The following is a 51,006-nucleotide window of genomic DNA, read 5'->3' on the forward strand; positions in this document are numbered from 1 at the left end:
AGATTCTCATCATGGATGTGCAGCAACTGTGCGATGCTTTCATCCCCTTGGATGAATAAGGACAAAAATCTCTGAGGAATGTTTCCAGCACACTGATCGATCTGTGCCACCCCCATCTGTCCAACCCAGTACTAGCAAAGCGTACCTAATGAAGTGCCTTGTGATTCTAGGTCATTTCTATATATGATAGTATATATATCAGAGTTTTATCAGTGTCTTCACATTTCAGAAAACATGCACACTCTGAACAAATAAGGTAATCATGACAGCACAGATAATGTCAATCTTTAATGGCAGATGGCCTGAAATGTCTTCATTTAACATTTTCATAAAAACGTCTCATTTTGATCATCTCCTTTTTTTTGTTTCAAACAAACAAACCTCTGCAATTCACTGAAATACAGTTTCTCCTTACAGCGGCTAAAGTACATAAATATCAACAGTACTGTATGCATTAGGAAAAAGGAAAAAGAAGAACACGCACACACACATGCCGTGAACATGCACTGAACACACAGCTACACACGCGGTATACTGAAACAAGTAAAGAAATGATTTGTCACTGACAAAAGGGGAGGGGGGGGGGGGTCGTCTTATTTGTTTTTCAGGAACTTCTGTACCGTACCGCTGGCGAAACACAAAAGGCCCATTCGTTCGAGGAGTATATCTTCTTCTTCTCTGGATTTCACAGTGAATTATGCAGGTAAAACAGTATTCACATGTTACATACAGTATGCTCCAATCAGACCGATACAAACGAAGAAAAAAGCTCTAGAAATTTTTACCAAATGAAAATACAATTAAACTTACAATAATACTTACATTGAATTATATGATGGGCATTTTCTATGAACCTTAAAAAGACAACACCCATTAAAAAACACACACAACATTCACGCACGTTGTATAAATACTTGTTCTAATAAATCTGAGTGCCACACTTGGCTTAAAAATGTCTGTAAAAGCAAAAATAAAAACCAAAAAAAACCAAAACCTTCAGCTGATTTAATAGATATGATGCATATTATCATTAATTACAAACACTTGACTACTGTATGATTCAACCAGTCCGATATAATTGTACACAAAGGGGCTAAACATCACGGGGGACGCTCGTCTCCTCACGCCGTTTGATTGTCACATCGGCGTGAAATGCGACTTGGCCTTCGGAGACTGGTTTCGTATTAACGAATGAAGATTTTGGCGTCAAGATGTCACAGAAATATGATCACTCGATGATATGTCATACAGCAAAGACGTTATTGCAAGATTACAAAAGATTGTTTTGTTTTTTATCTTTTCTTTTTTTTTATACATCTCACTCCAATCATTATTATGTAAATTCAAACTTTACAAAAGCAGGTTGAATCACACCGGCTCCCTAAAAATAGACAGAAGACACAAATCGCTTAAAGTGAATATCCTTTCAGATGCAGAGTGGCTCTTTGGAGTGACACCAAAAGGGACATGCTGCAAAAATAATGTCATACTTCATAAGAAATCAGACTGAGGACTACAAAAGTAGTCAAAAATGGAATAAACCACTAGCCTAGATAGCTCTCCAGTGTAAAAAAAAAAAGGAAAAAAAAGCCTTTGGTCTTGTTTCTCTATACTGTGCTGCTGTCCTCCTGCTACACAGCGAAGGAGCGATTTCCTAATTATAGCAGGGCTCAGTTTGCCAAGTATTGCCATCACGCTATACGTGACATTGGGGTCACGCTACCTTCCACCGGCGATGGCTTTTTCCTGTCAGTGCCTCTTTTCACACATCTGATTACCTCAAACAGCCAAACTACGAGCCGGATCAGGTGCGTTTTGTCACTCAACGTTAAATCGCTTCAGACAAAAGACTTCTGTGTTTCGTCTAGTCGGGTAAAGACGCCACAGACGGACAAAAAAAAAAGGACACATGAGCGAATCAAAATTCCTTTTGGAGCAGAGACAATAGCAAACTGGCAGGACTGCTTTGGTATAGCAGGGCGACTTGTTGTTTTAAAATGGCACCGAACACAAAGGGAACAAAAAAAGAAAAGGTATAAAACGTCCTCACACGATTTAGCACAACATAAATCAACCCAAACAAAACCGTTTCAAACATCGTCTTGATTACAAAAATACCTTTTTGTATTTCTTTAAAATATCTAAAAATGTACAGCATTGTTTTTTCGTTGTTTTCTCTCTCACGCTCTATTTTTTTTTTTTTTTTTTGCAAAGTCATGCTTCAACATGTAATTTCATAATCATAATAACATTAATATGAATGATATACAGAATAGTAATAATTATAGTCATATAATAACATTACTCAGTAGCACTTTAGCCACACTTCCGGGCGTCTGCAAAGTGGCTGCATAAAACAACGTTTGCACTCCTTTTAGGTGGTCGGCTTTACACCCGCACGTAGAGGATGCAGAGCGAGAGACCAGCTAGGCGGGTGATGCAGTCAGTCGGTAAACAAAGAGCGCGGACGCCTTTGTCGTGCATGCCTGGTACCTTTCACGGAGGTGTCAGAGGAGGTGTAGCCAAGCGCTGCCTGTAAATTTACGTAACAGTATAAAAAAGATTTGGAGGGACTTTTGGGGAGGGGGGGGGGACTCGATGTGTGATGGAGGCTGGGGTCTAGTATGTCCTGAGGCCCATGAGGCTGCTGCTGCCTGAAAGAGAAAGAACGACAGCGGGGTGAGGCTGAAGATCGTAATGCTAATGGAAACACTGGGAATTACGTGGAAAACACTAACAGCCGTAAAAGTCACACCGATTTTTTAAAATCCCCACCCGATCCAATGCCAAGACCACACCCACATTCAATCTCGTGCTAAAATTCTGGTGTATTTGTTCAAAACATTTCGCAAACCTCAAACATGCACAGATGAAAGTGGACACGGTGTCAGTACAGTTTGGCACTGCTTCCTTCATTCAAGTGGATGTCTTTGACTGATGCTGTCTCTCAAATTTGTATTTTTTATTTTTTAAAAAGGACTTTCACACCTTTTCCTGCAAATCTACACTTTCAAAATCCCCCCTCTTCCCTGCGGGGGCCCGCTACACGGGCGACGAGGTGCGATCTACACCTTTTGTCCTCGCCTGTTGGGATCAACGGTTGTGACGTTCCGAGACGTAGAACTCACCGACGGTGCGCTGCTCCAGCAGCTGGAGTTAGGTCGGTCCTCCTGGTTTCTAATAGGACACGAGAGGCAATCGGCAACGCCCGTCACAGCCAGCCACGGCCACCATCACACATCAGGAACCTGAGCACACAAAAGGAGACAGTTGGAATAAACCTGCTGACGATGTTTCACAGAGGAGTGAATTTTGGTTTTATTCCAACAAAACTGTATGATTTTTAAATGTTCTCAAGCTCTTTTATTACTGGTATGACAAAGTTAAGCTGCATTGAACATACGTTTATGTTTGAAGCTACAAAGTTACGCGTTACTGTCGTCACATTATATGTGACTGTCACACTGATGTTCCTGAATGTAATGATTAAAGTTGTTAATCGCATGATTTTGTTACTTTCACTACACAAATTCTCCATTTAATCGCAAAAGAGAGAAAAAAAATCATAAAGATAGATAAACACAACTGTCTAACCTCATGGAGCGAAGACAAAAATGGCAGAGAGGTGGACAACTTTTGAATGGTGGTGATTGCATGGTGGACATTACTTAGAATTTGTTGCACAAAGGGGAAATCATTTCTGACAGTAAAGGGACCCATGCCCAGGAACAAGATCCATTCTTTCCGATTGCCTGTAAAGGCAACACATTATTACAGAGCACGTATCAAAAGACCCCTGGATCCAGAGCGATAATTAAGCTGATTGTACAGTGTGGTGCAAAAGTCTTGAGCCCCCCATAATTTCTCTATATTTTACGTCTGAGGAACCAGACTTTCTAGTCATTTTTAAAGTGGTCTTGTGCAATAGTTCTCCAAGCTTTCTGAAAGTATTTCAAAGTTTTTCTTTGAACACCGGCTGCTGTTTCACTCGTTTAGTCCAGTTCTTGTACCTGACCACTTCTTTTATTTGCATAGCCATTTAACACTGACCTATCAAACATGGAAAAGGCACAAAAATCCAGGGACGAACTAGAGTTTTGTCTACATAACTTGTTCTTGTTTCTTTAAATAAATCTACAAAAATGTCAAAGATAATAATTTTGAAGGGTATAAGATAGTTATTTCTTCATTATAGGAATAGGAAATAGGATATAGGAAACAGAACAAAAGGTAGCCGACGTCTAAAGAAGAACTTTGAATGTTCTTCAAGAAGCCTGGAGAACTACTTAAATTTAAAAAAGCTTTTCTAAGATAGTTCACACTGTGTTGAAGAATAAAAGTGGTCATACCAATTATTGAATTTCAAGCTTGTCGCTGTTTTTTCCTTACATACTGTATTTCCATGTATTTTTGCACATATTTGCGCAAATTTCTGTGCCTGTTTTCAATTATCCTGGCAAAATATAAAGAAGTGAGGGGTGACTCAAGACTTGTATACGTATATCAGTCTGAAAGATTGATTTTAAACAAATACAGAGATATGCGCTGGTTCAGACATAGTAAAGGAAATCTTGCCTATGTTATACTTCTATAGTCACTTCTGTGTAACATCCTTTCTGGCTGGTTTTCCTGTGTTGACGCTAAAGTAACAACACCAAAAAAAAACCCCACTATCATATGTCTGCTCTACACATTAAGACAGGGATTTATGCCGGCATGTGTGCACATGAAAGGTTTAATGCTGTGTCATAACCTGGCACTTATGTGGAAATGTATCTTAGGCAATGTTGTGGAGTAACACGACAGTGATATAAGCAGCAGCGTAACTAATTTCTTTGTTACAGGGGAAAAATCAATAGCAGCTGAAAAAAGTAGCGTATCTTGTTTCTTTAAAATCAGTAGCTCAAAAGAGACGAAACCAAGCAGCAGAAGACATCGTAAGTCAAGACTCGAGCCATATTATACAGGAGTTTTGTCAGGACGTGTATTACACAGTTTTATTTGTGAACTAATTTTGTAATATCAGTCCATTCAAACTAAATGTCTTTTGAGCTCAAAGTTTAGCACTGTCACAGGATGTCTGCCTGACAGCCATATCTTCCACAAACCCCCAACCTCCACACTTCAAAGAGAAAGGTCAACCATGCAAGCTCCCACACCAGATGGATCACCAAAAATAGGAATTTGAGTTTGGGGGGACTCGGTGGAACAATAAACAATTACTAAACCAAATGTGACCTTAAGAGAAAGAGGAGCTGGATAGACTGTTGCGGGGAAAGAAGAGAGGTGGGGTAGGAAGTGTTCCCTGTTCAGAGAACAGTGCGTTTTTGAAGGGGGATGGCTGGCCTAGCTAATGCCCCATTGCGTGTTCAATCAGGGATGAGGCAATCGATGCGTTATACAGCCGCTTGGCTAAACTGATGCGACGCATACTTCCAGAGCACCCTATTTGTTCTGGCTGAGACACCAAGGTTAAAGATTGGGTTGATCATTGAACATGTCTGTGCGGATTAGGGAAAGGTTTAGTGATTTGTCGGCTTAATGTGTTACATCCAATAACTCGGCCCGGGCGCATGATGTGAGATAAGTAAACAAGCAGTTCTGAGTGTGGGAGGTGACTCGGTTTCTCGTGAATGTGTGGGTTGTTTCCTTGTTTTTTCAAAAATTTTCAACCAGGTTTCGTGTAGTAAATGTTCCTGCCTGTGTTATCACTGATCACTGACACGGTGCTGCAAATGAAGAAGAGAGGACTGTTTTGTTCCTTCCTTTTTATGTCTGGAAAATTTCTTCTTTTAACATGTCTTTGTAAACCTTGGGTTTCAGATGGAAAAAAAACCTCTAAAAAATGTCCCTCGCTTTTCGTATCTACCCTTAAATGAATCAAAAAGCAAAAAATAAATCTACAGTTTACAAAATGAACTCAGGCTTGATGTCAGTTTTTGTGAAAAAATGATGAAAAAACAACAGCAACAACAAAAAACAGTAAAATATATCTAATATCGAGTTAAAACTTCAAACACACCCATGTGGTCCTTTAAGATCTCTACCTGCGCAGCGTGGCCATGAAAAAGATCGCTGTCTGAAACCCCTTTAATCCAGGGAAAAGCCTTTAGGCCCTGGCTGTGTTTCTCACATACCAGCAATAACTGCTGGAGTTGGGTGGTGATGAATGCAGCTGCTGACATGTATCCAGCTCCTACAAGCTGGTGCCACAGTGCAGCTACACTGTACTATACACTGTGTGTGTTTGTGTGTGTGCGTGTGTGCATCTGTCAGCAGGGGGTGGAAGAATAAAGTCCCACTTCCTTATTAGAAAGGGCCCCAGCTGGCCCTCAGCTCTCCTCCAGTGGGAGTTAGTGCAACATTGTGCAGGAACCATTGGTTTTGTCAGGCTATTGGCCAAAAAAGCTCCTGAAGGCAGGCAGCCAGGCTGCATACACACACATTTGTCTCTTTCAGGGTCACACACAGGCATGCATGATAGGGGTTTTACACCCCCCTACACTCCCTCACCATGTCTTGTCAGATGGAAAATCCGGATTACCTTTCCCTCCAGTTCACCGGGCATTAATGTCCACTATTAGGTTGTCTTTGGAACCTAAGACCAGAGCACGAATGTCAAATATAGTTCAGGTTCACAAACAGCCAGACGACTGACCAGACAAAGCCTCCTGGGGGAATCACAAGAACAAAAACTTAAAGTGTCTAATAAAAACCAGTAGCTGCTTAAACTTGTATGAGGTGCTGTAAATAAAGTTTTTTTTAAACAGCACTTTCCTAGAGAGGCAGGAAGCCAGGTGATTAGGACAACTCATTACCAGTCACGGCTGAATGCTACCTCACTTCCAGCTGTTCACACATCCACATTCAGGCCTGCAGTTACGCTTCCTAAGTCGCATACTCAGACAGTGAGTGGTCTCCGTTCGTTGACAAGTAGCAACCAACCACAGGCCTCTCTGAACCGCAGAGCTGTGGATTTTTGTGAGCGTGCATCGCTCAAGTTTACCCAGTTAGCTTTAGCAACAAATTCACAAATGTTGTCCTTTCTGCTGTTTTTTTAAAGACAATATCAGACAGATTGCACAACAGTGGTGCAACACAGACGCCTTCTTTCCCTAACCTCTGTTCAAGTTTATTCTTGTAGTCATGCAACTAAAAATATTTCACAAGTATTCTGCCCAGCAGATTACATTGCACAAATCAGTTATACCCTCATCACAGCCAGCTTTCAGTACAAGTTGACTGCATTTATTTGAAATGCAACGAAGGCCTAAAGACACAAGGACTTGTATGGATTAACTGTTTGTTTGCTAAGATGCAAAATGTCAGGGGCAGCCTTCAGTAGTAAGGTTAACTCAACAAGGCAGACACTGAGCAACATAAGTGTCATTCAGTTTTACTATGGCAACATGGTTACTGGGGAGATGTGTTTTAGAGCATCAGTAATATCCCTGCAGCTCTACTATGAACACAAGTAGCACATGTGTAACATAAGCTACTCTTAATAGATTTATTTATGAGACTGATATTGTCCACTGCAAAATCATCTCTTCTATCATTTTAATTAATACTGTAGCTTGCATTATGCTGCAATACACATGCATATAATATATATTCTTGCTTCCCCACCTATCACATGGTTTAGGATTGTGTTTAGGAAAGCAACATGTCATTCTAGAAACCAGATTGAGGGTCGAGGGAAAGAAACCTTCAGAGGTCCCACGTAAAAATTTGTGTTTAGTGATTCTGGGAAGATGTTAAAGTGTTTATTTAGAAGCAATCAGGCAATACTGTAAGCAATATAACTGGAGTGAAAGAAACAACAACAAATCCCCTTAAAGCCGAGGCAAGTAAATCAAAAAAGTATCAGCGTGAATAGATGCGAGCAAACGTGAGCGGTCTTCTGTAATGTTGATGAACCGAAGCTTTTCTTTTGTTTGCATATCGTTGTGTGTGCTTGTCTGTCTGAAGCTTTATGTTTGAACATGTAGTAATGCTGCACACTGCATAATCTGTGTGCTCCTGCATCAGTCACCTGTAATTATAACAATATTCTGACTGGATGTCTCGGCTGCACTTTGCCCTCCACCGTGAGCCGGATGTGGGGTCGTTGTTGTTTCACTCAAGGCCTAATATCCACTGGGGGAGCCTGACCAGCCAAACGACTTCCTTCTGGTTTGATAGAGAAGTAATTATTTCCTCCAAGCCCCTCCCTCCTTCCTCTTTTGTACACCCCACCCACCCCCCACCCACCGCAGGCAGAGAAGAAGTCATAGAAACGTCCAAATTACTCAAATGGCTCGTTTTCCTCACACAGCATGTTTACATGTCAAGAAATGGACATGTAAGCTATGATGTAGGCTTAGAAGGAGGTGATGGAGGAGTAGCACCAATCAACAGCTTGATGAATGTTAGGCTCCACACTAGCACCTCCACCACCACCCACCCACTCCCTGCTGACTCCCTGTGGGGTTGGGGCAACATGTTTCTTCCTGTCCTGAGACTGAAGGGAGGGTACTGGTGACAGTGCGACTGGCGCCACACACAAACGCACACACACACACACACACACACACACACACGCACACACACACACACACACAGAGTCAGAGCCAACAGAGATACACAGACTAGCAGGGGATTTGTTTTGCTTTGTGGTTTTGTTTTTCTGCAAGCACAACAGCGTTCAGTTTGTCTGAACCCCCGAGCAAAGAGCACGTGCTGCATTGCTCATGCGTGGTTATAGCTGACTCATGTACTTATCAAAGCACTTATTAGAAGCCAACGGCCCTGTGTACCGTCTGCCGCTCCACTAAAATTAAGTCATCTGTAATTTATTTGAAATAAAGATCCCACGCTAATCAGTTTTTAATAAAGATTCATAAAAACGGCCCTTCCAGCAGTGCCCAGGTACCTCAGCGGTTCTGGGTGAATATTTCGCATTTACGACCTTTTGGATCACGTCCTCCGTCTCCCTCGGCCCCATCTTTTTTATGTTTCTCCACTGTGCACTTTGTCAGAATGCAGAAATGCCAAAAACAGGGTTTTAAATTAAAAAATGTATTTCATCCTGCCAGGGTTTGACAAAATGACAAACAGCACCTAATATCTGTGCTATATAACTAACAACATTACACAACAATATTCTGTGTTTATTATAGCAATGCAAGAGCGGGTGCATAATAATAAACTTTCCCTCACACACAAGTATAATAAATATCAGCCGTCTTTCCGCTAGGCAGGTCTAATTTCCTCTGATCCTCCATAGAAAAACTGTAATCATATCTTAGAACTATTTCACTGCAGAAACCTGAAGCTTGTCCTGAAATTGTAAAAAAATTGATCCTCATTAACTAAGGATGAAACACAACTGTGTGCAATGGACTTCAGATCCAGTTCCCTTCGAAATGGCTGCTTCAAAGACAGAGATCAGTTCTATTTAACTCAATTCAGTGTTATTTATATAGTGCCAAATCACAATAGTTGCCTTAAGGTGCTTTATATTCTAAGGTAAAGATCCTAGTGATACAGAGAAAACAGAGAACTCCAATAATCATACGACCCCCTATGAGCAAGCCCTTTGGCGACAGTGGGAAGGAAAAACTCCCTTTTAACAGGAAGAAGCCCCCAGCAGAACCAGGCTCAGGGAGGGGCGGGGCCATCTGCTGGGACCAGCTGGGGATGAAGGGAGGAAGAAAGGACAAAGACATGCTGTGGAAGAGAGCCAGAGATTAATATTAACTATTAATTAAATGCAGAGTGCTGTTTAAACACATAAAGTGAAAAAAGGTGAGTGATGAAACACTTCCAGCAGCCTATTGCATCATAACTGAGGATTCAGTTCTAGCCCTAACTATACACTATATTAAAAAATAAAGTTTTAAGGTTAATTTTAAAAGTAGAGATGTCTGTCTCCTGAATCCATACTGGGAGCTGGTTCCACAGGAGCCTGACAACTAATGGCTTTGTCTCCCATTGTACTCTAAATACTATCTAGGATACTAGGATACCTTGCCCTGTTTCCCTCCCATCACCCCAAACCGGTTGCTGCAGATGGCCGCCCCTCCCTGAGCCTAGTTCTGCTCAGGATTTCTTCCTGCTAAAAGAGAGTTTTTCATCTCCACTGTCACCAAAGCGCTTCCTCATAGGGGATGTCTGATTGTTGGGGTTTCCTTCATATTATTGTAGGGGCTTTACTTTAAAGTTTTAAAGGATTCACGTGTCAACACATATTAAGCTTTTCACATGTCTTTTCTCGAGCTTTATTCCCTCTGTGAATGGATAACATTGAAACAGCAGGGGAACAATAGCTTAGCAGCTTTGGTAGAGACAGTTTGAGCACTCGACTTTACTTTTCAAATTAATGGTTTAAATCTTGTAAATTTTCTTCTGAACTTTGGCTGGAGTAGAGCTGATGTAAAAAGCAGCACAGAACAGAAATAGCCAGGTTAAATGTCTCAAAACTGTAGTCAAGTAGTGAAAGAACTGAGTGACTTTCCCTGTAACTGTGTTGCCTTTCAAAGCAGTTAGCATTAGCATTTTAGTCATATTTGCAAAGCTCTTCTCGGTCTGATTTATTAAACGTTGGCATTGGCACTCATTGTATATTCTGTTTGACTTGCTGCTTTTGATGCCTGAGATCAACCATAACATCAATGGGAAAAGTCGACCCTCTGTACCTTGTGACCAGAGTGGGGAAAATAATGGAGTTCCCCTTTAGATCGCACCTTTCATCTCCTATGATCACATGTGAGGTGTGTGGTTTCATCAAACCACAGGCTTTACTTGTGTTAGCGATTAGTATGTCTGTTTTTTGAAGTCAACTAGAGGAAACGTGACTAATTAGCTGGTTAGTTTGGCAGCTAGCTGGATGGAGGTTTTGTGAGGTTTGAGGACCAAAAGAGGTAAACACGTGTGAAGTAACACCCCGTGATATTCCTGACATGTGTTTAAGATAACTCTACTCCTGTTTATGCAAAGTGTCATAACATTTACAAAAGAGGTTTCACACCAGAGTATGTACACTTCTTTGACGCAGCAGGGCAGTGAACTATGTGTACGCACGAGTGTGTGTGTGCATGTGTGTGTTGTTACTCACACATACTTCAGCAGAACTGCCTGGACTTCCATCCCTGAGGAGTTCCATCTGCAGGCGGGAGCCAACGAATCTAAACACACATAATCACATATTAACATGAAACTGTGGAGCCTAAAAGGTGAGCTCATGTTAACAGAAAGTAGATTGACCATCTTGCAACATCACACGGCAACGATCACTTTGCACGTGTCAGAATGTGTGCGTCGAAGGCGGCTCAGTCGTGGCCACAGAGGAGACTGCGATCATAATATTTAGAATTATACAAATACAGATAGTCTCAAAAGTGACATCTGCAGGGAAGAGGCAGCGGGTCAGTCGGTGTGGGGTCATTGGGGTTAGAAATGGATGATGGGAAGTCAACTGGCCTGACATGAATATACGACTCGATGTGCGCTATCTCAGGTACGTAGGTGCACACAAAAAAGATGCATTTAAATGAGTATTCGCAGTCTCTGTCGCTCTCTGCAAGCCAAATAACTAATAATGTTAAAAATAATGTAAAACACTTAAAAATTAAAAAAAAAAAATCAGGTAATTATTAGTTATTATTAATCTCTGGGGCTCTTTTGTCCTGTCACAGCAGATGTCTTCCCCTCTTTGAGCCTGGTTCTGCCGAAGAATTCTTCCTGTTAAAAGGGAGTTTTTCCTTCCCACTGTTGCCAAGTGCTTGCTCAAAGGGAGTCAGCTGATTGCTGGGGTTTTCTCTGCATTATTGTATTTACAATATAAAGTGCCTTGGGGTGACTGTTGTTGTGATTTGGCACTATATAAATAAAACTGAATTGAATTGAATAAAAAAAGCGATGCAGCTAAAAGTGGCTAATGCTGCCAGTTAGGAGCAGAAGCTCCACTGCTGTAGCTCAAGATCAGTCTCAGTGAATGTGTGTGAAGGTTTTTTTGTACTTTTGTTTGATGCCTCAGTTTTAAAATTGTTTGAACTCAGAGTATCTGTGTTTAAAAAGTATTACAATGGCTCGTTCTTACTCATAGTATCCTAATCATTGTTGTTTTCGTCTAGCGTCTTTACTGTTATTGTTATTGATTATCTCCACTCATTACACTCATATTTCAGCTTTAATTTACTTGCAATTAAAAAATTAAATTAATTGACATAAGTAGTTTTATTTATTTATTTTCAAAACCTCATTAAACATCACAATAATAAGATTAAAGAGAATTCTCTTGGTTAGATGTGATTTCTGATAGCCACATATTGTGTTTCCTTTAACAGAGGCAGGGTAAGCCAGCAGAATTAGCAGTCTGGTGGTTTGCATGTACAGAGTAGTCTGAGAGATGATGTCCCAGCCTGAATTATTGCCTCACTTCGCCACTGAGTCTGACGTCCTCAGGGCGGGACCTCTTCCATTAATTTAATACACTTTGGCTTCATTCCTACTACTCTGTTAGTGAGCAGAACACGTAGCATGATGCTCTAAAGGAGGACAACCTCAGCCAGAACATCCACAGTAAAACACTGACACTGTGTTCTTCCACTCAGTCGTCAGATCTCTTCCACTATATTGTACAAACGTGATTAACTTCATGACATTTGATTTGGGTCTTTGGAAAAAAGTGGAGGACATATAGAATTTTTTCCCATTACATTTCTCTGTTTTAAAATCAAGCAGTAGCTAGCTACTTGCAGTAGCTAGCTACTTGCATTAGCCAGCGGTAACATTAAGGCAACCATGAAGGACTAGCATAGGGAATAGATTTGGACTGGAGTGACTGGATCCCGCTGGGCAAAGGATAGAGAGCTCTGCAGTGATGGCACAGCTTTAGCCCTCATTGCTTAAACGGTTTGGAATAAACTGACTCCCTAAAATCAAAAACATCTTTCTTGTCATAATTATTATTTTTCCAGTTTTCCCGTATCTGCAGTAGTGATTATGGTATCACTAATGTGCACACGTTTGACCACTCTAAACATCAGTAACTATGAAAACATGGCAATATGTAGGCTGGTAATTAGTTAACTAATTATTTTGGTGTATTATTATTGTGGGCTTCACAGAAATACACACTGCTGTCTGTCCCTCTGGTCCATTTAAAGGGCCAGTTCCTTCAAAATGACCAAAGCTGGCAGGCTTCAAATAATAGATACATCATTCCCAACCAGAGCACAGACACTGTTTTTAAGAACTCTTGCAAGGCACTGTTTTACTGCTTCACCACGAGAAAATGGAAATATACTAAATATTATAACATAACATGAATTGATTTTCTAGTCTGTCCTCGTTTTTTCAGTTATCAGCCGCCACTGGTGTGAATATACTCGATGCATGTGGAAAAATGCCAGCTAGGCAGATTCTTGCATTCATTTCAAATGCTGACATCATCTGAGCTTCAGCAAGTGTTTTTGCCCAGAGGCCTTTATACTTAAATAACCTTAGTATCTATATTATAAGTGGAAATGCTCAATTTTCCCTCGAGCAGAGAAAAGCAACACCACATGACTGTATAACACTTTGAGTTTGAAACACTGCAAAGTGAGCAGTGAGAGCTTGCATTCAAAAACAGTACATACTGTATGCGTGGCATTAAGACTGCATGAGGGCCTGCCTGCATCAAACGGTCTTCATGAGAAGAATTTCAAGAGATCGATAATGAACTTTAACATGAACTCACAGCAGAGCTGCGCAGATTAGAAGACCTCAATAAACTGGATCATGGTTGGTTGGAAAAGAAGGATTTGCTGTAATTAATGAGGTAGATGACGGCAAAATGATCCAAACCCTTTGTACAGCTGCAGTTTTTAGCTGTGCAGATTAAGCAGCTACAAGATCTGAAAACTGTGTCCTGCGATGCCATTTTTAACATTATCTTGGTGTTGAATTCTTTATTTTATACTACCTGGTGGTGCTATGGTTATCACTGTCATCTCATTGCAAGAAGGTGTCTGATTTGAAACCAGCTGTGACTTCTCAGTGTGAAGTTTGCATGTACTCTCTGTGTGGGGGTCGTACCACAGTCCAAAGACATACACAGTGGGTTAACTGGTGATTCTAAATGATATGTGGATATGAGGTCCTCAAAGTGTCTAAAAAACGTCCTGTATGAATGCATGGATACATTCAGGCTTTTAGTCCAAAAAAGAACAAATCAGTTTCAGTTTGAGGAATTTATTTTTTACTGATTTAAAAAAGTATCATTTGGAATTTGTGGAATAGTTATTTTTCTGCTTGGACCTCCTAAAACTCAGCCCAACCCACAGGCTCCATTATATGACATGCAGTTTGAGAGTGAGGTGAACAGTTAAGTTTACTTCGATTTCTGGAAGGTGCTGGGATCGGGTAACAGCTCCGCTGAGAAGGGTTGGTGAAAATGGACTGACAATTCAATTATTTATAAACTCACTAATTTCAGCACCAATGTAACAATTAAATTATACCAAAATTCTGCCTTCACTGTGCTACTGGCGCAGCAGATGAACATGACTCATCAGTATTTCAGAGGCGATAGTTTAAACATAAAAGCAGCTTTTAATATGTTTGCACTTGAAAATGTTTCAATAAAAGTCAACATGAAAACCTGCAGCCAAAGAAAATGTGTATTTAGATGCTTTTATAGAGAAGCAGCTTGTTTACACTGATGAAACTGAGTGATGCTGGGTATATATTTCGTTGTCTATAAGGAAAATAAGCCCCCAGCCCAAAAAATACATTGACCTGGAATCATTAGACGTTTGATTTAAACATGACTGTGTTTAGCAGTGACAATGGGTGGTGTGTGCTCTGAGGTGCATCTGTGGGATGAAGCAGAGAGTGATAACAGGGCTGACGGCAGCAGGTGGGCTAGGTGACTGAGGCGGCGGTGGCGGTGGGGGAGGGGAGGTGGGTTTACCTGAGCGTGGAGCGAGGAGGGGTAGGTGAAAGCGGGTGGAAGGGCCGGCGACAGCTCCGCCGGGTACAGCGGGTATGAGGCCCACACGTCTGGGCTGCTGGGATAGAGAGCAGGCACTGTGAGCTCATCTGTGGAAAGAAGAAGAGGAGGAGTGGAGTGAGGAGAGTGGCAAGTGGATGGGTGGGGTGGCTAGAGAGACAGGGTGGAGGTGGCGGTGATGGTGGTGATTGTGAAGGTGCTCGCTGGGGGAATGTCAATTGTCTGAAGTCACTTCCTCTTGTTTAAACCAGAGACTGGGAGACAGACAGAGACACTCAGAAAAAGGGTTTTTTACAGGCAGGAGTAAAACTTCCAAGTTTTTTAAAACCTTATTTTGGAACAAATTGAAGTAGTTAGATTAACGAGATGATTCTATGCATAAAGATTGTAAGTCCTGACAATCACTGAAATTTGAGTTCATTTAGATAAGTTTTAAAATAGCTACGCAAATAAAACTAGCCCAAATACCGTTCTACACAACTGACCTTCACAGCAGCTACTTTTATGTAATATGGTTGGTAAATACTGTTGTTACAATAACGGAAACTGAAATCACATTACATATATCTAAAATATTGTATCATAGTTCCACCTTCCAAATAACTATGTGGAGCTGTTAAAGGCTACATTAAGCTTTAAAGTTTAAGGATCATTCAGGTATTGAATAACCTCAAAATACATGAGAATAATAGTTTACTTTTTTGTTCGTGATCTAATTATGATGAGGTGGTCGGGCTTTTCGCAAAATGATTTTATTTTCTCTTTTTGATTAATACCTCCTGAAGAAACACAGGTGTTACTACTCACTGTAATTAAGGCTGCATACATAAACAGAACAATGCCCTCATTACTGACATTAGTAACATCTGTGTTTATTTCATGTCAATACAGCCGAGAAAGATTTATTTTCTAAACTTGCAGCTTGCAACTATTGTCATGAGACAGAGACTGTCTACATAACTTTGAGTTTTTTAGTGGTTTGCTTCAGGCTGGAGTAAGAATGTTCCATTCATTTTTCTGTAATAGAAAAAATATTTTTCTCCTTTGAGGAAAGCTAAAAGCTAACAGCAATTAGCTGTTAGCTTTACTACCTACATGTCTAACCCAGCATTGCTTAAAATGCTCAAGGCTATCAAAGGCAGCTAGAAAACCCAATACTATCAGCCACCACTAAACTTCATATACACGTTCCTACAAATGAGTGTTTCCATATTATAGCAACAAGATAGTCTGGTTCCAGTGATGGAAAACACGCTGTTAAGATGCTTGAGGCAAGAGGATCATTTACATCAGTTAAGAGGTTGCTCATCTCTGAAATATAGTTATGTTTTAGACATAACTATGATCTAAATGATCATCTTAACTCAAGCATCATGAACAAGTAATTAGCTAGGAAAGCTAACAGCTAATACATATGGCATTTATTAGCTATAGCTAATTGCTACAGCTAATATTAGCTGTTCATAATAAATACAGTATTTATTTGCTATAGCTAGTTGCTATAGCTTTTTGCTGAACTTGATGACGTTTCTGCTCTATCATCGCTAGCCAACAGTACCTATGAAAGCCTTGCTTAACTTACAACATTATTGTGAACGTAGCCTTAGGTTACACTGTTTGATTATGAAATTTTAACCCTGAGATTTTTAGCCTTAGTATTTAGAAAAATGTCTTTACTATAAATCATCATACAAATATTTAAAATCCCTTTTACAGAACCAGTATGGTCGAAAGATGTTTCTTTTAACCAATGCAGTAAACTAACATTAGTTTCATTAGCTATTTATAGATAGCTGGACCTGTCATCACTTTAGCCAGGAAAACTGATGCCCATCAGCCACTGATGTTACTATCTAGTCGCTTCTGAAATGCAGGACCTTTAGTTTCACAAATTAAAAATTTCAAGGGGAAATTTTATCAATTCAAAATGCACATGTATTATGCAAAAACCTTGACAGTATCTGAGAACGGTCATTCACACTACATGATTAGATTTCATACTTTAGGAGAGGTTGAGAGGAAACAATGTCAGACATCATGATTTACTCGCTAAGTCAAGTGCAAAGTGACTGTGAAAAACGAGCATCGGTGCATGAGTTAGGAGACGGTGCTGAGTCGTACAGAGTGGGTGAACATTTAAAAATGCAGGAAAAAAAACACAGCAGCTCATTGGATAATTAGCAGATAATCTCGAGGAGCATTCCCTGTGCTCTCCATGTCTCCTGGTAACCATTTATCCAAGCATGATCACAAAGATGGCTGGTTTAAACATCTCTTATCAGGAAATGACAGCAATTTCTCTCCTAGTGATTACGTCACGGTTTCATTAATCGTTTCCTTCCATTTTCCTCCGGGGCCTCATGTACACACCCTTTCCCCAGCTATAAAAAAATAAAACGATCTAAGATAAAAGCAACTTGGTCATACAGGAAGAATGTACTACCACAGCTGGCCTATGTTTAACTATCAATAGCTGATTCTTTCAAAATCCTTAACTCTTGGAAAAATATTTAACCACAAGAAAAAAGAAAAAAAAAGGTGGAAAGTTGCATTAGCAAATTATATACACACGTTGTACTTGAAGACCTTGAGTCCAAGTTATTAGAGTAAACGGTTAAAGCTGAAACATGCTCTGTTAATGAATCACTAGTCTAACATCATCAGTTAACACATCACAACGACAAACAGCATTACACGCCCGCACAAAATTAACGTTTCACAGAGGGACAGATACGTAAATGTTTAATTTAGGGGCAAACAAAACAGCATTCAATGAAAGAGACCTCCAGCAGACTCAACAGTCTCTTTTTCATGCACAGTTACAACAACAGCACAGAAAAGCACCTCGATTACAAAAAAATATCCTAAAAGGAAACAGCTGTCCAGTCCAGTACAGCCAGAGGAAGTAGCAATGCAGACGGACAATATGTGAAAGTAAGACAAACTCAGCGACAGGCGGGTAAACAGTCGGCGTACTCACATGGGTCTCTGCTTATGAACTGTGGCCCGGGGCTCTGCTGAGAAGGTGGGGGGTTGGGAGTGCCAACCAGCTTGTTTTTGGCCATCTTGGTGTTGGCCTTGGCGAACTCCAGCCGCAGAGTCTGGGGAATCTCTGGGTCAAATCGTACCCCCTGAGATTAATGAGACAGATATGTTAGCGCAAATATTGTTTAGTGGAAAGCTTTTAGGACAGGTGAGTCAGAACTGAGGGAGCACACTGACAGGGGTAATGCATATGGACAAATCTTTCAAAAGGAAATATGAAGCATTTTAGCCGTGTGATTGTATCCATGTCTTAGAACTGAAAGCAGGTGTGATGAGTCATTAATCCAGCCACGGACCGGTACCGGTCCATGAGTCGTTTGGTACCGGGCCGCGAGAGTTGAGGCTCCGGTGTGAAATTTATGGTTTTCAGGGTTTTTATCATTAACTCTGTTTCCCTGGGTCTTTTCCTGTGTTGTAGTTGTGTGTCTTATTTTGAAAGAAATATTTACACGTTACCATAGTGACCAGAGAGCATTAAGGGGCAGAGAGGAGGATGTTACTCTCAATGTTGTTGGCACATTTCAGGAGGACGCTGCTAATGAAGTTACACAATTACACAGCGAATTTGCGCTTGTTATTATATTTATAAAATACCACAGTTTTTGTCTTGGTCGTATCATTTTATTCTGTTGTATTTATCCGTGACACCTTAAAGGCTGGTCCGTGAAAATATTGTCAGACATTAAACCGGTCTGTGGCGCAAAAAAGGTTGGGGACCGCTGCATTAATCAAAATCTGAGTTCTGCCATATCTTATGTTCAGGGGTGCTTGAATTATGTTTTAATTATTATATGCAGTTGTGTTGAGGAATAATATTTCCTCAACACAACTGCATATAATCAGATTTACTGTTATGATTAAATCAAGAAAAGTTCATTTCCACAGCTAATATAATGGAATAGTAGACAGGTTGTTGTGGCACAGACAGTAAACTGGGACAATGGATATTTCAGTTCTTGCATTTGGTTTCAACTTATCTTAAATGTCGACCAAATTCCATATTGAAAATGTTTTTTTTCTCACACACTGCTCCCAGTCGAAATATATGCACAGACGAGCTGTTTATAACGTTCTTATCTGTCTTTTGCTTTCCTGGAAGGTTTAGTGAAGTGAAATTAGCACATGATGACGCTTTATGATGTTAAATATGCAACAGCTAATACCTTGGCTTGGCAACCGTGCATTAAAGAGGCTGACCAAATAAATAAGTTTGCTCACCAGTGAAGCGATGATGTTACAAATAATAGGGAGTGACTGACAGACGAGCTGCCCTGTGCCTTTAAGTAGCGATGAAGCAGACTAATTTAGCCCACAGCACTTATTAGATAATGCGTACAGTTTCCACTGCTGCACTTCCTGTCTTGTTATCTGTTGTTTAGCTTGATCTGGAATTGTCACTTTGTCCACTTTTCATCATCTGAATTTCACAATACAGTTTACTGCTGAAATCTTGGCGTGACGAGAGCGTTTTCATTTGTTTAGCCTTTGAAGCTGGCTTATTCTGAGCGACACATGCAATGGGAAATCAAAACTTGATGACACAAACCTGGCTGGCGCATGATGTCATTTACAACACAAGCAGACAAGCCACAAGGCCCTCGCTCTGTTCCCCACTGAACTGCATTGTAATTTAATACCATGACATCAAATACCCTGACATACGCCAGGCATCACCGCTTAGAGTGAGCCAAACATTTTGGCGAATTCTTGAGATGCCACTGCTCACGACAGGCCAAAGGAAAAAGCTGCCCTGCCATCAGATCTTCATCAAATATCTCCACATATGGGGATTAAAAAAAAACAACAGGAATGTGGCATCGTCAAAGTTGCTACTCATTTACTCCCCTTGGACACATTTTTACCAGGAACTATAAACGCCCTGAAATTAACCTCATTTGATTGCCTGTAAACGATACAGAAAAGCACGAAGGTCAGATCAGCGGAGGAGAAAAGCAGCGGGGAGTGCGAGTTCTCGGCAGCAAACGAGCGAGAAGCAGCGAGGACGGGCTTCTCGGCTCGTCCCTGCAGGCTCGGGCAAAGCAAAGCTGAAACAAGCGAGGGATGACTCTTGTCATGAAGGGGAGGGAATTAACTGGGATTGCCTCGGCTCAGCGCACTCGCGGCTTCTGCCAGTAGAGGCTGCAGAGGTGTAATAAGCTACATGGCTATAATGAGGCCCGAGCACACCTCTGCTTGAAATGTGTTGAATATCTACCTCGAAATGTCTTTTTATAGCACCTTCTCCACGTAGAGCTTTGATTCTGACTGTTGGAGGTAATTCAGTTTTTTGTTTTCGAGACTCACAGCTTGGAGGGAATATAAGAGAGCTACCGTGATAGGAAACAAATCCCCAAATTCTCCCACAGTTTTCTGCGTCTTTCCCATATTTCAATATGCAGATGGATGTTTGCAGAATCTGGCTTATCTCCATATGACCCCCCGGGATGTAGCTTTCCCTGAAAAACAAGAGCAGCGTTGAATTCTCAGCCCCACTGAGCCCTTCTACGGAAACAGTCTCGCTGTTGTCGGCTCATAATAAGATGATAATTTTTAGCCTTTCTTCAACTCTCTGCTCTGCCTTTGATGAGCACCAATATCTCGACATCTGAGAAAGTTGACACATCGCTCGTGCTGTCACGGTCCCACTTTAGAGGAGGGCCGTTAAAGTGATCTGCTGCCTTGATAAAGACATCAACAAAAACTTAAGAGGCAATCGGAGGAGGGCGGTGCATGGTGAAGACAAAAACAACAGTGGAAAAACAAAGGTGTAGGAGATAGGCGGCGTTCATTACTGTCTGTATACACTTTGTTTCAAGAGAGCCGAATAAAAACCGCGTGAGAAGATGAGCTCTGTTTTTTATTAGAGTCTGCCTCATCAAGGCTTTCTACTGAGCCACATTCTGAAATACGAGAGATTAAAATTAAACCCTAGATCAATATCTTCTATTTTTATGTGGAAGAACAGCTAATTTTCTTCTGACCTTGCAGGATCCCTCGCAGAGCTTAAAGTAAAAAAAAAAAAGTCTTTATTTACTCAAACAGAAACATTCAGACACACGCTATTTTAGAGCAGCTGTGATATATTTGCCTTCGCTGCTTCACTTTTCTGCTTTTTCCTCATGCGATAGAAAACGCTTTTCCCCCCTTTTCAAATACATTTGCACTAAAGGCAGTAAAAAAAAAAGATGAGATTTCACGAGAAACACTAGAGCTGAGCTGAAGCACAACGAGGGCATGACACTTACGTTCAAGGCATTCTTAGCAGCCTCCGCCTCTGATCGACTGTCAAAACTGACAAACCCCACTGGCTGGGGAGACAAGGAGACAGAACAAAAGAAAGAAACATGGTTTAAGGCAGAAAACTGAGTCGGCATTTCTGTCTGAGTGACAAAGACATGTTTTTATATATATATATATATATATTTTTACATCTTAGCATACCCCACCCCCTACCTCTCTGCCTCCCTCTCCCTCGCTCTCTCTCCTGTTTATAAAACCATTGCGACAGAACGGGGAGGGGGAGGCGGAGGGCGATTGGAGGCTGGACGCACTTTCATTGTACAGTTCATCATTCGGCTCCCCTTTGCCCAAATACGGGCAATGCAGGAGCGAGAACAAGCATGTAAGAGTTTAGTGTGAGACAGGCAGAGAAGGGAGTAAAAGCTGAAAAAGGAGAAGAAGATAGAAAGGGAGGAGGGGGGGGAAAGGAAGGGGAATTTCGAGGGTTAAAGGTGAAAATGAAAGCAAGTGAGGCGACGGGTAGAAAAAGTTGTGTTTTTTCTTAAAGACCTCCTCAAACAGGCCTGTCAGTGCAGCATATTCTCGTTCGCATCTGTTTCACCCACACTTGTTTTATATTCCGGCGACATCGCTTCAAAGCCAGTAGTAAAGGTGAGGAGAAATAAAACAGGAAAAAAAACACACTCTCACAGGGGTGTAGGTGCGGCTGCAGGATTTCTAACTGACTGCAGATACGAACAGAAAATACATATTTTTGTCTTGTATGTGGATGGGGACGTTGGGAGAAGGTGGGGTGGTGGTGGTGGGGGAGAGATTGCAGAAAACTCTAAACATGTTACTCCCATGGGGTCACACTGCTGTGTGTGATCTGGAAAAGCAGTCTAGGGTTATGGGAATTCTGAAGAAGTGCAGTGGAGGAGGAGGAGGAGGAGGATGTGGAGGAAAAACCCCCCCCGAAAAGTAACACAAAAAGAAAAGAAAGACTAAGTGAAGACGTCAGGAGGAAGAAGCATAACAGGAATATAAATAGAAAGGCTCTGAGATCAGGCTTTTGCTATATATGGACATGGCTGGGAGTTCTTGGACTGGAAGAGAGAGACGGAGATCGATTGATTTGCGTGGCCATTGTCATTGCCATTAGCAGGGAGGAGAGCTGCTCCAAACAAACCCTGAGGAAATGGGGGGCAGCACTTTGCCTTAACATAAGCATCAGTTCACATCAGTTCTCTCGCTGAAGATGCCACTTAGGCTGGGGAAACATCGCTCCGAGCCACAGTTTAATCACAAAGGTAAAACAGGTGGTAAACGCCATCATAGTCTAAAAGCCAAATATTCTCCAGGGGCTGAAAATTAAGCTAGTGCAGTTCCTCTAGTGACCACTTGAGGCTGCCAACAAAAGCGAGTCAATCCCCATAGACTCTCATGTTAAAATGTCTAACTAAACAGCATTAAATAGCATCTTACAACAAGCTGTTCAGGTCTCGGGGGATAGTTTCCTTCTTCATAACAACTATATCATATATGATGTTTTTAATAATGATCCGTCTCGTTAGGGTAAGGCTGGAACTCAGGGGAGAGGCTGCTTCGACTGGCAGGTGTCCCAACACAGGTAGCTGCAGCTTGGCTAACTCAAGTGGAACTATCTGACAAATAACACAGCTTGCTGTTAGCAACACTGTATGGACAAAAGTATTGGACCACACCTCTTAATCTTTGAATTCGGGCACTTTCAGGCCCACTGCCACACGTGTATAAAGTCAAGCACATCACCGTGCAGATGCTTGACTGTGAGAAAATAACTGGCAACAAAACCACCAAACAAGTGAACACAATGCAGCCTAGAGTGAAGAATCTTTAATGCTAAATTAGACTTCAATTACAGATACATACATTAGAATGAGTTTTTCTGAATGCACGCAATAGCAGTGAAACAAAAAGAGAGAGCCTAAAGCTCTTCTTTGTACTTGGTTTCAGGAATAGTTTTAAGGTATTACACTCAGCAAGTTCAACCCAAATCGCCTTAAACCCTTCTAATGAGCATGTCACGTCTTTATGAGAAACAGTGTAAAGTGGCAACAAGTAAGCTGACATGAAGCTAAATTGCTCCACTCTGGACGTGGACACCTGCCAGCTGGGCTCATTTTCAGTCCCGCAACCCTGGAGGCAAAACTCAACCATCAGTGCCGCTCTTGTCAAAACGCTCACTTTGACACCTCGGAACTCTTTCCCCATCTCTCTTCCTCGTCCTCACACAGCCCACCAGTCGAGTCGCTGTAACTACAAGCACTACATCCGACTGCCAAAGGCAAGTTGGTGCAACACTTTTCCCCTCCTATCATTCTCCCTCCCCCCGGAAACCTTTGTTATTTGTTATTTTCTTTTCTATTAAAGGCACTTCATGCTAATCCTTCTTTCTCAACAAGCTGAACACACAAAGAGAGAAGAAAAAAAAATGCAAAGGTGTCGATGAGCAAGAAGTAATGTGGACAGTAACAGCGTGATCAGACCGGCTTCATTCAGGAGTTTCTTTGAACACAACACAAATCCCAGACTTGTTAGCATACCTGTTTAGAAGTGAGCTTTATCAAGGAGCCTTCATAGCCCTGAAAAAAACAGAAAACAAAATGTCAGCACTATAAATACACATAACAAAGCAAAAATTCAACTTTAGTGGCTAAAAAACTGCAAAAAAACGCAGACTGCTTACATTTACAAAACCTTTTTTGCTAAATTACTCAAAAATGTTGGCATGTTGGGGTCACGGCGGACTAAGCTTGCCAGTTTCACAGGTCACGGAGCTCTTATGAAGACCATATGGACTAGATTGTTGTGTCTTACCTGATTAAGCAAGACTTACTGCTTTCAACACTCGTGATATAAACCATTTACTCAGAGCACATACCATGAACATTGCTTAAGTGAGCGATTAGATGCATTAATCACTTAAACAGCGCTGCTGATGCTGCTGCTGCTGCACCATTAAGGTGCGTTAGTCTTGGTCGATAGTTCAAAAAGCTTGCAACATCTACATGTATTCACCTGAACTAAACTCTGGACCTCTGTGTGCTTCCAACAAAGTTGGAGCTTCTGAGGTGAAGCAAACAGCTTTGTTTTTGTTTCGCAGGCATTGAGCCATTTTTCCATGAGACATAAGCTTCCCATGGATCAAGATGTGATTGAACCTCGGCTTTAAGAACACAGACACTTGAACCTCGCGGGAGAGTTTCCATTGCCGTTTATTTCATCACCATTAATGGAGGTCCCATTGACTGCTGGAAAGAAAGCTGCTAAGAATAGCTGCAGGCCATCCATTTAAAACATACAAACATACCTTAAATGGTCTGAAGAGGAGGTAGAGCTCCCGCGGTTTAATATCCAGTGGTAGCCCACTGACAAATAGTGTTCGGACCTGAGGAAGACACGAGAGAGAGAAAGATCATGTATTTTTCATTAACCTCCACCAGTTATAAATAGCTACATTGCCTTTCTGACAATAACAGATGAGGTTAGGAGGAAAAAGGACAATGAGCATGAGTTAAACAGTTACCGAGGCTGGCTTTACACTGAAAGATAAACTTTTTAAATCCAGATACGGGTGTCTTTCAGCTCTGCAAACACACAAAGACACACACTGCATTCTACAGTAAGTGCATTGTGTTCTCCTGTGTAATCTACAACCTGCTGTGTTTTATGGCAACCCTCCCTCGCAGCTCTAGCCTCTGTTTTACATTTGAACTTTTCAACTTGAAACTTGAGCTGCCATTGCTGGGGAATTATAATGTAAATATTAGCTACAACAGACTAAATGGAAATGTAATTGTTGTGGTCCACAGCCCATAGTCAGAGAAGGTGCAAAACCCTCAGGGCGCAAAATAAGAATAACTACAAAAATGTTTTCAGGGAAGGACGGGGTTCTTATGTTATTACATGTGATGATGAGGAGGAGGAAATGAACGCAGCATGATCGCTGTAGGTGTGCTGCAGGTAAAACTTTGTGCTCTTTTTAAAACTTTTCATTTCAAGTGTGGAATCTCTAGTGTTTTGGGGTTTTACAAAGTGCATAAACTCCCTAAGTGTCAAACCTTAAATGATAAAAAATAGAGAGGTGACGTCAGAGAAAGAGATACTAGACATGCTCGAGTGGGGGTGAACTCACCTGCGCAGAGACTAGCAATAAATCTGCAAATTGATTTGGAAACTAAAGGACTGCACTTTAAAATGTGCGTATTCATTTTTTTGGTTTGTTTGAACAGTGTTACACAAGAAGTTTGATACTGTTGTCATATCTGTATAATATATGTAAAGCAAACCTAAGCAGCAAGTTAGCTTAGCTTAGCATTAAGACTAGAAACACCGAGTACAACCCACTATGTGTTTGTCTGAAGATTAGGTTATTAATACTTCTGAAGCCGCTATATTAATCTTGTTTCTTCTAAATGTTTTGCATGGCTTGAATCTTGTTCAGTTTTTAAGCATGCTAAAACATACCAACGAGTCCAATATTGATTTTCTTGCATGCCTTTCACAAGTTAAATGTTTAGCATGATAAGGATTTGCACCTCACAAAGGCCTCAGTCACGCAGGCCTAGAGACAGGTTGGCGATTGCCTAGCATGGTTTGCTCACTGACAGAATATTTAACTTAGCAATACATCATACAGATTTTCTTTCTTTGTCTTTCACTCTCACGCTGTTCAAACAAATCTCACGCTAAATAAAAAGAGGCCTCGTAGGCCCTCCTTCATAAAAAACATCTTTGTGTATAAAAGTTATATGTAACAGGTTTTCTCTGCACACAGGACATATTCTGAAAATCTAGTCTCACAGGACAAACTGCTGTTTGGACAAACTGAACATTGGTCAATAAACAACACAGAGAACACAGGAAACACTGTGCCCCTTCAGTTATCATATGAACACACAGAGACATTTGCAAAATCAGCAGAAACTCTTCATGTATGTTCAGTTTTACCTCAGTCCAATAATTAAAAACAGTGTCCCGACAGAAACATCTCCACTGCAAGATTCATAAATAATTAATATCATCCTGGTTTGGCAAAACAATAACAGGAGTTACCTTAAGTTAATTAGTCAGGCTCGCTATACATATCAATTATCCCTGACATGGAAACAGTATTGATTGAATGGTTGGGTGACAGATGCATTTGTTCCACATTATTGTTCAAAATAATATTTCCAATGACCCAGAAGGGGTGTAAAAACACCAATCCTTCAGTTATGCAATCGGCGACCTGGCTACCAGATCTAAAAAAAAAAAAGGATGTATCCAGCAGTAGTCCTGTAACACACGCACACACATTAACCCCAGCTGCAACAAGGCTATAGGATGCAGATGCTGGGATGCCCCACCGCAGCCCGTGAATGCAGATCCCGTTACACTCTGGAAGCAGCAGAACAGTGAAAATTCTGTTTGTTGCATGTAATTGTAGACACATCTGCCCTTAATGAAGGGTCAGTCCAGGAGATGTTACACAGGTGTTTCTAAGAATAAACTCCACTGATCATAACATCTGTCTCCTATTAACAAAACAGCTGTATTTTTGCTTTTAACCTCCATCAAGCTTTACAAAACAACAAGGAAACAAGAGAAAGAACTCCCTATTCTAATAAAATGTTACTAAATTAACTGGATCATACAGGGAATAATGGGTAAAACTGTTTAATTGATTGAATGACATCATCGGTCAATACCGGCCTGTTGTGAATGTACAAGTATAGTAAGTTTTTGATAAAAACCAAATTTTTATCTGTTTATACATATATATATATACATACATATCTATATATATCTATATATAGATATATATAGATATACATGTATACATGGTGCAAGCATGTAATCTAAGAAAACACATCAATCCTGACTCATACCTGGAACTTTCACCGAATCAAAGATGTCTTGGTTCAGGAAGACAAATGCTTCAGCGCACAGAAGACAACACAATCAAACAATGCAAACACACACCCCTCCAAACGTCACATCCCACAGCGTTATAGTGTAATCCGATTCTGTACAGGGCCCAGTTTAGAATAAAACCGTAGCTATGCAATTACACAGAGTATATTCAAAGCTCCCAGATTCATTAGATAGTGGATTCACAACTCAGGGGACAAAGGAACTGCTGAACTCACACGGCACCTCATTCCCACATGTAACCTGATACGCAACACTGAAGCCAAAGGCAGAGCAACACACAAACAATGGAGCTTAGCAACTAGGAGAGCGAGAGCTGGCGAGTGCCAAACCACCCATCCATCCGGAAGAAGGAAAAAAGGAAAAAAAAAGAGAAAAATCTCACCTCAGCGACTTTCTCACCTTTGCTCTTATCTTATCTGAGCTGAGCTGAACCCTGCAGGGCCGTCACTGCGCGCTGTCTCTGGCAGTTCTGTTTAAGTAAACTCAATTGAAGGTCTCCTTATATGGAGTTACATGGGAACAAAGAGTCAGAAAAGGATGGTATCAATCAGACACAAGCAAGGTCAGTCTCTGACAGCTGTTGAGGCTGATAAAACTAATAATGCCGTAGTAAAAAAAAAAAGTGCTGTAAAAATAGAAACGGTGCTCAAGCTCTAAAAATCTAAAAAAAAAAAGAAGAAAAACTCTTTGAGATGAAGACAGATAAGTCAAAAGAAAGACACCAAAGCTTTCAGATTTGAAATCTCTATCAGGGCCTGTGTTTGTTTCCTCTGTCAGCTTTGCCATTACAGTGAGCATTACTCTGCACACGACCGCAAAAACAGATGCCAAAATCATCCCAAGTGAACGACGTCGGGCTTTCGCAGCGACGCGGTTAAGACGACAGATTTATACGCCGCTCTTTTTAGGAGTTGTAATTTTACTCTAGGTGGAAAAAAGCCAAGAGTGAACGTCAGAATTGCACACATTAAGAAAATCTTAGTCATCTAACCCTTCCTTGCCAAGCTTCCTAAGATCTTATCTGTGATTTAAGTCCTGTCTTCAGCCATGATAATAGCCACTTAGGAGCTGGATGTGATGCACGAGTGAGACAAACACAATGAGTCCTGTGCACACTCGGAACAAAAGGGCATTCTTGGCTGTCTTGAACCTCATTCCTGAGACTTCCTGACGTCAGCTGTTATGATATATGATCATTTTTTCCGGTGTGTGTGTGTCCAGCGTGGAGCTGGCTGCACACATGCTGGAAACAGGATGATTCACAGGTAAATCTATCAGCTGCTCTCTTCTTCAGACATCTGCTGCTGATTATAATATCAGTCTATATTTATGCCTCTATCAGGTTGGCTTAAAAGAAATAAATAAATAAAGGGAGGGAGCTGTAAAGATGCTCCCACCAGGTAAAGTGAGACATCAAACTTTCATGATGCAGTAAACTAAAGCGAAGGTCAAGCCGGGGGTTGAGCAGATTGTGCAGATTTGTAAAAAAAGCAAAGACAAACCTTCGGCCACTGTTTTATTGGGTCTGTTTTTATTGGTTCCCCGTGAGTCACATACCTATATTTCCATAGTGCTGAGTGGCCTGGTTTAAGCCTTTGAATCGCTGACCATTTATGGCGTGCTCAAACACTATCACGCAGGCAGGTTTCGATCAAAAACAGCGGTCCCTACCTACCACAAGCCAGCTGAGTACTTCGCAGCCGGCGTGCCAGTGCAGTTCCCTGGCAACGCCTTAGCGGTGCACAGCAGAGTGCAGAGCCCCAGGCCAAAAACATCAGATCCTATTAAGGCCACTTCTGCAGCAAGTCCTTGGGGATCTGTGCACCTCTAATCAGAGATCTTTGACTCAACAAGCACCGGGTGAGGTCATCACCCTATTGATATGCTATCATTGCCGTTGTTGCATCCTATGGATGGAGGGAGGAGTCTGTGCTCATAATAAGACTCAAGTGAGGTGCTGTCTGGAAGAGGAAATCTGTTTTGTTGTTGTTGTGGGTTCAATCATTATTTCACTATGATCTGAAAGGTGAAGTCTTTCAGATGGCACTAGTATTTCAACATCAATCTATGACAAGTATCAAGGCTAGCTGGATCTCTGTAAGATGTCAGAAAACAGTAACACAATGACATCATGATTTCCTAGATCATACGTCAACATCTGCATGTCCCTTATTGAAACAACAAAGATATACTGTATCTGTGTCTTTGTATATGCAGCCCGTTCCAGAAACTCGGATTTGACTCAGTATGACACAGCACCATCATGAAGGCATCTTATCAGTCCCAAATGCATTCCTCAGCAGGACAATGGCCCTAAACACACCGTCCTCTGGGACAAGAAGAATTAGGACTCCTGCAACAGACAATAAGGTGCCTACAGAGAGCTGATCTAAGCATCATTTAGTCCCTGCTGCTCAGTGAACGAGGATCTGGGAGAACTGGATGGTCGAGTCAGGTTATTCAGATTTATTATTTCTGTTAACAGTGCCATGCATTGGGTTAAGCCCCAAATAAATACTTTATATTTTGCTACTCTCAAAGAATTTTCACTTTGCTTATATTCCATAAAATAAAGATGGGCATTTCAAGAAAAGATCACCGCTCACCCGACCCCGAATTACTCTGAAATAACAATTTATTGGAGACTTGTGGCATCCTAGCTTGCATTGGCAGATCTTGCACTGGACTTCATTTTTGTTTATTTTCTGGTGGCGATCCACGCAGAACTCTGACAGACTCTAGGAGCGTTTGCATTTTTTCTACTGTAAGTCTAGTCTCACACACAGTTTTACACTACTAAGTAGTTAATAGTTAAACTGCTGTTGGAAAACAATGCAAATACACACTTTAAGACAAGCAAAAGACATGAACTATGTTCTTTTTGATGATTTATGGAGTATTCAAATATTCGAAAATCATAAAAATAATCAAACCTTTGCACACAAGTTTTTTGAATCAATAGTAATAAGAAGAAGAATGTTTTCGTATGACTGAACCAACAAAAGGCCTCAGACTTGCTTCCACCAAACAGCCACAATTTTATGCAGATTTAATCACCAAAGCCACATCTGACACCACAGCTGTTTCATAGCCATAACCGTGACTGAAGGCAACACCAGTCGAAATGTGTACAAATGAACGTCAAATTTTCTCCAGTGAAGACGCTGCAATTCAGCAGCCGTTACGAAGAGGCCCGATTTGTCTAAGTGAACAACCCCGTAACGTATTAATGTGTCATTTCTATTCAGCTTACGTCGTAGACTGTTAAATTTGTTACAGCAATTGCCTGAAATGCCTCATTATATCCGGCTGCACTATGTGACTCTCTCACATATTTGCCCTGACTTTAATTGAGTGCTTTTTTGACCGCTCGTTCTGGCTGAAATGAGGGACGCGACCTTGGTGCAATGTGAGAAGATTACTATGTGTTTCTTTCTCCCTCCCTGCGCGTGTGCGCGTGCGCGCTCGACAGCCAAGTTAATAGACGGAGGTCCTTCGAGCCAGACGTGGCAGGACACGGCTCTAACCTTGAGGAGAGGGTACAGTAGCATAGCGTAGCAAGTGTGCATGCAACAGTGAGGCGAGTACCTGCACATGAAATAATAAAAGAAGAAGAAGGAGAAGAAGAGAGAGAAAAAAAAAGCTCAGAGGAAATGTTTCATTGCCCGTCCACTACGCGGCTTGCTTTCAAATCCACCCGAGTCCTTGTTCTCTGTGACCGAGCTAAAAGAAAAATCAAAGTGAACCCGTAAGCCCACGTGAGCTCAGGGCAGGTTGAGTTTTCTTGCATCAGTTGAGCACGGCGTGATTAAAACCCAGCCCGACTGACAGACTCCCACACCCCCTGAACTGTCACTGCTCCGGCTTGACATCACTCTCCATCATCCTCACAAGTTTTTCCTCTTCATCTTCTATCAGGGAATGTGAAGAGTGAGAGACCGCAGGCCCGGGAGGTGTCAAACAACCATTAATGGATGACTCGGTTTTGCCTCTTAATCGCCAGGGTTCAACGGGTCAAGTTTCACATTTGGGGTCGGAGGTCACAGATTAGCCCGGGGTTACTGTGCACGTCTGGGGTCAACTGTGAGACTGAGCACACTCCGAACATCACGAGTGAACTCCCAGAGGAGACCTGCTTTGTTTTTCCTCTGTCTCTCTCTCTCTTACTCCCACAAGTGCTTTGGACGAGCAGTTCCTGCTCAGTAAGGGTCTGTAAATGTTCCAACAGGTTAACCTTTAAAAGACATTTAAAACAAACGGCCTAGGAAAAGCAAGCAGGCGCCCGCTTCAGTTTTTCCTTCCTTTGCTCTTTTCTTCCTCCCACCATAACACTTCCACTAGCTTTTAATCTAACTTAGAAAAGGATAACCTCTTCTCTTGATCACGCACAGATGTCTTTTTTTTCTCATCAACCCAACAAACGACCCTTTCAAAGAGTTCATCAAAAGTCTTTCATACAAACGCCATTCTCTTCTTTCCCTTTGTTATCTGATGACACTCGCTGAATGGACTTTAAATTCCTAAGTGCTCATTAACGTGAACTAATCTCCGCATCAGCCTTTCCCGGACTTCCTTTGTTGTCGCCTACCCGACTAGGATACCTTAGACTGTTTAGTGTTGTGGTTGGTTGGGTGGGCAGAGGGTTAAAGCGTCTTGCGCAAGCGGAGGAACAAAAAACAACAGGGGGATACTCAGTCATCCTCGGCGTCACCATGAAGAAATCTTAGCCTGTTGCTAACAAGTCGTTTCCTTTATGCGTTGCAGCTGTTTCTTTTGGTTTGTCATTGATGGCACTAAGTGATCCCATATTTTCATCTGCAAATAATGACTGCTTTTTATCCATCCGTCCATCCATACAGCTTCAGCATTTTTGGTGCAATTCATTGTTTTGAGAATCAAAGGTCAAAAAACGAAGGCATGTTTTGCAGAATATTACCCTATAATAAAAACCACAGCAGCTTTTCTTAAATCTTTCAGCTACTCTTTACAATTTTTTTAACCATTTGGACAACACAAAATGGTTTGGACGTGTCAGATATTGGCCACTAACACTGGTAAATGGTTTTAACCAATCAACAGAGAATGTTAAAGACTGATATAGGCTTTCTAAGACTGATACCAATGATTTAAAATTATAATATAATGGGCGATTTTTTTTCTTTTAGGTACATTAAACAAACAGATTTCCATATTATGTGTAGTTATTTATGAGTACTTACTAAGTACTCACAAGTAGGGCAGTTGCAAAGTGCCCTGTAAAGGACAAACTATGCAACATCAACACTCATAACATGGTTGAACTGTGTTTCTACTTTTTCATTTTTCATCACTATTATAAATGTCAGTGCCAATATTACTGGCAAATAATTACTATCGGCCAATAATATCGGCCTGCCAATAATCAGTCAGGCTCTTGTTCATGGCATCTTATTTTCCAAGATGGTCAAATGAACAGGGCCACGGCGTTATCAGCCAATGCAGATATTTAGTAAAAACACACAAAATCCCAAACATAATTAGTTGGCTAGCATACACAACAAAACAAATAATACATTTTAGAATCTAGAATCAGAAAAATACCATTATTAATCATTAGATAAGCCGATATTATATTATATTATATTATATTATATTATATTATATTACAATAAATTCTGAAGTCCTGCAGTTAGCAGCTTTACTGTGACACCGGGTAGCAAGAGAAAACGCTAGTTTTCTTGTACATTTTGCTATGGGTAACATTTTCTCTAGTTTTTTCAGGTCTGACCTTGGATTGCTAATTCCTGCTGGTCAGCCAAAGGGCGGCTGGCATGCAGCTGCATAGTCAGACTGGCACGTTTCTCCCTGGCTAGATTGTGTCTTTAAGGCTCTTCCATGTCCATAAATGGTCCCTATGTTCAGAGATCTCTGCGTCAAGAGTCCATGGGCCTGATAAGGGATAAGGAGTTTGTCTGGTGGGACTAAATTGGGTGCACGGGAGGGGGGGTAAAAAAGAACAGAGAGCTATGAAAGTGCAGAAGAAGAGAGGAATTATAAACAGTTACCGGGGTGGAGGGAGGGAATGCGGGAGGAAATGAAAAGAGTACGATAAGGAGGTAGCAAGGGAAGAAAAAGGGTGGGACATAGAAAAGGACGGAGGGAAGGAAACAGAGGGGAAGGGAGATAAAACTGTAGAGAGGGAGCAGGAGAGGAGGAGGGGGGGGGCTGGTGGCTGGGCACAGAATAAAGAAAAAATGTAATGCGCTGGGCCACCATGTGCTGCCAGCCTTGGCATTGGTTGTACCAGTCTCTGGAACTCTAGCGAGGGTATCAAATGCCATTCTTGACACAATTTTCATCATCGGCAACCCCTCGCGGTCTGTGAAGGAAACAGACCACTGCCTTCAGGATAGAAAGGTTTCATCCCGGCATAAAGGTGATCACTCAGAACAACTTTGCATCGATTGGGAACGATCCTTCCTTTTAAACTGGATCAAAACCATTCCGGCAAAATGCGCCCTACTGCATAAAAAGCACTGGACGGCCTCATCGTACGGCTCAAATTAGTTTTGTTTCCCTTTAATTTATCGAACACCTAATCTGAAACAATGTGGAGAACATAAAAGGAGAGCAAAGGCAGGTGCAAAGAGACAAAGATGGGATACTGTATACAATAAGGCAGATAATTATAGCTCATGAGTAACCAATATTAATCAGAGGTGACAGATGAAGTGCATAAACACAGTATGACAAAGCAGAACAAAATGGCTGGCGCTGTCTAGGAAAAAAGCGCACGCTTCCTTCCGCTGTGCGGCATGTGATTTATTTCAAAGCAAGTGACAGGTAAGGTTTTTAAAGAGGAGCAACATACATATAGACGTATGTATAATTATCCACCTGGATACAGTTATTATCTCTGACTTTTGTCTTTTTGCCTCACATCTGTTTTTCAGGGTCTTTTGCCAGCCGGCTGCTCCTGACGCTGAGCCTTGTTGTTGTCTTTTCAAATACCTCTTGTCGCGCAGCTGACAAACGGCTAAGATAAGATGACAATTCCCTTGGCGCTTTTATAAATAAACGCCAACCTATCAGACGGGTAGATAGAGCAGGGTTTAACTGTTTGCCTGAGCCTGTATAGGGATTTTTTATTGTGTATATGTCTATATATCTGTCTGACATAGGCTACTTCACAGATAATCCTTTGGATGTTTTTTTCCCTATCATGGCCACTTTACCCTCTATACTCCCCTCTGGTAATGCTTCTTGTCACAGAGAGTTAATATATCCTTGTGCCCTTTTCATAGATACATGCACATGTACAGACCACACACATGCCCACGCCACCGCGCTTACAGACTGGCACCGGCCTTCCTCCGCTTCACCGTGCTTCTCCAGCAGCGTAGCTCCCCACCTACATCTCTTCATGGAAAAGGTCACGGTGGCCACATGACCTGCTATTTGAAGAGGACCTGCTAGATACCCAAAGCAGGCCAAGCACAATCCAATTACACCCCAGGGAGATACGCCACATTTGCTGAACTCCGCTTGAGTGATATTCGGTTTCTCTTCGGGCACTTGTAAAGATCCACTTACATGTTTATGATCAGCTAGGAACTAGAATCAACAGATGTCTGACAAGTTTCATACTTCTGCTGCCTTTAGAGTGTTACATCCGGGGGAGAGACAGCTCCGCTTTCATGTAAACTACGATTTCGAGTAAGAGACTGTTTCACCTTGTGGAGGAACAAATAAAAAGCGGGATGATCTGTGCTCAGTCATTTGTCAAAAGGCAAGAGGTTTGCTAGTGGACCTCCAAGTTTGGTGTGGGGAGATTCAACTTAAGTAAATACACTTTAGCTAGAGGGCAGCTGACATCAAAGAGGTGAAAGGTCAAGCTTCGTTGGGTGAATCGGTCAGCTACAAAGCATTCCATGTAGTCATACATTCACCTTTTCTCTCTGCAGTGAACTGCCTACCAAGTGCCAGAAGATCCAGGCGAAAGATCCCCATCAGGTCCCAGAGGCAAAGGTTACGTGTAACAAAAAGAGTATTTTGTCTCATAAACTGTCTATAAGTCCAAACATGGTCCTTTCTCAGTAACAGTTAGAAGACCAGAAGACTTTATTCAGTTAATAACCTTAATTACTAACAGATAATCAGTGTTGCAAATCACTAAAATGTGCTCTTTGTGCTTACATGTGGTTTTCAAATAGTGTTGCACACATATAACTGCCTCACTTCAGTAAATAACATGCCATTTGTCAGTATAAAGAACATTTTTTGCATTGTCTAAATGCTCAAAAATAGTGTTAATGCAATTAATAAAGATTTAGTAACGTCTCTGGAAAATTTCACAATCACTGGATTCCAACTTCTATTTATTTTCCCAGCAATCAGGTATCCGACTGATCAATAAATCAGCTAATCGTTTATAAACTGATGGGATTAATTTGAGGCGAACTGGGTTGTTTCTTCAGTGTGTGCACTTTGTCATGGACCGTCTCCTTCCTGATAACACATCTGGAATTAATCACTTGAACTCGGGGTTTTCTGAGTACACTCCACATCGCTGCCGCCGCCGCGGTTAAGACTGCAGAAAAAACACGCTGGGCCGATCTATTAAAAGGATCTTCAAGTCAAGCTTTGGAAAGCCCGCTCCAGGTGTCTTGTCCATACAAGGTCTGGAAACCGGACCTCGTTCAAACTTTTATCTTTTGACATTCACCAATAAGGCGACGGCATGTCACCTCGGCAGCATCGGTGAAGTGAAGTGCCACAGTACGCGAAAGCATCCAGAACACCTGATAATGTCGCTTATCAGAGCGGCTCATGAGATTAGATGCTGCCAGGCCCCCGAAACCTGCATACCTTGCCTGCAACAAGACCATGTTTGGTGAGCGGCGGTCCGCAGAAGATAAACATTAAGCATCGTCGAGCTTTCGTGTACACAGACGACGGCACGCGGGGTTGAGCAATGAAGCGGGCATGAGGAGCTGAGCTCGCTGCAGTGCTTTACCGGTGCGAATCAGTGATCCATTGAGTCACATACTACACTGCCCAAGAGGAGGGGCGGAGAGCTGCTGCTGCTCAGCATGTGAGAGTCATACCAGCAAGGCTGTTAAACTTTGGCTCTCTTGAGGTTATAGTTTATGGTTACCTCTGTGGTGTTGTTGCTGGCATTTTTATGCTTTCTGCATCAGGTGAAGGGACATTTGTGCAGACCAGACTTTCATGCAAAAAAAACCCCAAAACAAGTCAAACTAAGCCAAAGCGTGAATTAGTCTGAGTACATCCGCACGGGCCTGCAAAAAGCTTGAATATGTATCCGCGAGTGTGACACACTCCCTGCTCCTCTGCATGCAACACACACCGTTCCACAAAAGATAAAGTGGTGCTGTCTGACCTTAACGTTAATTCACCCAAGTAAATTTAAGTCCCTGCCGGTCTGGATGGCTTCCAAACATTTCCAAAACCATTAGATCTCTCTGGCCATTAGTCTCCTTTTTACGTCTCTGTCTGCCTGCCTTTTACACAACCTGCGTCTCATCTCTGAGCTTATGGACATCACAGAATTTTTAATAGCTGGGTAGAAGTTTGAAGCCTTGTGTCTTTGTTAAACTACAGCTAACATGGCTTATTTCCTGGTAGACCTATCCTGCAGTTGAGACCTTTGAATAATCTGACGCCCTCGTTTAACTGTTCAGTCTTACAAAATGATCCGTAAGCGGCGTGACTGTAACCGAGTGTCACGAAAGCAAAAAGAAAAGAAGCCAATCCTCACATTTTGAAAGCTTTCGTGCTTTAATATGATGAGTCGCTCATAAAAATGAGCAACTAAACATTTCAGCTACAAAAAGCTTGTGTTGATAGTAACAGATCAAGTGTTTTTCTTGTGTTTTGCCCTATTTTGGTTTAATTATAGCTGTGTTGTGCTCAACCTAATTCAAAACAGGCAGGTACTTAAGAAGGTGCTTTAGACAAAAAAAACTCAAGTATTTCTCTGGCGTCAGCTTCTGAAATGTGAGTATTTGCCACTTATGAGACTTTTAATTCGACATGTTTGCAGTTTGTACAGTTAGATGGTCATACACAGACATCTTTTGGTGCTGAGTAGTCATCTTTCTTTAGTTGAATATGTTCGTTTTACACGGACTAGTAGCTTTTTATTCGATTCAATAACAAGAATACCCTCAGGGCCATGTACTGGTTACAGGGCTCTGCTTGACTGACGTATTGTTAGTAAAAGGAGAAGGTGACGAAAGCTTTAAACTCAAACTCCCTAACCTCAAGAAATCAGCTCTTTGGTCTTTACCTCATCTGTGTGGTGCTACAGCAGTTCCCCCGCATCCATAGTAACCTCAACAGTGGACCAAATATGGTATTACATAAGGCTGGCTATGTCTCACTATTCAGTTACAAAGTGTCCAACGCTACACTGAGACCTAATCAAATTGCTCCAAGAGAAATATCTGATATAATCTGATACACCTTCCTTACATCACTCGACTGCGGATGTGCGGAGCTCTGAAATAACAAATCTGTCATTTGAAGAGAGATTCATCCGAGCCAAAGAAAATCGCCTCATGCAAAGAGAGCCGTTACAGGCTTATTTACCAAAGAGGAGATATTGTTGGGCCGGATTGTGCAATGTTTACAGAGGAGAAAGGGAAGAAATGAGGCTATTATCCTGCACGATAGAGAGGAAACATACTTTGAGAGCATGTTAAATGGATTTCCACCAAATGTTTTTCTTTTTTTTGGGGGGGGGGTAAACAAAGCCATTCTGTTTGTGTTTAGATGTAATTAGAAGAGGCTATTCTTGCTCCACTGTAATGCAGTGGGCTCTCTGTTACAACCCGTTATTACCTACATGTTGCAGCAGCAGTTGTTTGAACTTCAATTGCTCCCTCAGCTTCAGTGAAAACTAATTCGCCCTGGCTCTGAATTCCCTTTACTACTGCTTTCCAGTGCTGTGTGAAGTCTGGCTTTATTGTACAGTAAGACACAGCTAGCAATGCCGTAGCACAGCCAGGAAAAACACAGTCCTGACTTCAAAGTTATTCGAGACTTGCTAGTTAGTGATTCATCAGTGCTTCATGTCCTTCCCTGTTCTTGCTGCTGTTTTTAAAAAAAAAAAAAAATGACGGCTAACTTCAACAAGTCTACAGTACAATTTAAAGAAAAGTAGAGGAGAAACGTAAAAGTGAAGACGGGTGAAGAATTCAGTGCAATAACAGCGCATTACCTGCAGGAAACCGGTGATAGATGGTGTTATGAGCGAACCATACAGTCGGTCTAATAATGTAAACAGCAATACTGGAAACTTTTATGAGGTAAAACCAGATTACGGCACAGAAAACAAACAAACCAGCATAAGAGCTACACCTTAATGAATACAGGAGTGGAGGAAAAGAAGCAGTCGCTGTTAGCATGACTCGGTTTTTATTAAGGATGTCATTACGGGTCAAGGAGCCACCTACAGTATCACAGACAGACGCTCGAGCACCTCGGGCTCGCATACGTACCTCCTCCTCGTGGTTGGTGAATTCACTCGGCTCGTTTTCTTTCTCGGGTTTGTTGTTATTCATTCTGAGCGGGACTCTTTCTCACTTTCAGTCGGACGGCTCTTCTTTTCTTTCCTTGTTTCCCCCTCCTCCTCTTCTCTCGCTCTCTCTCTCTGAATCTGTTTCGCTCTGCGCTTCTTCTCCAGGACCCACAAATTCAAAGCACCCCTCCGACAGTCCGCGCGCGAGCCCGCTGTCCCCCTACTGACCCGAGCTTCCCACTAATTTGGCCACATCAATGATGACAGATAAACCTCATTAATTTTTTATATATATACATATATATATAATTACAATAATTCGCTGCGGCTGATGTTGCTGTTGAGTTGGATATTCCGCGGCATTCCCTGGAAAGCCTTACTTTTCGTCTTTTTTTAATTAGTATTATTTTTCCAGAGCCTCTTGCAGTTGCTGTTCCCCAAATGAAATACAGTAATGTTCACCGGACCGCGCCGCGAGCAAACTTCTCTACCCATCTCCTGCGTGCAGCAGGGGAGGGGAGGAAGAGAGGGAGGCGGAGAGCGGAGGGGAGGGAGGGGTTTGGGGTTGGTTGGGTGGGATGCACCCTCTGCTCGGCTTTATCAAGATTTATCAAGTGCTGCAAGAGCTTCAGTGGAAAATCAGTACCAATCACCCTTTGGACCACATGAATGTCATTTCTGTCACCACAGCACATATTCTCATATGTCCTGGTTTAATTCTTTGTTTTGTTTTTCATCAGCTGCTCTGGGCCTTTATTACACGTGCATGTTCTTATAATGTGTGTTTCTTATATATTTACTCAATGTCAGAGGTGTCAAACTCATTTTACATTGTGGGCCACGTACAGCTAACTTTGATCTAAAACTCCTCTTTCTGTCAGCCTATAGAAGTTTAACCACACATTTAATCCCATTTTTGTTTTAATAAAAGAAATATGTGCAAAAAATAAAATTACACAAAAGGTTCCGTTAGCTGTGCAAGAAATGTGGTTATGTTTGTATTTATTTATTTATTTATTTATTTATTTATTTATTTTTACTGTGAAATAAACACAGGAACTTGAACCAGATTGGAGTCTTTGGTGGATCTATTCTGGCCCCTGGGCTTTATGTTTGACACATCTGCTCTATGTTTAAGTTTTGATATTTTATATGAAACCAATTAAGCATAAAGCCTGGAAAAAGTAAAACCAGTCCCTTCAAATGAATCTAAATTGAAAAACTGATTTTCCTCACACTGTGTATGAAGAATATTTTTTTCAAAAGTGTATTTTCTTTTTGTTTGGTAATGTCCAGACGTTTATTAGACCTCTTGATAACATTAATAAACAAAGTATGGACACAAAGTTAAAACCATACTCAAAGTATCTGGGAAAATCACAGACTGTATATAAAAGATGGCACCAAACACCGTGACATCACACTTTGGTTTGTCGGCTTTTGTTATGAAGCGTCAACTTTAGTATTACAGCTGTTGCCATCTGGTTCATTTGGAACCAGAAGTGACTACATTAGCTGTTCTACTTTAGCAGCTGAGTCTAGTTAGTTTGGTTAGCAAGGTGCATAGACAGGGTAAAAGATGGACATCACTATTGTGGCGTCACCCACAAGTCTGAAGCGTCGAAGTAACGATAAAAAAAAAAAAATCAAAACAGATGTGACGAGGAGGGGCGGGTCTGGCCGTGAAACCGCTTGCTTATTGGAATCATAACTATTTACTCACAAGCCATTAGCCAATTAGCATAATCCTCCACTGCAAAACATGAACAAGGTTTACAAAATAGACTTTATTTATTATTCAATATGAAGTGAAACGGGTGACTTAGCCTATAAACCCAGAGATCAGAGCAGAAAGCTGTTTTCTGATAAACGTGTGTATGACACAAAGTCTTTTTGCAACCACAGCTATCACCACCTGGTTGCGTTCAATAGAAAGCAGATTTAAGGCACTTCTGCACTGGCTTTATTTTACAGAGACAGAAGCTACATTCATGTTTATGGGTGCAGCCACAGGTTGTAAGGGATTAATCACATAGACACAGGTACTTGTTAATTAATAATAATAATAATGGATTGCATTTATATAGCGCTTTTCGAGACCCTCAAAGCACTTTACAATTCCACTATTCATTCACTCTCACATTCACACACTGGTGGAGGCAAGCTACAGTTGTAGCCACAGCTGCCCTGGGGCAGACTGACAGAAGCGAGGCTGCCATATTGCGCCATCCGCCCCTCTGGCCATCACCAGTAGGCGGTAGGTGAAGTGTCTTGCCCAAGGACACAACGACCGAGACTGTCCGAGCCGGGGCTTGACCCGGCAACCTTCTGATTACAAGACGAACTGCCAACTCATGAGCCACGATCGTCCAAAAATAACATACAAAAGGATGTACAATTAAGAGAATCCACACTATCACTGGATAAATGTATAAAAAATGCTCCAAAGGCTCCAACACTACAAACATGGACAAAAGGTCAAAAGGAGTTCATGGAGCCTGGCTGACACTGAGCAGCCTAGTCAACCACACACTTAACTGTAAGCTTTAAAACAATGTAAACTGATCAAATTTATTTACAAAATTCAGCCTCTGTACAGTTGTTATGTAGGGAAAATACCTTTTTTTTTTAACCATGTGTTTAGTTTTGTAGTAAATTTGGGCCATTTGACTAGAAGTCTGCAGGGACTGACTCACGTTTGAAATCAGCCTCAAGTGGACATTTGAGGAACTGCATTTTATGACTTTAAAATTTGACTTCAAGGTTGCTGTTGGGGATTAAATTCAGTTGAAATGATTCAGCACTCAGCAGTACTACTACATGCATGTTTATTGTCATCCCCCCCCCCAAAAAAAACAAAACAAAACAAAAACACACACACACCTATACATGTGAGATGTTCTAGTCACTCCAACACTTTTAAGTCTCACTCACATTCACACCTACAGGTGCTTTTAGGACTGCCTGACCTGCACGCCTTTGGACCGTAGGAGCGAACAACAGCACTTGGACAAGATGAAAACTCCTCATATAAAAATGAATCACCAAGGCTCAAAGCCAAAACTTTATTGCACCGTAGAAACAGCGCAAATCAGCACACTGCTGTGGCACTGAAAGTACACGAGGCATGTGAGATTGTGTCCCGTCACAGTCTTTTATAATGAGTCTTTATATATTGGTGCTCGACACATGAGCAGCCTTGTATAACCCTGAAACAGCCTACCCTGATCAGTAAGCAGCTATGACTCGTAGTATATTTTTCATATGTGTCTTCATGTTGCTATATAGTTTTATGCACCACAGTTTTAAAGTCACTGATTTTACTGTATGTCTATAACCTGTTGACTGATTAACCAAGTTGCACTGCAAACATGGTGAGCATAAGATGACTTGTCACCCGGAAAGGCATGCACACTCAGGACTATTTCTCCCCTCTTGAAACACAGAAGTCAGCAAAATTCATCGCCTGCAAAGCAGGAGATGCAGACAATTATCAACCTGACTGCTTAATAAATTTCACGTGCCTCTCAGTTCATCAGTTCAAGGCCTCGGAGGGGTTCTGCCGTTTCAGCCGAACGGTTCTTCTCACCCGTCTCCGTGTGGATTTACAGTGAGTAGGCCAGGTTGAAAACAAAAGAGGAACTGGAGATAACACCTGTAAAATGCTCAAGATTGGGGCGTGATTAGTTGCGCCACTTCATAGTGAGCTCACCGTCTATGACCTCAGAGTGCAGGGGTGAAAAAAAAAACAGCTAAATCCTGGAGGTGTGGAAATAATGTTGCAACAACAACAACAGGAGAAATACTAAAAGTTAAAATACTAAAAATGTCATTGGCGTTGCCTGCTGTTGTCTACGGTGAGGGCTGCAGAACAGCCTTAAAAGCGGCGATCAGGTGACAAGGCAGCCTCGAATTGTTTTTACCGTTTCAAAACATTTATTTTGAGCAACTGCCTCACTTTGTATTCTGCCGTGAAAAGTTCAGGAGCTGACAGCAGCTCCGTCGTGGGGACTTTGACTATATGTTGCGTGACACTTATTGCACAGGACAGGAGCTCGCTTTTTTATGACAGCCTGCGCAGAAAAGAGAGAGAGTCTGTCTTTTTTTGCTGAACTTGCACCTCAAAAGCAACAAAAGAAGGAAAAAGCAGTCGTCGTGGATGGGTCGTACAGATTCCTGCTCTTTCCCCTCCCTGATCACGTCTGTATCAATTACGCCGCGTCTGAAGCGTGCGCGCCGAAGAAGGGACACGGCAGAGTCTTTTTATGCTGATGAGAAGCGGCTGATGGGAGAGGGAGGAGGGTCTCGGAGCCTTCGAAGCAGATAAAAATGGAAATGTTCCCCTTTGCTTCTCGACACCCCTGTATCAAAGCTTCCAGCCTGAGTCTGGGGAGCAAGGAGGGGGAGGAGAGGTAGGAAGGCGGAGGAGAGGATGGGATAGGAGTTGAGGCGGGGTGACGGAGAGAGCCGGGTGGGGGAGATGTCCCAGCTGTGTTTGACAGGTCTCAGGGCTGAGCTGTGTGGTCTGATGCTCGGAGAGGGAGGGTGCCCACCACAATAAAAGCACACACACACACACACATACACAGACAGACAGACACACACACACATACACTGGGGGTTGGGGGGGAGAAAGAGGAGCCGGCAGGAGACAGACTGGTCACGGTGTCCTGGGTAACATGTCAGCAAGCTTTGACATGGTCCAGCCCAACGTGAAGATATCTCTGTGTTATCTAAGGGGCTGCTGGGTTAGCACAAAGCAACAATGTCAGGCAGGCTGCTCAGAGAAGCTTTGTTTCTTTAAGAGTTGATAAAAACAGAAATAACGTGCATATTAATCTCACTTAAAAGGACCCTGCCTTGTTGAAGAATTGGGGAAAGAAGGTCAGAACTAATACTTGAAAGCTACAATCAATCGGGAGTCAGTAAGGTTGGATCAGCATAAACATCATCTAACCCAGCTCTGTTTGAACCTGAAAAGAAAAACAGGCACCTACCAATAACTCAGTTCTTACCTATTATATTGGTTTGATATTTCACCACCTTCCCTGAAGTTCTTTTAAATGAGCCCTGCTGGGGAATTTCCTCAGATTCAGGTCTCAACAATGTCCGAAGACTTCTCGTCTCACATTTAAACACAACAGGAGTCTACTGAAAGCACTCGAGTTTGGTTTAGCTGTCTGTAGGAGAGGACTTCAGGAATTAGACTTCACACAGATTTTGTACTAGGGATCTGGCGACACAATGTGTGTCATTTGTGCCTTCCTACACATGCATCTCCACTGGGAAATGTCTGGGAAAGCTGAGGGCAGGGATACATGTGTGAAAACAGCTGGCGGCTCTTGTGGAAGTGAAAATGGAAAGCCATTTTTGTAGCACTTTCCCAGTCTTACCAACCACTTGAAAGCGCTTGACTACGCCTTTCAGTACAGCCCGTAATTGTTTCATTCTTGTTTTATTATTCCAAACAAAAAGTGAAAGTAAGAAATTTGTTGCTGCAATACTGCCAGATCATTAGTGTCCAGGAGGTAATAGCACATAATAGCGCGCAATAGCCCAATATGTAACTCTTATAACCTAAAGTATCATTTTTACACTTTTTGTTAAACAGATCAAGCGCACGAGCTTTTGCATAATAATTATTTGTCTTTAGAGGTGACTCAGCAGTTACCTTTTCTCTGAGCCAGACCAGCTGTTTCCTTACTGTTTCCACGCTTTATGCAAGGCTACAAGCTGAAACTGAAGCTTAAGAATTTTCCCAGTATCCTCCCATTGTTTCCCAATATATCAAAGCACTGCTTCAAGAACCAGAGAACTTTTCTGTAACAAGCTATTCAACAACCAAAAGCAGGACTGAGTATTGAGACACAGATCAGATTATCTAGTACCTTCTTCTGGATCAGTGACTCATGGCTAAAATGCCAGCTTGATATTAAGCCCAAAACAAGAATCTATCATGACACATCGCCGATGTATTGACCAGCGGTGGATCCCTGAGGGAGGACTCCCGTGGTTCTTGCAATCCGCTCAGTGAGCACTGCAGTCAGATGACTCAACAATGTCTTGCTTTGCCTGTAAATCTTCCACACCCTTTCTTTGCATTCCAGCAAACGCCTTACAACTCAACATCTTTATCCCGTATTACCAAAAGAAAAAAAAACAAATCAGAGGGTGAACAATGTTGCTAGATGTCAACTGTAAAAACAAGCAGGCCTGTCTGTAAACCCAGTAGATCAGTGTTTGGCAGGGCAATGCACTTCACCCCTCTGAGTGATGTGGGGTAAGTGGCTCTCATTGGGCTTGGAGCCAGGTCATTCCATTCCTTGGACTTACTGATACAGAGTGTTCCTCCCTTATTCTCGCTGCCCTTTGATCTTCCTCTAAGATCACTAATGAGCAATTTGTGGTCAGATTGACCCGCTCTAATTGGCCTAGAGAGGTTTGGTGCTTTGTTTCAGTTTGCTCAGTCCTTTTCGCTGGCCTCTTCTCAACGAAAGCTCTAATTAATTACCCCACCTCTGTGCCACAAAAAAATCACACTAAGTGACAATACCAGTAATTTTTTTAAAGCTTTTTTTAATGGGCAAGCTTGTTCTCTTTCCTTTCTGTCCTTTCAAGTCGTTGTGCTCAGAGACACCATTTTGCTGCAATAAAGCCTTCTCTATTTTTTACTAAGCCACTGAAGCCTTTTTTAAGCAGTGTATTTTCAGCTATGCCTTTGCCTCTGGGCAGCCTCTGTGCATACTTATTAAATGTGCATACTGTGTTAGCTTGTAACGTATGTTTTGATCAGTTTTTCCTGATAGCCAGAATCTGTAACTATTATGTTCATGTTGTACAGATCCTGTCACCTGCCATATCATGAAACAAACATAAAACACAGAAGTCAGTATGGTTGACTACAAATCCAGAAAAAAATTAGAAGAAAAACATTTCCTTAACAGTGTGGACAAAAGGAGGGGATGCCTGACTAGGTTCCTGGAATTCTACTAAGAATAGAAAAAAATAAAAAACATTTTGTGCTCTCTCTTCTACAGTGAGATTCAGTTTTACTGTGGAGATACTGTAGCTCCTCTAAGACTTTAAGCCATGACATATCATGGGAAACACTATTTTAATAATATCAACACAGGTAGTAGACACTCATTGTCACTTTGTTAGGTACACATTAATCAGCCAGTCACATTATAATGACTTCACTCAATTCAGTAGAGCACCTCTAAGACATGCTGGAACAGGAGATTCACAATATGGATGTTAGCTAACAAATCTGCAGCTACTATGTGATGCTATCAAGTCAGTATGGACCAAAATCTTTGAGGAATGGCGCCAGCATCTTGTTGAATCTGTGCCTTGAAGAATTAAAGCTGCTCAGAAAGGAAAAGCAGATCCAACTTGGTACTAACACAATGTTTTTAATAGATTTTTTTTTTTTACATTAGCTGTGTTGGAAATCAGAATCAGAAATGAAAGCTAACCTAGCTAAGACCTAGCTAAGCAAAAAATGTGGATATATCATGTTCAGAAGATCGCTAATTAATCATTCATGTGATAAATCAGAGCTGCACAATCACCACATCGAGTTACAACCAAAATCTAAACTAACATTACATTTTGGGGGTGTTTTGAGCTAAAGGTTACAGCAACATGCTAAAAACAGATTTTCTGATGTTTATCATTTTTTACCCACTTTTTAGTTGTTAACAAGCATTTGTTAACAAGCACACAACAATTAGCCTACATCTCAGGCTAATAGGAATGCATTAGTTGCTCAAATACTGGTGATAAACCAAATAATTGCACTGCTTAATTAGCTTCATTTAATTTAGCTTACTGGTAGAAAGAAACTTAAGCAACTTACAGAAAAGAATGATTACCGTTTAATTTTGTTTCGAGAATCTGTGTTAGCTTGACAAGTTTATTCAGGGTTACATTAACATTTCAACAGTATTAACAATATTGAGGTTGGACTGAACATATATAGCTTCATCATGAATTGTTGTGCTACATTTACCGCTTAAGATTAGACTTCAGGGTCAATGTGAACCACAAATCTAGCCTATAAATGTGCCTAACCTGACTCATCAAAATACCTTCCTGTCTTTATACAGAGTTGTGTGAAGATAAAACATCCTAAGCAAAAAAGCACAAACTTTTGTCAGTAGACACTACCATAAACCTTTATGGTTCATTGGGCAGAGGAAGGGTTAAGTAGAGAGCAAGGCCATGTGTCTCCATGGCCTAAATTCCCAATTGTTGACATAAGGCATTGTAATGGACTCTGATGTTCCCTTTGAATGTTTTTGAGTGGTCCTAAAATGTCTTGGGACAAGTTAAAGGGAAGTATCTAAAACTTAAGTAACAACTCTTCTGTTGTATAGTAGAAGTAATAAAAGGTTAAAATAAAACCAGGGCCCTAAAGCCTTTCTCATTCCTACTGCCTTTAATCATTACTGAACAATGTGCAGGTTAAAAAAAAGTAATTTGCTTTCTCCTGGTTGCTTTGACCAGCAGAATTACTTGGCACATATGTTACATTGGCCTTGGCTTAAAGTGGATATAAATTATGTATGTATGGTCATTGTCATTTTTGCTACATCTCGTTCTTGTTCTTTGATTCTTATTCTTGTGAAGTCACCATTTTAAGCTATTGTGCTGATATTTTTTTTTTAATGAAATATTGATTTGCAGTCCAGAAAAAACATGTTCTCAAAACCTGTATTTTGAATACAATATTTAAATCTATACAGAGGAACATCTGTGTTGAGGATGCTGAGCTTCATTTATTTATTTTATGCATTCTTGTCTTTTGTCCATTAACTGCTTATTTCAGTGCCATATATGCACATATAAAATGGCAAAATGTAGAATTCATTTATGTAAATGCTAACATTACCATGCCAAAAGGCTGGTACTCAGGAGAGGCAAGGGCAATGGATGAGAGAAGGAGGGAGATGGAGAAATAGAAAAAAATTCTGTGGCAAATGGAAGCATTTAGTGTGACATTCACCTCAAAAGGTCCTGTCATCTTAATCTCAAGAATTGTCACCATTGGTGGGTAGAGTCAAAGACCTCGCCCAAGCTGGTAAACATGCTATACTGAGTGCTTCCAGACCAAGAAAAGCATCACTGGTCTTGGTGAGTGCCTGCAATCAGAGCGTTTACCTGGGACTTCATGATTCAGTTCTGAATCCTCTTGAAGTGTTGAAGACCTATTTGTAAAAGAACAAAAAACCCCCCCAAAAATAACCTGGAAAACTGCACCACTCGCTCATCCACCTCACAAGGTCTGGGGTCTAGCAAGCTTTATTCATCAAGAGTAACGTTGTAGGTTTTAAATAAACCTTCTAATTAGAATGATATAAAAATAAAATAATAAAATTACACTTATCAATACTGAAGCAGATATTTTTTGGATAGTCTGTATCACACAGTAAGCCTTAATATTAATCCGACAGCACCATTAAATATCCAAAAAAGGCTCCAACAGCACAAACAAAGTGGAAAGGTCCAAATACGTGACTCATCGGTTCCAGTTTCCCATCGGGGTATGAGAGCCCGTTCTCATTCCCAGTGCGTAACATACCGACGATTTGTCATGTCCCGAGGCGTCTCATAGTAAGGTATCCTTCCGCGTCCTTATGATACGCACCGGATTGTGGATGGAATTCAATAGAATGACGCTCCTGGCAGTAAGACACGTTCCAGCTGTGTTTCCCAGCCCTAACCCTGAATTTATTCCTAACCTTAACCACAACCTTAATCATATTAGAAAGTGTTTTCTAAAGTGATTCATAATGAGAAAGTAAAATAATTGTACATGTCTAGATTAATTCCAAACGGTTCTCATGTTTCCAAACGCGTAACATACCGATAATTTGTTACATAACATCGGTATGTTACATTTTGGGAGAACGTGTTGGGTATGAAGGGGGGAATTGTCCACAGAGGCCATAACCATATTTTTTTGTCCCCAATGCTGTAAAATTGGACACTTTATCATGGCAATCTGTGTGATCACGAATTCTTTTGGCACAACCCTCAAGTGGCCAGCAGAGGAACTGCATATTTTTAAAACTTGAAATAGGTTCAATTTAACAAGAATAATTAAAAAAGTGTATTTTTCTTAGCAGAGTATTGAACAACAGACAAAATAGGACCTTGAAATTAAGCTAGCATGTGTAGGTTATAGAGCACATCTGTTGTCAGAGAGCAAAGTGTCCATCACAGCCACTGTCTGTTCTTTTCATATTTCTGTTTTCTGATGTTTGATGTTGTTTTCACACTTTTGCCATTCATGGTAAACTTCACTGACACATTCCCTTCCCTGCTTTGGTCTACTTGTCAACCAATTAGCATTGGACTGATGCACCCACATGGAGCACCATGCTATTGGGATTTCAGAGGACTGCATGGAAGCACGTTTACATTGGTTGAAAAATCCTATGTGTAGCCTCTCAGCTAGCATGGGTAGGTTGCCATAATCCAGTTGTAGATTACACAGAACAAGTTTAACATTATTTCTTTAACTAGGCATGCCTATAATGAGGTACCACTACTACTACCATGACCTACCACTACTTTCATCCCACATATACAATTAAAACTAAGCTAACTTTGGCCATGTTAGCTTAGCTGGCCTGTTAGCTTATGAGAGCTTCTGCAGTGCCAATCATATAAAATAATTTTACAATCAGACATTTAGAAAAACATGCTTTAAAGCACATGCTGCATTGTCTGTAAATATCTTTATGTTTACTGCATTACTTGGATTTAAATGTCTCCCAAGTAAAAGCGTAGGTGTAAGCTAGCAAGCTGTGTGGTTGTAATGGCTTGCTGGGACACTGAATGGAAGTGATCCATTTATCATACCACCTGTGCTTTCCCTGCTGTAAAGTCAAAATGTTTGCCAAGCAAAAAAGTCTCTTGGCATTAGGTGTGCATACTGAAGTGACAGTCAATAATGGTTAACCAGCATCAAGCAACACCTGCCACTGGAAAGTGGCTCAATGAATACCAGCAACATACCACCCGAGAGCAGCAGGGAATGTGACATATGCCATTGAACCAGGAGTGGCATACCACTCCACACTTTTCAACCAGAGTGTCACTTGATGTTTAGTCATAAACTAAAGTGCTGGATGTACTGAAACCACACAGCCACAGTAATTCAGATTTGACCAAAAGTGCTGCACCAACCGAGTGACGCTGTAAGCCACAGAGCCAGGCAGCTAACACGGCAAAAAAGGCATGACATCCAGCGGTTGTGGGTCCCCGTTGTGATGAAATTAATTATTTCTGTGGGACTGCAATGGAAATCACTGCGGCCTATAGGTCACATTTCACTTTTCGAAGGTGGACCGGACCTGGATGCAAAGGTCAGCTGTCAGAAAGCTTTTATGTCCTCCAAAAGCAACTGGTGGCCTGTTTGAACATGACTGACTACAGTGGATTAGACCAAGACTCTCTGACTCTGACTGCAAGTGCTGCTGAAAGCACCATAATAGCTCATTAAAGAGCAAGAAAACACATTCTCTCACCCTTTTTTTCATACCAATAGCTACATGTTTCCAAACGGTGCTCACTCACATTGTTTTCCAGCAGCCTGCTCAGTATCCAGCACTGTTTTCCCATCTAAGATCTCATACTTCTCTTTGTTTAAGATAAGATATTATGGAGTGTTCAAAGAATGCTGCATATTGTAGCTAAAGCCAAATAAAGACTTGAGATTTAAAAAAAGAAAAAAGTGAATACCACTGCAATCTAGAGCAGCCTGCTTTAACAAATAAGTGGAAGCTGGATAATTCAGTTTCAGAACTGTACAGTAAGGGAGGGGTATAAATAACTGCTTCCAAATATAGCACAATATTTGAACTTCCTCTCACATTCCTGCTATGAGCTGCTATCACCATGGCCATTTTGCCTGTGTAAAGAACCCACTGCAGATTAAAGGCCACACTAGCCCCCCATGAGGTCTTTGTCACTCTCCACATCCGTGCAACTGTGCGCAGCATCTGTCTTCCTTGTCACATTAAAGTAAACTGACCGCTTCGGCAACACCCCAAAATAAAAATGAGGGTAGTGGAAAAAAAAAAAAGAAAGCTGAAGAAGTGAGAACAGAAAAGAGCCTAGACGTGGCCCCGGCTGCACTCCGCTGTTGAAGTAATTAGCCCCCTGGTTGATGTGTGCTCCTCGTGGGACTCCACCGTGACATGTTCAAATGAGTATTGGCAGTGTGCGACACCAGCTGTGGGCCTCCTGCAGGGAGCCGCTGTAGCGT

General features: G+C 41.4%; 1 protein-coding gene across 4 annotated transcripts; it reads right to left on the minus strand.

The window, feature by feature from the left end:
* Nucleotides 1-273: 273 nt before the first annotated feature.
* On the minus strand, nucleotides 274-39,238 carry LOC100690851 (RNA binding protein, mRNA processing factor). 4 transcript variants are annotated; one of them, XM_005468250.4, is made up of 9 exons: nucleotides 38,707-39,234; nucleotides 24,597-24,674; nucleotides 23,830-23,868; nucleotides 21,271-21,333; nucleotides 17,961-18,111; nucleotides 14,942-15,069; nucleotides 11,105-11,168; nucleotides 3,129-3,248; nucleotides 274-2,654 (listed from the first exon to the last, which is right to left on the minus strand). In XM_005468250.4, the coding sequence occupies exons 1-7, from the start codon at nucleotides 38,767-38,769 to the stop codon at nucleotides 11,106-11,108; spliced, it is 585 nt and encodes a 194-aa protein (XP_005468307.1). In that variant the 5' UTR covers nucleotides 38,770-39,234; the 3' UTR covers nucleotides 274-2,654; nucleotides 3,129-3,248; nucleotide 11,105. The 4 variants fall into 4 exon arrangements, with proteins under 4 accessions (XP_005468307.1, XP_003450383.1, XP_005468309.1 ...); XM_003450335.5 differs by having other exon boundaries at nucleotides 11,099-11,168; XM_005468252.4 differs by lacking the exon at nucleotides 14,942-15,069 and having other exon boundaries at nucleotides 38,707-39,238.
* Nucleotides 39,239-51,006: the final 11,768 nt, after the last annotated feature.

Source organism: Oreochromis niloticus, linkage group LG3, assembly GCF_001858045.2.
Source record: "Oreochromis niloticus isolate F11D_XX linkage group LG3, O_niloticus_UMD_NMBU, whole genome shotgun sequence".
Lineage (NCBI taxonomy): Eukaryota > Metazoa > Chordata > Actinopteri > Cichliformes > Cichlidae > Oreochromis > Oreochromis niloticus.

Excerpts from the sequence above, each read along its gene's own strand:
- LOC100690851 (XM_005468250.4), bottom strand. The coding sequence starts at position 38,769 with ATGAATAACAACAAACCCGAGAAAGAAAACGAGCCGAGTGAATTCACC. Across the intron at positions 24,675-38,706 it reads TCACCAACCACGAGGAGGAG|GTCCGAACACTATTTGTCAG; the intron begins GTACGTATGCGA and ends TGTCTTCCTCAG. Across the intron at positions 15,070-17,960 it reads GTTCATAAGCAGAGACCCAT|ATGAGCTCACAGTGCCTGCT; the intron begins GTGAGTACGCCG and ends TTCTTTCCACAG.